Below are 72,089 nucleotides of genomic sequence, written 5' to 3'. Positions count from 1 at the left end.
TTATGGGACTTTGTTTTTTGTTACTATACTGTATATATACAGTCTATATACATACAGTCCACATAATTATGCAATCTTGTGTGCTTCAAATTACAATGTACTGTGTCAGTGCATGCGGGGGGTACATTCATCACCTTAAGTGATAGCTCTAGTTCTATTTGCCCTAGAGAAGCCTATCTGTTGTCAGCTGGACGAGTACACTGGCTGGGCAGATTAGACACATTCAAAAGTCAGTAAGAGCCAATTGATCTGGTTTGCAGTAGAGACAGTGTACTGTTTGTTTGTTGATGTTTTAAACATACTTAATAGTTTGTTCATGTTTTAAACTTAGTCTTCTATGTGCTTTAAACATTTTTTATATGCTTTCTTTTATATGATCTAGAGGAAGGTGCTAAGGGCTACACCAACCTTAATAAATATGCTGCTAACATTTACTAAATCTTAAAATGCCTTTAAAAGTTTCTTTTGCCTTTTATTTGTCTTGTATATACGGATACTGCCAAAATTAGCACCTTCTATGCAATAAACAATATGTAGTGTTTCATATGTATGTTATTTCCGTTTTACTTTTGTACTTATTTTTTACAGGTTTGTGCTTATATGTGCTATGTATGTAAGTTTCTTTTAATCATATCACCATGCCATTCTTAACCGCTGCAATTTAATTTATGTTGTAATATGCCTAACGCTTATCTTTCTTTTAACCGCTTTATTTTTAATTCCTGTTTTCTTTGTTTGTCGGAAAAAAAGCTCATGAGCTAATGTTTTTTATTATAATTTATCCGACATAAAATAAAGATTCTTGTATCTTGTATCTTGTATAGATGCTGTAGGTAGTGGCGAGTTTCTAAATACCCCATGCCATTTCGATTGCCATCCGTGTGATATTAATAAATTTTATCTGCCATTTTACCGTCACTCGCTTACTTCTACGATAGTGCAGTAAAATGTTTTTATCGAAGATGCACTTTAAACAGTAAAGGAATAAAAAGGTGTATTTAATTAAATATATTTCATTACTTAAAATAGAAAATTGATTTACTGTAACTGTTCACCGCTTGTCTCTGTCAGCCAGAAAGGAAACAACACTATAACATTATATCAATTTTTGCCTCATTTTTTTTTTATTTTATGACGAGCTAAAAATGGAAAAGTTTCTTTAAGCAGCTCATCACCATGTAATTTATTAAACTTTCCATACAAAACAACAAAACTTTAATTGCAGCAACAGCAGTGAATTGCTCTAAGTTTTGCTCCAAGGGAAAAGATTAAGAATTATAGGATTTATCAGAACAGTATCCCAGTAGAAGTAACAAAAAACAAAGTTCAATTCTATAGCAACCGCACACGTTCAAAAGATTTCAATACCCTGTGGCATTTTTCTCCAACTGACGCTCAGTTGTATTCTTTGATTAATTATCGTTATCATGGATTAATGTAATAGTGAATTGATCTTACCGATTTTCGTGGTGAAGCGACGAAAATCGGGATCGATCCCTTTACGGCAACATGCGATATAGCGAATGAGATATATACTATCGAATTAAAAAATGTGTACTTCCGGCGAGTGCACAGAGCGTCTGACTTCGGATTTTTTGGAGGAATACGCTTTTTCCTTGATCCTTATAAGCGTCCACATACCTTGTCCGAACCGCAACGTCTTGCACATCAGTCAAATATGGATATATGTTTATTCGTAGTGTGTACTTGACAATAAAAATAAATAAAGCTCTCCGGACGTTGCGCCTATCCAAGAGGCAGAAATTACCTGCAATACAATACAATATGGGCAGTGTTGTTTTTATTCCAAAATCTACCTTTGATAGGAAATCGATCCTACGCGAAAATCGAGACCGACCCCTTTACGGTAACATGCGATATAGCGAATGAGATATTTACTATCGAATTAAAAATGTGTCCTTCCGTGCTATCATTAGATAGTTCTTTTCAAATGTTATGGGATTAATTCCCGATTGAGGCAGTGCCTTATTTCATATTGCGTTATATATAAATATCTGCCACACCAACACGTGGAAAAAAGCAAGTACTTCCATGCATTAGAACAAAGATTTTTATGTGTTAAAGGGTTTGCCTATGTTATTTGCTTGCTTCATACCATTAATTTTTTTATGAATCTATAAAACATCGTCAAGTAAAAAAGCATTGCGCATACCAGACTGAAATAAAAACGATTGAAAAACTAAAAAAAAAAAAAAGATATGTTTGATGGCAGAGTTCTCTATACTACATACATAGGAAATTGTGGTATATAATAGGCTAAAACATTCGTAGGTACGGTAACTAAGTGGTGATCGAGTAAATTTCTATGACGACCAGTGACGAGCACTGATTAGAAATTAAAGACATCAAATATATTTCATATATGAAGTTCTCAAAACTTGTATAAAGTAGGCCCGATGGCTTACTCCTGTACATATTGAGGGACTTGGAGTTAGACGCCACTATTGCTCCCCACTCCCGTCGCATATACCAGGTAGTTTGGGAAGAAGATATCTAATAAGAACTCCTAATCCCTCAATGTAAATGTCATTGAGTAAGCTGTTGACTACTTATATTATATAATCGACCAGTTCAAAATTTTAGCCAACATTGGAAAACAACAGGTGGACATAGAATATTCTGAATAACAGAAATGTCACGTGTGCTATCACATCGCCCCAAACATTGTCAGTTAAACAAATATTTCGCGAGAACTTAAGAATAAATTTTACTGGAGTGTACCAAAAGATGCAAAATAAAATAACGAAAGGTGCATCGAAAATATGATCCGAAAAAACGTCATCCGCGTACACGACTCTGCAGTATGTCTCTGAAGTGCTTGTGCAAAGATTAAAAGAAAATATAGTTATTATCAATAACGTTTCATCACAAACGCATCGTAGTGTGTATCTAAGATCAAAGTGTTTTCTTCTCTCGTATATTTAACCAATGCCGGTATCGCTTTTGCCATAGCAACCAATATAACAGAAAAAAAACCGATACAGTTTTCATCTATTGAATAAACCATGCTTTTTGTAAGAATTTTCTTGTATATTAGTTTGCAATATTGCATACATATCTATAAATCTGTCTCCGCATGTCGATCCTAGATGAGGTTCGCTAAGTACTAAGGAGGCTAATTCTTAGTTCGCAATAATGTCCACGTTCTACACGAAGGATAAATAGTTAACGTTCATTTTACGATTTGTAAAATTCAGTCAGTTCATTTCACTCTACTGTAGATCTAAACCAGTTTATTTCACAACACTATAGATAGAGAATATTAGGTTAATATCTTATAAATTTAAATTTATTAAGTGAGCCAAGAAAATATAAAAGTCGAGACTCTAGCCGAGACTTTTATTTTTTCGTAGACGAACTTAATGAATTTGAATATATAAGACAGTAACCTTGTGTCCTATTTATCCTACCGTCTGATTCAAAATCTTTTTAATTAAATTAATTTAATTGAAATATTACCACCAACTAGCTCCATGTCTGCCTTGCATTTAAAATTTAATACGCCGTCCAAATTGCACACATACTGCATTGAAATAGGTCTTTAAAATCTCAGATATTATAACATAAAAGCGGAAGAACAAATGCTAACTTGTGTTTTTTACCCGACCTCTCTGTTCTGCTGAACATGAATGGATAATTTTAATTTGCTGTTTTATCCGAAATTCAGTTGCAAGTCGGATACCCATTCTCACCAAGCAAACGTTAGACGTGACTTAAATGTACTTACGCCATAACGCTGCTTGAAAGGCAAAAATAGGCAAACCTTCCTCGATGATTTTAACATTAATTCCAGATGCAATATTCCTTGCTAAAATCCTGAACAAACGCTATAAATGAGTCATTTTCCGTTTCTCATTCTATGCCAGTTCATTCTAGGACACTGTAGAATTTATTCAGACCATTCCAGCTTACTGTCTGGTTAATTCAGTTCATTCTAAGACACCGTAGAATTATTTCCGTTTATTATAGGCCATTGAAGAATTAGTCAATTTATTCTACGACACTGTTGAATGTTAAAAGACGGAAGCTTGCGAACCCCATGAATGCTTTTCAGTCCCCTATTGTGCGCACAATTGCTAATGCATTGATAAACTGAAAACCAGCTGTTGCAATTTATTAACCAAAGAGGCTCTTTCTCAATGAAAATTGTTTCTTCTTTTTTCGTAACTGCACGATGGTATACCAGAATATAAACTTCATATTCCTTTTAGTCTCAGTTATTTTGATTATTTAAGTTAATAAACGGGCGCTGACTACAAAACAAAACTAAATTTTATGACATTAGTTACACTTTAATATCAGACGTATTTCCAAATACTCTAAGTCTGACGTAAGCCCATATCGTATTGTTGCTAATTTCACATGGCGCGCAGTACAAATGATGATGGTAAAATGTAAGTTTTAAAGATTTGCTTAACTGTTTTCTTCAATTAATTCAAGGCTGCATCTGATGCTCTGTTTACAGTTCTACAAAGTCCGTTCGAAGATACATAGGTATTTCAATAATTCTAATGTCTTTTAAAATGGCTGTCATGAATTATATGGAGATTTCTCGTAAAATACGCAATCAATAAATTACAGTTTAAAAAGAGAAAGGGAGCGTTTCAAAGCGTAGAAATGGGTATTTTACAATATAAACTGAATCAGATTCATTTTTTCTCACGAATTATTGGCGTTTTTTGTCAGCGTATGAAAATGCTAAAGATTTAAAGTGGCATTATGCGCATGTTACTGCACATGTGTGTTTTTGGTGAATGTTTTATAAAATCAATTTTCGGTTGCTGTGCATTTAAATGTGTCAAATTAACGACAATGGCGTATAAGAATTTGAAGTCGATTCTTTAGAAATAAAGAAATCGGACTAATGAAATAATAGTTCTTTTCTTAAATCTTCTAGGCAATTATCTCCCTTACCTACAGGCAGAGATTTCTGAAGTTGAAGGGAAGCAACTCCTGCGTGCAGTTTGACTTTTCTTAAAAAGACTGTCCCAGTCAAAATAAGAAAAGACACATTTGGAAAGTTATTATTTAGTACTGGATACAGGAAGAGTTTGGTATATTGGGTTAAAAGCTATAATTTCCTCCACCCTTTTTACACAAACATTTATTTCAGTTGGATTTTTACTTGAAAAATGCGTATAATTCCACTTTAATAAAGCGACAAATGTAAATCAAATTAAGTTTAAAACAAGATTTGATTGATCAATGTATGTAATACTTTACATCATATCTTATAGAAACAACCGTAAACAAACCAGATCCTAAAGACAGAGTTATTAAATGCAAAGAAACCTTGACTGAAAAATCATTTTATATTGTAGTGCCAAATGATAAAGTAAAGGTGAATCCAACAACGCTGTTCATATAGTAAGCATATCATATCGACACAAACTTATGTTAAATTTTATTTTCATTTTCAAAATAAGACCATCAAATATAATTATAGTTTAAATCTGGCTATAAATTGGTCGGGACTAGATTAGTCATATGAGTTTAAAAAACTCTGTTGATTTATAAAAAACTAAAACCCTTCTATTAATTAAAAAAGCGCTCGCAGGCAATAGTCTTCATTGGTGCCATTTAGTCAAAAAGGTACGAATAAAATGATTGTAAATCTCTTTTAAAGGACCTGATATGAAATGTTCCTTTTTTATCTCAAAGAAATAAAGAAAAAAAAAGAAAAACGATTTTGCTCCTCTACCAAGTTTTCAGTATATAGTATTGGTTGTGTGGCTCATTTATATATCTGTCTTTAAAAAGTTAGATCTCACGTTAATACAACAAAGTGACTTGTAATCTTAAAGTTGAGCAATATCATTGGCGTCAGGTAAATATACAATGTAAGTGTGCATATTTGTAACTTTACATATTATAGGCATTATTATGTAATCACAGACAAATTAAAGTTGTTTGGTCTACAAAACAAACCCCAACATGTTAAGCCTGTTTGCAAATTCATGAGCTTCTTCGTGTGCATGCATGCCTTTTTCAAAGTCCTCTTAAAATATACAAATGGAAGCTAACTTCCGTTTGGGGCAAATGATTAGATTTGCCTTCGGTTCTTTCCAAGGACAATTTCGTAGGTAATCTTTCCCAATACAGATTTGATAAACTCAAGTGCATTTGGTAATAGTATTTGCGAGACGTTTCGGTGCAATTTGTTATCAGAACAGACTTCCTAATTAAATATAAGCCAGCACAAACTACTGTAAGGTTACGAGAATGTCGCATTATTGTATCAGTAACTATTACATTGTAACACAACGTCAAATAAATCTTCTTGTCTGAAACCACAACACTTAGACCTTTGATATTTGGTTTGTAGCATTGTCTTAAAGTCCTCAACCAAAATTGTTCAAATTATACCCCTTGGGTGAAAAGAGGCCCTGTCCTGGGGTCCCAAGTTTATATTCACCGTGGCAACACAATTTTTCAAAGATTATAATCAGTCGTAACAATATAATTCATTTGGATATAATCAGAAATGTGTCTTTATTATAAGTTGTAGCACAACAACGTACAAATGCGTTCACTGGGGCTACATGAATGGCGTCGGACAAGACATAGATAATTATTCCTTTGGGTTAAAGAAACATAGGACAGAAGATATTTTGTGGACGTTTGTTTGTGCTTCCTGAAGATAAAAAGACAAAATGAATAACCAAACGGTATTGTTCCAAACTGCTTTGCACATCGCGTTTTAACATTTTATAGAAGTATATTTAGTTAATAGCTTTTGATAAGTAGCATAAAGAGATCGTGCATCTGTTTGAAACATATTCAGTAGAGACTAGAAGTTCTTAGATTTACATATACTTGCAACCATTGCTGAAATTATACCTGCCGTTTTGTTTTAAGTTTGTATGCTCTATTTCTAGATATTCTACTTCGTACATCCAGCGGCCTGTAATAGAAAAAATCTCTTTCTAAACAGCCATTCTAACCATTTATATAATACAATATATTTCAGTGCTTTTTAGCAGATTGTCAAAGTTACTTTTATCATCAGTAAAACTTATATACATCTTTATAAAATAACTTTTAATAACAGAATAAGATGTTCCTCTTTTATATGGTGTTTGATATATAAATATATCATTTGATAATTCTGTCACATTTGGGACTTGATATACCAAGGCATATTATTTTAAACATAAAGTCGTAAAAAACGATTGGTGAAAATTTACCACTTTCATATACTGAGTGCATTTAAGTAACACATTTTATTGCATCCGAATATCATTTCTGCAAATATGATATTCATTTCTCGACGTGCGCCAATGTGTCCATAGAAACAAACTTTATACAAAATCTTGTAAGTTCGAAAATGCAAAAACAGTACGTTCACTTTGTCGAAGACCTAAATCTGTACTGGGAACCGATCTTACCGATTTTCGTCGCGAAGCGACAAAAATCGTGCTCGATCCCTTTACGGTATCACGCGATATACCGAATGAGATATATACTATCAAATTAAAAAATGTGTACTTCCGGCACCTGCACAGAGCGTCTATCTTCGGATTTTTTGGAAGAATACGCTTGTGCCTAATAAGCGTCCACATAACTTGTCATTCTTCAAACACAGGCGATCCCGTAGCCAGACGTAGGATAAATGGTAAATTAAGAGATTAATATGAAATAAGGCAAAGCCTCAAAGCGAGCTCGAAGAAATCGGATTTAGCTAAAAATATTATGCATCATTTATTTGTCACAAAGAAACTATTCCCTACTCGAACCCATTCACTTGAAAAAGTCTACATTTAGTGTCACCATACCTGTAACAGTGAATATCATACGTTGCAAAAATTATGGGAAGCCGGTGTCACGGTGACGTCATTACCGCGTTCCCGTTTCTTTCTTCTTATTCATGACATTTTTTCCATTTTCTGGCCGATGCTTGATCTTTTAAATGAAAATAATATTTTTTTCAAACAACTGGAAAGCATTCTTTCATTATTGTTGAGTGATGAATATTTTTAGCAATTGAATGAAGTTCTGTATTCACTCCGGAAAGAAGCACTTCCTGTGATCACCTATCCGTTAGGGTGCGCTTTTTAAGAACTTCCGACGAAACTTTTCAAATCCATCACCAAGTGTAGAAGTATACTTGCGTTACCGTAAAGCTCGATTCTCGAGCTCACTATCAATAACGTTTGACCAGAAATCACTGCAGTATCTATATAAATAAAAATCATTTCTCTTCTCCCGTACAGACGTTAAACCAGTTTCTTTTACCATACCAATCCTTTTAAGAGAATACTGCATGGAGCATTCATGTTAAGATTTTGTATTTTACTATTTTTGCATATGACAGATATATGTATATAAGTCAACTTTTCAGAATTTAATCATAACCCTTTATTATAATAATTAGTCCACATTAGTCTCTAATATGAAATAAGGCAAAGCCTCAAAGCGAGCTCAAAGAAATCGGATTTAGCTAAAAATATTATGCATCATTTATTTGTCACTTGAAAAAGTCTACATTTAGTGTCACCATACTGTAACAGTGAATATCATACGATGCAAAAATTATGGGAAGCCGGTGTCACGGTGACGTCATTACCGCGTTCCCGTTTCTTTCTGCTTATTAATGACATTTTTTCCATTTTCTGGCCGATGCTTGGTCTTTTAAATGAAAATAATATTTTTTTTTTCAAACAACTGGAAAGCATTCTTTCATTATTGTTGAGTGATGAATATTTTTTAGCAACTGAATGAAGTTCTGTATTCACTCCGGAAAGAAGCACTTCCTGTGAGCACCTATCCGTTAGGGTGCGCTTTGTAAGAACTTCCGACGAAACTTTTCAAATCCATCACCAAGTGTGGAAGTATACTTGCGTTACCGTAAAGCTCGATTCTCGAGCAGGCCCTTCGGGCCTGCTCTTCGAGCTCGCTATTAATACATTGTATGCGTGTGATCCAGTTTCTCTAGTCCCAAACAGTCAAAGGCTAAATTTTCTCAGCTGGGTTGTGATACCTGATAATAGAGACTTGAGTATGTATGCAAATGTTGAATCAGTACCAGGCATGTATATAAAACAGTAATAGTTTACACCTCTGTTTGTACTGCTAGGCGTTTTTGGTTGCGGGGTTTATCCCATGCATATCCTATGCAAATGTTGAATCAGTACCAGGCGTGTATATAAAACAGTAATAGTTTACACCTCTGTTTGTACTGCTAGGCGTTTTTGGTTGCGGGGTTTATCCCGCTACCAAAGTTAACGTGTATTTCTGACAATCATAGCATCTTTATTTGATTCCAAATCACATCCAAAGGATGTTCATGTGTTACACAAAATAGTCCCATTCATGAACAATGCGGGTCAATTATCAATGAACAAGCAGTTCTTATTCAACCTGTATCCACTGGCACTGACCATTTAGATTATATAAGATCTATCAATGATATTCCAGCCCATGGTTACATCACAAGCTGGGTCAGGCAGAGTTCATCTTAGATATATGAGGCACATTAAATTTGTATTTGTTTCTCATTCATGTATATTCATAGACAGGCATTTAAACAGAAAATAAATCTACCAAAAACCCGCAACCATCAGACATTTCAAGGCTTTGATTGTTGTTAGTGATCTTGCGTGTATTAAATGGGATTAAAATTTACGGTTGTAAGCGCCGCATGCTAATGTGATTTTCAGTGTGTGTGTGTGTGTGTGTGTGTGTGTGCGTGCGTGCGTGCGTGCGTGCGTGCGTGCGTGTATGTGTGTGTGTGATGGTGGTGGTGGAGGGGGGTGGGGACTATTTCTCTTAAATACCCCAGGCTTCACCTACGTCTCTACTCTATGAAACAATGTCGACATTTTCTAGCTCATTCTATGCAAATGTGTAATTATTTTACCATATTGAATTTAAGAAAATTATTTTAATTTTATTAATTTTCAAAGTTAGTAATTTTCCTCCGGTATATATAACCTTTTCCGTACCAATGTTTTTCCTTGATTCTCCTGAAAGGCAAGTCAATACTATTGACATTATACATTATTTTATAGAACGCCACTGGAGGTTATTGAAAGATATGTTAAAAGTGAATTTTAAAAAAGGTCCTGCTGTACTACTATGATGTAAAGGCTATGTTTAGATCTTTCCAAGTTAAGTCGCAAATCATCAAAAGTTCTGTTACAGGTTAGACAGGTCAAACAATAGTTTATATCACTGTGACATTTTCGGCTCTGCGAAATAAAACTGTTATCCGATTTAAGAAGGAAAGTTCTGTTTCTTAATTTGCTAAAATCGATACGTTTATCTTTGTTGTCCTAATTTTAAATTGTTAATTACAAACTGCAAGACGTTTCCATGACCTTTAAATTGTCTTCGAAAAGCATTTAGTGACATATTCTAATTTCAGTACTATTTCTATCGCAGTTGGAGAGTCAGAATTTTAATGATATCGGTCTGTAACTCTAAGCTGACTTCACAGCAAATATTTCCTTCCGTTTAAGTTGCAAAGAATCCAATTTTAATAGCTATTGCAAACTTTTTATGGTCTTTCGAGAAAATTATATTTTTACAGGGAAGTAAAACAGAGATAATTATCTGGATATTTGAATAGCTAACTTATTGGGAAAACAGTTCTCTCAATTAAAGCTACTCGCCCATAGTTTGGGTGAAATTCAACATGTTCATTTCCACCAAGTTGGCAAAGAATGTACGACTCGTATATATGCCATTGTAAAATAAAAAGTGGTTGAAAATAAAAGTTACTGTAGATATAATTGGTAAAAATGCAAGAAGAATATAAATTTTCTGTATTATATCAATAGCCTTGCAACTGTTTACTACGAGTACCTTCTGAACAATATTTTTGGTTATTTATAAGAATATCTTGCAAAACTCTTAATATACGTCAATAAGTTTGTACAACTAGTCACTTTCAGGGTACTCACTTTTTATGGAATTTTGAGATAAATTATTTTTCGCCTAAAATGTGTGGGTTAGTCCCTTTAAACCCGGCCATAACTGATTCAAGATATATTTCGCACGAGTGTAAAAATTCACAGTATACAAGAAAAATGTATATGTACAAAATTTAGATACTGTGTGATCATTTAATTTCGTGAGTATTGCATTTCGTGGTTTTGCCCAAAACAATTATATCCTTGGGATATGAATTAATATGTCTACTTCTCAAATGAAAGAAAGAAAAATTTGCATGTTCGAATTAATGTCAGGAAATCACACAAGCACGAACTTCACTCACAGTATACTAAATGCGAGATTCTTCTATATACGTATAATATTGACACAATTCTTAAGACATAATACATACTATCGTTTAAAATATACTAAAACACCGTGAACAGTTTCTAAATATATCATAGTTTGTCGTGAAATAATTCCTGCTTGGAGCGCTTGACCAGGGAAAGACGTTTCAAGATTACAAGTATAGTGTGCAGTCACTAAGATCCAATCACCGAAAACCTCTTGACAATGTAGATGTTATTAGAAGCGAGGTAAATTTCTCAGTTTTTGGCAATACATATATCTGTAGACATCAAAGAACACGGTATGAAATGGGTTTCACAAGGTACACAATGTTTGTTTGTTTGTTTGTTTTGGGTTTAACGCCGTCTTTCAACAGTATTTCAGTCATGTAACGGCGGGCAGTTAACCTAACCAGTGTTCCTGGATTCTGTACCAGTACAAACCTGTTCTCCGCAAGTAACTGCCAACTTCCCCACATGAAATATCAGAGGTGGAGGACGAATGATTTCAGACACAATGTCTTTTGTCAAATCGTCACAGAGAACATACGCCCCGCCCGGGGATCGAACTCGCGACCCCGTGATCCGTAGACCAAGGCTCTCCCTACTAAGCTAAGCGGGCGGGCTCAAGGAACACAATGGGTTGCAAAAGATATATAGCGGATTACACACAGTACATAGGAGGTTACACTATTTAGGGTCGAAGCATCATGTCCGGCATACACACAATAATCGAATAATCGAACAAGACAAAAAGAATAGATCTTCGTCATAGAAAGAAGTAAAGTAGACAGAAGTATAACACAATTTACTGTTTTATTATCATTGCCTTTCAGGAGAAACTTTCCACTCTGGTGTTTCCACTGCATGTTCTGACTATGTCGTTTAAAAATATGAAAGAAAGAGTAGGTCTGTTTATACTCGTATCAAGCAATTCAAGTCTAAATTTATTTTTCAAACTGCGACAAACGAAAACAATGGTCTAAAAACAAAGAAACAACCGTAATTGGAGCTAAACCCAAATAGCCAACATCTTGTTTCCTGCTCTTAAGTTGATTAAGACAATTTGTAGTCAAATTCTTGGAGACAAATGTTACATGTATTTCTTAACCTCAATATGAACAGCAAAGTAGTGTATGCGTTGATTGTATCTTGTTGCAAAAATTCCAACGGATGATCTTTATGTGTACTTTCAGACTAGCGTAAGCCGTAAACTACTAAGGACACTGGCTACAATGGAGTTTTCTTGCCAAAAAAAACCTAATCAATAAAAATAATAAAAGAAGGAACCAAAGACATTGTAGAAACTATTGGGATTTAAAAATGATTATTTGACTATATAATGTATACGAACACCTCCATTCCCGGAGTGCAACCCCATTCCCAATTATTTTTGCCAGTCTTTTCCCCAAAAGCAACGTTTTATTCTAGTATATATAATATGCATGACATTTTTACACGTGTTTAATCATTAGAGGCGTCACATTTCCAGAAAGTATGCACACGTGTTAAAAATTTGGCATTTTACATGATCCCAAACTTTTTTTCCCGAACGAGCCAGCAGAGTTTTCGTGATAAAAGAGCTAATTCTTAAATTAATGGCTGATATTTCACTTATAACAAATCTTTATTTATTTTTGTGTCGAATAGCATTTTGCATTTTTAAAATTCATGTAAATGTATCATTATTTATAGAAACAAATACCCACCTACCTCGATAATGCATATATTGATGCGCAACCCATTTTAAGCGTATTCCCAGCGGGAATTGGATTGCGCGTTTACCACCCATGTCAGTACTCTTGCCCTTGTTTCAGGCACGTGTGAATGGACTCCTCACAGGAGGAATTCTACCACAAAGACTCGAGGTTTTTGAAGTAAAGAACGCACCAAAGCAAATGACAGCAAATTGCGTCTTTTTGTTTGAGAGGTAATAAAAAGGTCAACGCTTCTCACGCCCCCTAGCGGAACTATGTTATAATGTTGAATGTACTTCATGCTTGGTAGAAACACTGACAACATTAACTCCAAGTATGGGGCGACATTTAACAACGGCCATGATGCAATTAAAAGAATGGTGTTTAGATAGTTAATGAAATTTATAAGAAGATCCCTTGCAAGCACAGAACACAACCAAACAAATTGCACATTCGAACTGAGTTTGTTTATGAGATGTTATGAAAGGTGCAACGTCTCTTCCATTCTCAAAAGCAGAGCGTTTGTTCGGGGTTAATGTCTTTTATCAACATTTTATTTTCAGTCATATAAACAACGGTGCCTACTTGTAGCTGCGAGCACAATGCCCAATTCCATAGCTTTGCCTCGCAAGTATAATACGAGTACATCATAATCATGTGACATGACATTCCTCCCAGTCATATTATACTGACACCCGGCCTACCAGTCCTAGAACTATCCTCTTATTGCTAAGCGCCAAGCGGGGAAGCTGCTAGTACCAATTGCTCACGTCTTTAGTATGACGTGATCAGAGAGCGAACATACGACCTTCAGCTGTAGAGGCAGGCGCCCTAAAACTGCTACTACAGCTGAAGCAATGGAACTATCGAACTGACCCGATGATCGCATAGACCTTAACCCTTACTCCGCTAAATTTCTATAATGTAACTGTCCATCTTTCAGTTTGGACTGTATCATTAACTGTTAAAGTTAAAAGGGGTGCTAACCAAACAGATACTCACTGACTGACGAACAGTACAGATCTTGATCAGACTTCACGGATATGCAGGCCGATCATGATCTACACTGGTATCAAAGGCAGAATCAATCGTGTCCAGCATGATAAGGGTTAACAATAATATGTCTGTGCACAGCGTGCATCAATTGCATGCTTGGTATAGAGGTACGCAAGTCCTTTGTTTAAGGTAATGGACCTGTAATGACAATTAACAAATGAAGCAATCCCCGTATGCGATGTTACAGAAAGCCATTGAACTACATTTGCGTCCGACGTAAACGTAATTACTTGGAAACAGCTGAGTGTCCACTACCTCAACGTTTACTTGTATATTCTCCAACATTTCATGGAGCAATAAATAAATTTGAGTACTTTGTTCGGAGTAAAACTTTATTTGTAGAAACTAAATTTACATGAACCTTAATGTTACACAAGTTAAACATAAATGTTCAGTATATGAAAATTATCTGCTTCATATACATACATATTTGACATATTGTTCTCGCTTTCTTTCATAGTTCATATTAATGTTTTCAGTAAACCATTGCAGCAGGAACATGGTGCAAGTACCGTTTTTGAGAATCTTTCATCAAATATCATACACCATCTGACTTGGTACAGTAACTAAATACATATCATGATCATAGATTAGTATGGCCCGTTTACTGTGTCTTTCATCTCAGAAAAATTATACAGCGTGCAGTTTAACAAGATCAAACTTTTTTATGATCTTTGCACGCGCATGCATACACATTTTTCTATGAACAGCAAGGTTATAATCAACATAATGCATGTGTCTGAATGGTATCAGTGCCACACTCAAGGCTACTTATGAACATTGCTATGAATATTTTTGCCAAAGCAAACACACTCATATATTTTACATTAATACTCAAATATCTCCTTTGATTGGTTCGAGTTATAATTCAAAATGTACAAATTACTGCAGTATGGTAATGACGAGGTAGAAAGTGTCAGACAAATTATTGAATAAAACATATTTTATCACATGTTTGACGTCGAAGCCATTACTTTAAATTGACAATACACTAGTGTAATAAAGCTTTGACGTCGACGTCGTTTAAAGTATTGGAAATGTTGGTCAGACTGACTTGTTAATAACAGTTAAAGAAAGTAGAATATTTGATGTTGATGACAGGAAAAGCTAACATATGATAAAAAGAATATTACATTTGTGACTTTTCACATTGATTTATTGAACTCGTTGAATAAAATTGATATTTTTAAATTGATAATCGACAGAGCCTCACATTTTAGCATTTTATTCAACTCGTTTAATAAATTCAATAGACACTCGTGTAGTATCCTCTATATCCTGGTTGAGTTTATATCATGTCACAAATAATACAGATTGTAAAACTTGAAGGAATGTCTGCCATGTTAACGGGATGAATTTTAAGATGACATTATATTTAATTTGCCATTTGTCTGAAATATGTAAAGTAATAAAATTATTTTCTAACATCAGACATGTATATTTTCCACATTAATATTTTAAGATGGGATCTAATGCTCATTTTCTCTCGACTTCTTTGATCACGTGATTTCACATTTAATTTTTTTTCTTCCCTAGAATCAGGAAAACTCATAAAAGGTTTTGCTACGCAGATAATCCTAATGAGAAAATATTATTATCATTAAGTATTGAATCCCTTTGAAATTGCTTAGAGCTACAAACTGATTTATTAGTTAAATTCTTTTAAAAACCAGACATTTACAGAAATTTCTATCAATGATTGCTTACGTATGTATTTGTTAGGGAATTCTTTCTCTTTCAGGAAGTGGACCGTACTGACAATCGGAATATTACATATTCTCCATATGCTACATCGGCATTCTCCGGTTCCTATGGAAATCCATCTGCGCATGCGCTATACTCACATCCGAAGAACGCCGAATTGCTTGACGAGAAGACGTATTCACACGGGAACTGGCGAGTGTCACTACGGGTCCACCTCCTTAATAATTCAGTATGACGTCACTAAGCACATCATAACTAGATTCTGTATTCTGTTTGACGTAATACATAGAGGGTGTCTGTTTGTTACATATTCTTCCGCATTTAATAAATTGTAGATTCATATTAGTAAAACAATTATTTTTGGGGTTTATGCTCTGTAAAATTCCCCGAAATTCAGACGAAAAACATGTTACAAAAAATTTATACTACACTTGTAAACTGGTTTCTAAAAGATTTGTCTGTAAATTAGAATCATTACATAAAACTAAACATAAAACTAAAAAAAAACACGGAATTTATATCAAAATACTGCTTTTTCTTATTTCTTCTTTCCGATGATTTCATTAATTGCAAACTTCGTGATTCTGCTTGAGCGAAGTCCATCGGTAGATCTGGAATGCAAAATTACAAAAAATGAAAAAAAAAATCCGATTACAGTTGAAACTCGGTATCACGATTTTCACGGAACCGAGTATTTTACTTTGAGATAATGACATTCGGCTTAATTAACCCCATGAACCCTTACCCTACTTTTCTGTAATGAACTGGTCCATCTTTCAATTTGGACAGTATCATTAACTGTTAAACATGTTAAAAGAAGTGCTTACCAAAAGGATACTGACTGAATGGCGAACAGTGCAGACCATGATCAGACTGCACCGATGTGCAGGCTGATCTTGTTCTGCACTTGTCGCAAAGGCAGAAGCACTTGTCACTAGCAGGCTAAGGGTTAACATGATGTTTTGTGCACGTATTTTCGGGTTGTGATTTTGAGATAAGCGAGAGTACAGTATGACCTGAGTTTTATTCTATCATAAAGTCCACGGCCGCTGCCACTGATAAATATCTATGCATTACTGTTCAAATGAACTTGCTGACTACAATAAATTCTATTGGTCGAAAGGGATCATGTGACCCGAGTTTATTCTTGGATAAATTCCACGTCTCCTGCCACTGATAAATATTTATAAATTACTATTCAAATAATCATATATGTGGAATGTGACTTAATTTCACATATTTTTATTAAATGTAATGTAAGTTGATTGTTTCAGAAAAAGAACATCTCAATGTAACCAATATAAGGAGTTAAACCTACATGACGTCAGAGTTTTCGCGGAACTGGCAAGAATGAAATGAGAAATATTATACTGACTTTCTGTTACTGAATAAAATGACCATTTATTTTCTCAGTTAGATAATACCCTATAAAATAATTATGGTCGGAAAAAAGGTAGTTTTCGAAAGGATGCAGGTAGTCGGAACATTTTGGAATTAGTTAAAATTAGGATTAAATTCTATGTTTTCTTGGTGGTCTTTGCAAAATGATGTGAAAATGGATCAATTAAACTCAGAGAAAACAGAAATCAATCGTCATTATTTCTAACACAATAACAAAGTCAATTTAATTCTTTCTTCGTACTGACTATGAAATTTACTGTAAATCCTCTTTTTCTCTCTGGGCTTACTTCTTTTCTTTACACTTAAGGACGTCTGCTAGAATTTGGTGCGAAAATTTTCCCAATAACAGAATTTCCCCCAAAAATGAAGTTTTCAAGGGCAGATAACTCTTTTTCGAATCCGGTGACCTATGATTTTTATTGCATTTTTTTTTTGTTTCTTAGATGATTGTCCTTCAATATCCAAAGTTTAAAGAAATTCTGTTATTGGGAAAATTTTCGCCCATCTCATATACAGGGAATTCTAGCATACGCCTTTAAACTGCATTTATACTTACAAAGATCTCAAATGAACGACTTGATTCACATCTTTCAGTAAGAATGGACTAGTATAGTCCATCCACGTGACACCGCCATCAAAGCTGTACTGAAGAGGTAGATTTGGAAACTCGGATTTCATCGTTACTTGGAAGTCCCGGTTGTTATTTGTCCCGATACTGCAAAAGTAAATATAGCTATTTCATTGTTTTTTTATAAAAAAAATAGAAAGACATTTCCCATTTTTATATTACTCCATTTCTTAAGCCAATAACTTTCTAAAAAAAAAACGTCAAGGACGTAGTTGAATTTATTACCAAAAAAAGAAAGATTCTGCTCCATACAAGTGTTATACCCTACTTTTTCTCTCTTTATGCAAGAAAAATGTAAACGGAAGGGAGACCACTACTTCTAACAAAGGGATACGTTTCAGAATACATAAATAGCAATGTTTTAGTTACTTCCCCTTTAGTGGTCTCCCTAAGAATTTCATTACTTCCGTTGCGCATGCGCAGTGTGCAATTAACGATTCAAAAAAAGTTTTGGAAGCAGATCGCATGTAAATGCGAGTTGATGATGATTTTATTTCTGTAATAATGAAATACTTGCGAGGTAATCCATCATCTGTAGAAATCTTTTTTTGTTTCCTGCTGTATTTTTGAAAATAATTATGTTGATAAATAAAAGCAAAATTTCACCGCCAAATTTGTTCTTAAAGAACATGTCTTTTCCATCAAAAAATCACGAGTATATTTTTTAAGTTTTATAGCGAGCGGCACTTTCAATTTTCAATCGACGGCCGCCATATTTGTTTACATTAAAGGTCAAGGTCATTGAAATACCTAGTAAATGTATCTTTAGTTTCAACATTTCTGGAATCAATTTGTTTTATTAAACAAAGTAGACAGGCATTGTAAATTATGTGATAAACAACGGCTGACATGCGAACATGCTACAGCGTCAAGATAAGAGATGATTTCTATTTCTTTTTTGTGTCATCCTTTGTGTTATAATGTATATGACATGGCTTTATTTAACATGCATAATTGCTCATTGTTATCTGTATATTTAACAAATAATCAAGGCCTTAGAGTGGTTTATCGTCTAATAAACCACGGTTCAGAGTTCAGATGCGTAGGAATTGAACCACGAGGGCGTTAGCCCGAGCGGTTGAATACTGAAGCATCTGAACGATGAACCGTGACATATTACACGTTAAATCACAAGAAGGTCTTGATTGTTTTCATTCTGACATGCTCATTGCCATATCTTAAATAATATTATGCTGGACTTCATTTACCCGAGGAGTAACGTATCGGACGTCATGCGGCAATTTGACGTCATATTTGACGCCATAATGCTCTCTTACCGGTCCGCTTGTCAACTATTGTTTATCGCAGAATATACAGAGCTTGATTTCCTTCTTTGTTTAACTGGAAATCAAATCGAGCCATGTTAGAATGTTATATATATTGCCATGAATATGTGCATTGTACACAGTAATGAATCTATTTATCTATCTAATAATGATGTTAATTTTCCACAAGACGTCCTGTTCTTTACTCCACAAATGAAAAAAATTCAGCAAACTTTTATGATCATACTTCAACAAGCGTGTAAAAATAAAAATTAATAAGGTCCTAATATAGTTCGTCGTCTGCCTTTGGCCCTAGTGGTTCAACTCCTGCGCATATGAACTCTGAACAGTAGTTAATCAGGCAATAAAACACGTGAAATTCTTGATAACTGGCTAAATATCCAAAATATCTATCAATAAAGCTAATAAAATAATCAGTATAGCTGATAAAATAAGTTTTGGTCAGACGCAAACTGCATGGCCTGTGTGCTTCTTATCTATGTGGTTTATTTATTTCAAAATTTATCATTTGGTACTACTTTGATTTATCGTATTAACTTTTTGCAACTTTTTGTATATTCTTAAAGCATGTGTCTATTTCATGCTATATATGAGCCCACGTCATTAATACTATATCTTTTCAGTTTGTAATATATAAAGAATTCAAATGACATTGTACTCTAAATGTATTATACCTAATACTTCGGCGTAAGTGTACATTATATTTACTAACATTTTAACTATTTCAAGCATCATAAAATCATATTGCATCTTCTTTATAGCTCCTTTATTTGACAACAACGAAAAAGACCGAGGTTTTCGAGTTTTATGGAGTACCTTGCTTTCTATACAATAAGCAACTGTTAAGCTGGGGACCAATTTACCTATCAAAACAAGCCTCAAGAGACTTTCTCTAAATGAAAATTGTGTTTTCTATCGACGGTATGCCGCGGTGTTTGTTTCAACGTTGAGTACATTAACGAGTCATTGAAACTTAAATTTAAATCAGGCTAGATTTGTAAAAAATGTGAGAAAGACGCTTGCCGCATCAAAGCAAAGATTCCAGTCATAAATGGATATATTTGTAATCGTTTCTTTTTATATATTTTGCCCAGGAATTAATCATTACTAAATGCCTGTCTATAATTCGCGTTACTTTACTTGTCTTTGAAGTGAAAGCGCATACTGTCAAAAAAATAGTTCAGAGCTATATGTCTTTCAAATTCTGTCATGATCAGTTGCATAATATACGTACCACTGACTCGCTTTTTTAAAAAGGTGAAATTGTTTCAATATTAACTTACGCAACACCAGGTGGAGGTATTCGGTATTTCACCCCTGCTCTGTCGAGTCTCGGCAGTTCTCGATACCCAATTTTGTTAGAAAACATTTCATATTCCCGTCGCGGCTGCGCAGTCGTGTTCTCAAATGCATCTCTATGCCACGCCCTTTCTGCCAGGGCTATAATACGTGGAAACATCATAAACTGTAGTGTATCTTTGTCTTTTATAAGTTCTGTCCATCCGAACGACTGAATACCTAGATTTAACAATGTAATAAAATAATCGAAAAAAAAAATCCTCAAAATACAGAATATCTGAACAATATGAAGGACATGTTAATAATTTAAGCAGCATAAAATTTGATCGAAATCTTCGATGGAAATGTGACGTCACACTACCCGTTATCTTTCGCTCAAACTGAAAGAAAAGCAAAGAATCAAACCTAAAACATGCCCTGGGTGAGTTTTGAGCAGATGACTGACATACAAAAATGTAGGGGAGACATGATTTTTAACTTGTGTGTTTGTATATAAGTTTATTTTTAGTCGCCACCGCTGGCCTATATGGACGACTCCTCCAGAAGAATGTTAGTAATTTTAGTGGGAAGATAGTGCAAGATACAGAAGACGCTCCAATTCCAGAAGTTTCCCTGGTTCTTTAACATGCCAGGTGTAAAGCACCCATACACGGGACTTTTATCCCAATGTTAGTAATTTTTTATTTGGAGAAGCGGGGGCTCGAACTCACGACCCCTGGTTTCGTAGCCAGACAGTGTTACTTCTGAACCACTGCACCCGCTCTTTTTTAGCTATGCCAGGGCATCCGTTTGGCTGTTTTTTGGGCCGAATATGGGCCCAATTCCCCTCATAAAATAATATGTTTTTTGCCCCTTTCTCAGAAAAAAATTCACCTGATAATAAGTTGTTTGACACAACTGGATATGAACTCTCCTTCAAATTATATTATAGTGCCTCTAAGGACGGTTACTGCTGCGATACAGTTACTTAGTTAGAAATAATTGAAAACAGTATTAATAAGTGTGAAAAGTAGTAACATATATATAGCTAAAAACTTTCAATTTTTGTCATAAAACGACGAAATATTCCCCTTCCTGAGGGTAAGGGTACGTGTCCCCAAAAGTTGTCTAGTGTCCTGTATGCTAAATAGTAAAAGGTTGTCTTATACTTAATCAATTAAATGTCCAAGACCAATGTACAGCTACAATATCTTTTCCTTGAATCGGACAAAACTGAAATTCTTCAATGATATAGAACATCAACACACGGATGGAAAATTCTATTATTCCTTTAGAAGAAATTTGTGGTTTACTTACCTTTAATATTGTCCGGTTTAAGAAGGGGATCACATTTGACGTCATTGACGCCGCAAACGTCCTGACGTGTGAGGACTTCTCCAGATCGTTTGACGTCAATATTATTATACAGATTGTCGGGTCGAAGCGTAAATACCTTGTAGGTATCCAGATACCTTAAATATATTCAAACAAAAGTGTTTTCGGTAATTATGCTTTTCGCATAGCAGAGATATCAAACCAGGCATAATTAATTATGCAACACGGATATATAACGGATGATCATGCCATTTATTTGACCTTTTAACCTGTGGCCTTCTGATACCTTTGACTTCTAATAATGATAGGGACTTTGGTGAAATTGCTAATGCATTTCCTTTGGTCTCTAAATGTTATGCTAATTTTGATGCTAATTGCCTTAAGACTGGGGTAAATAAAATCTTATTTATTTAGATTATTTTCAAATCATCTTATACATAGAAATAGATAGAACATAAATATGAGGAGATAGATTGCTTCTTTTTGACATAGGCAGTGGATCTGTTACGTGTTTTAGAATAGGTGTAGGCTCGATTTATATCTTTGTATTTATCACTAACCTTTTTTTTTTGTTTAATACATACCAATTTTTAACAAATATCTTATTAAGCCACAAAAGACAAAATGCAGTTTTGCCTTAAACGTGTTACCCAGACAATTCCGCAAGTAATTCTCTAAAACGAAGTCTCAATACATTTAAGTGTCATTTTTGTGAGGTAATCGATTGACCTTTGTGTGCAATCTATTATGTGAACAGACTATGTAATTAAATACAAAATGGTAAAATGTATCTAAAGGCATCTGTAATCTTTGCATCGGGATGCAATTCTATTATAGTTCATGTAGGCGACACATAGACGCGTTTAATACCGTAACAATAGTTCCAGGGATTGCCTTAATGAGTAATCACAGTTGCATAATTGGTATGAAATACGCAACGAGCTAAAGCTCTAACTTGTTTGTTGCAAACTGGAATCTTTTTTTAATATTTATAAAATATATTAGGAAGTGCAGTAGCTAAAGAGGTACGGAATTAATAAATAAGTAAATACGTTACCTCGATGCCCAATAAAGACCCCTTTCATTTGGATCTGGCTCGTACGGGTGGTCAAATGAAAGGTGGGTGACTGGTGACAGTACAACCTAAAACAAGAAGAATATGAAAGGTGTTACAGTTCATACAGTTAAAGTAAAAAGTAAAAAAAAAATCGGTAACTTGATAATGCGCTTTCAAATATAGAATTACGCCATAAAAACACAATGATTACACTAACTAAATTCCTAAATCACTTCTTCAAAAGTAATGGAAGTCAAATGTAAGAGATAGATTCAAAATTTTGTCACGAAACTGAACAAGGACAAGGAGTGGTCTCCCTTGATTTTCCTCTTTGACACCGCTACTTCCGGTAACTTCATACAGACAAAGAAATATGACAATAAATTATATATGTAAAGCGCTTACAGGATATCCGGCGTTGGCAAGTTTATAAGCTCTGTTCGCCAGTCCCCACTCCCAAACATTTTGGTATGGATACACCAGAAGATTCTCTGATCCTCCTGGAAGAGGCTCCCCATTCAGGAAAAACGCGTCTTCATATCCTGCCAACCTCAGTCCCTCCTCCACAATTACCAGTTTTGCCAGACGACTCATAAAATAGGCTTTAGCATATACTGGCAAATCTTCCGGAGCCACGTTAGGGAAAGCTTTACGACATGCCGTAGAATTTACCCATGCTCCTTCCGGTACAGCTTCGCCTCCTAAATTGAAGATCTGAAGTGGTGTTATGCCAATATGCATATTTTTGATGCTTTGAATCACAGTTTTCATGAAGTTGTACGTGGATTCGATGCATGGATTCATGGCGTCATCCGAGAACATCTGTACCGAGAGGTAATTAGAATTGTCTTCTAAATCTGTCAGTAAGTGATCGATATCATTTTTCCTTCTAAAGCGTTCCTCCATAGCTTTAACTGCCGCATGCGCGTGGGATGGCATTTGGAATTCTGGGATAACTTCCACGTGTCTTTTTGCGGCATGTCGTAAAATGTCTCTATAATCTTCCCTCCTGTAATATCCCGAACCTGGTGCTCGGGGTAGAGGTCCAGATCCCAGTTGAGGGATGAGGCAGATCTTCTCTTCCAGATCGTGGCATCTACGACCAGCAACCTAAACGTAAAATATATCAGTTTTGACTAACACAGTCTATCTGTTTTCGTGGTATTGTATACACTTAGTAATACGCAATCTAATTGTCTTTTACCACATAATATTGATGAATTTAACAACCCACATACCTAACTAATTTGGCATAAGACGTGGGGGATTGGTACATAGATGAGTTTTATTGGCTTCTTAGACAAAGTTTAACTTTAAGAGACTAACTAATTAAGACTGTTACGGTACGCTGGTAGATGGATTACCAGTTTTAGGATGTCTTAACGTCTTCTACTGTGCAATTACACTGGAGATGTAGAATCAACTTATACTACTGAACAATGCCACGAGCGTATACAGCACGAAAATTCCATGCAGACTGGTTGTACAGTACAAAATGTTACCTGAACGCTTGTAATTCTCCATTGTCGTATTATGACATATACATACACATTTTATTATGTGCTTGTAACTATGCTTACAATACAATGAGTGTGAACTTAATGACTTCCACGTTATTTGTTACGAATAAAATAATGGTATATATTTCTTGTAAAATCCTATTTTCGGTAACTGTTTTCCCACATTTGTCACAAGGTTTTGATACTGGTTGAACATAGCAGAATGTTCTATTGAATCTATAGTTTTAATAGTCTACTTTGATGCCTTTATGTGCAACGGTGGAAGTAGCACTTTTTAACTTAATATCTGATTGCGCAAGCTTCATATTTCTAACGTAAAACTAAGAGCTATGGAACTTTAACAGCTATTTCCTTCTAGGCGCCTAAAAACCATTTTTAAAGTCTTAATTCGAAGTTTAAAGCGTTGATAATTTTTGTATTAATCACTACCGAATGAATAATAGTACCTCACTGACTATTTTTAGTACTGTGTAATCTCTCTTACAAAAAATTGATACAGCGTGCAATATATCAATGAAAAAAAGCAGCTAGTCTATATATACTATATATTCCTTAATCAATATTCTACATAGCATATATAAGGTTCCTGTTAATGTCCATGGGGTCAATGTGAGTTTGTGGGAGATATAAATGTTATATGATTGCTTACGGATGTTAACTCCGGAAGCTGAGGAACCTCTAGTCGCCATGCTTCGTCGTCAGAGAGATGGAGGTGGAGCTTGTTAAGCTTGTACTGCGCCATTGTGTCTACTAAGTCCATCACTGTTTCCTTAGGTTGGAAGTTCCGGGCAACGTCAAGGTGGACACCTCGATATTCGAACCTTGGTACATCAATGATATGAATGCCCGGAAGAGGTCTAAAGCCGATAGTACCATTGTTTGTAAGAAGACTTAGTAAAGTCTGAATACCGTAGAAAACACCTGACGGTCCCCGGCCCTTTATGGAAATGACGTCAGCACAATCTAAAGTTTTGATGACGTAAGAGTCCTCGTCAAGGTAACCGGTACTTCCTGTCTCCAGAATGATAGCCTTTGTAGCAGTTGGTCTTTCAATAGCCGGTATGCCAAGTTTTTCTGCAATAACAAATTCCATATTACAATGACATACGTTATATGCCTTAATTATACATCACGGTGAGGATGCGTACACCGGATATTGCCATTAAGTGATAAGTTATTTTCCGAAAACGTGATTATTTTTCGTCAACAAGGTAAGTAAAACCCTCATTTACTATTGTATTATACTACTACAGAAGAAAAGAGCATTAATTTTCATAACTAGATACTGTGTATATGCTCTTACAAGCGTAAAATGAGTCAATCTTCAGTAGAAATGATAAAATTTGTGATAAAATGACAAGTTTATCATTTGATAAATGCATGCTGCAAACACATTTGTCTCGATACCATAATATATTTGCATTATGGGGAAAATCTGAATCGAACGATTTATTTAGTTACATACAAAGAAAAAATGTGCAAAATTTCAGCTTTGTACATGTTCAAATCACGGAGAAATCGGTGATAAATGAGCGCCGGTGGTGTACTGTGTATTGAGTTTTCAAAGTAATATTTGTACTGTGTATTGCAGTTTGGTGTACTGAGTATTAATAATGAAAAACGTGCAAATTTTCAGTATTAATGGTCATTAGATAGACAAAGCATGTAGTTCCATTGGCCCAAATGATGGAATTTCTTTTTCTGTTTGCAGATGGCATTAGACTTCACAGCGAAATTAACAAGCACCAGTTTGAACACTGATATTACAACTTACAGTTACAGCGACATGCCAATAGTCACTCCAAGAAACTGTCTAAAGACTAGCCATTGCAGATAAAAGGCACAGCCACACATTCAGCCGTGATGTTTTATAATAATGTAACACAGGATATGATGACGATAAGAGTGGAAAAGGTCTCTCCGTATAAGAAGAGCAAACATGAAAATATGTTATCCTTTCACCTTCATACTACAAAGAGACATGATTCTTGGTCAATAGAAGACCTTTATCGCTTATGGTGGCAATAGTTCAAAGGTCAAGGCCGTAAGGGCTTTGAGTTTTTAAAGTGGTTTCTCCTCAATAACCTTAGACTCATTTGACGTAGAACCCTCGAACTAGTTTCACTTGAAATTTTCTTAAAATAATATAGTCAAAGCTATTTTTATTGTTCTAAATGCATTGTTTTGAAAGATAATTAGCTCACCACTTTCTTCATACAAAACAAAATGGGTGCCATATGCACTGAGCAATTTGTTTTAGAAGTAGGGGGAAACAGTGCCATGTGTTATCTTGTACACTTCATTTGCAAGATATATGTCATTTCTATGCAAACAGTTCGTTATCATTATTATGTGAGCAACTTCCCCGTTAACCAAAATAGTATATTTGTTGTCAAAGTCAACTTCAAACTATAACAAACGATCGGGAACTGACTTGAAGATCATTCCGACTTTTTTCATGTATTTCAACTGTTGAATGTAAAATGTTTATGACCTTTGGTTTTAACATATTTATTCCCAACAATATACTTAACTATATTTATATACTGACATTACAAGTACAGTTGGTGGATTGGATTAGAAAGAAAGACAAATCTTATAGAGTTCTTCTACTATCTTATTATGACCTTTGTTATTTTATGAATTTGTGTTTAGGTTTCAAGTTTGTTTAATAAATATTACAATGTACATGACTATTTGTTCTTTATCAAAGTAAAACATGTCTTTTACAATATTGCTTGTCAAATAATGTTTGGTAAAATAAATATGTCACAACCGAACCTATATCAGTATCAATGCCCACTCTTATGTGAACTCTTATGTACACTCATCACATTTATGCAGTAACTAGCTACTTCTTATAATTTCAATAAGTATTTGTCTGTTTGCTTTTATCTTTCCTCTTTATTTAGCGTCAGAAATGCGGTCTCTGTTTTGCAAGCAGTTGTATAATTGTAAAATCATTGGAAGAGTTATAAGCCTGCTCTTCAAAACAACTTGCAGTCTTCACTATACCTCATATTAACCAAGTTGTCGATGAAAACATTTTGCGACGTCAAAAAATAAAGGAAACTATAAAATCACTTATTATATAATACAGAAAACGTTTCTTGGCAAACAAACTAATTAAAGCTATTTATTTATTCATCTATTTTGTTATTCTTTCATCGACTGTATAACAATATTCTGCAAAAACCTTGTCTGTCCATGGAATTGCACTCTGTGTAACATTGAAAGTTCCAAGTACACCGCCGTGCATGTGTCTCTAGATTATATTTTTGTACTGGTATCAATGTGTAAATGTTAAGCTACATGGCGTGGTAGGTAGCATACATTTCCACTACCGTGAGTGAACAGGCTCCTCACCATTTGCCCAAATCAAAGGTTTCTTTCTGTTCTGTTGCAAATTGGCCCCTTTTGTAATCGGGTTCCTTTTTAAAACATGCATGTTAATATTTTCTGAATCGACAGCATTTTTTCTGGGTTTTTTTCTCTGCATAATTTATGTCTGATACTATTCTGAATTTACTTTTTTGCGGTTTTGGTCATTAGCACAAGAAAATATTCTCGTCATGTTGGTGGTGTTCAACAAAGTGACATACAATGGCCTTAAATTCGTTCGTCGAGCCAGTCATAAACACACATACACAAGTTGAATCTGCAACGAAAAAAAAATCACAATATAATATTTATTAGTAGGGCCGGGCTGTCTGCAAGTTATTGAGAGTAAGTCTAAGTGGCATCCCAATACAAAATTTTAATTGATACATGTACCTTTAACTGTTTCTGAGATAATTCATTTAATATCAACTTAAACAAAATGCTCAATGGAAGAACAGAATTTATCTATACATTTAAAACTGGTAAGCATAACAAAAAATATTGCCCACTGTTTCACTATGGTGACTGTGGGTTACGTTTAGAGCTTAATACATGAATTACAACAGAGTAAACGCTATAAATATCAATCTAAAACATCACGTATCTTCAAGACTAAAGAAAATACAGTTTTGTACTTTGAAAAGGAAATGATAATGTACATTATGTAAGATTCATTCTGCAAAACTCAGCGATAATGTTAACAATACACAGTACAGTAAAATGTGATACAGGTCAATACACAGTACATATATTTGCAATACACAGTACACCACCGACGCTCATTTATCATCGATTTCTCTGTCATTTGAACATGTACAAAGCTAAAATTTTGCATATGTTTTCTTTGTATGTAACTAAATTAATCATACGATTCAGAATTTTTATCATAAGACAATAAGTGACGATATCGGGAGAGATGCGTCCCCGACCTGCAATTATCAGATGATAAACTTGTCATTTTATCACAAATTTTAGCCTTCCTTCATAAGATTGATTCATTTTACGCTTGTGAGAGCATATACACATCATCTAGTTATTAAAAGTAATGCTCTTTTCTTCCATATTAGTATAATACAATAGTAAATGAGGGTTTTACTTACCTTGTTGGTGAAAAATAAACACGTTTTCGGAAAATACCTTATCACTAAATGGCAATATCCGGTGTACGCATCCTCACCGTGTACATATGAATATACAATTTTAAACTGGACGATTATGACCCCGCCCCTCCAACTCCCCCAACCCTACATGTGTTAACATGAGGTAACACTGAACTTTCTTCTCGAGTCATATAAAGGACCTCAGATATTGTAATTGCACAGCTGAAAGTTCATTGCAACTGTGTTTAGCCATTGGCTGATATCAATAGTTTGAGTCTTGCTAAATTACAATATGACATTTTTGGATATTTTTGCTCCCTACCCAATCAATCATATTGCGCAGGTGAAATTTTCATATTTGTATTCATAATTTGGTATTTATTAATTTACATGAAAATAGCAAAAACATGAATTGTTTATGGTTTTGTTTTCATAACAATTTGTCACGTTTATTTTTTTGCCAAGAAAAATGTTGATACTGATAAACACTATCAGTTTACGTCAATTTACGTTATGTTTAACATTATGCGTGTTTAATTAAACTTCTTTTTACAAAAAGCTACTATCTCACACAATGAACTATTAAGGTGAAATATTAGAAGTGACATTGAGAAATAAATGAAAGTGTTATAATGACTTGTGAATTAAAAATAACTTGTAGGCTGTCTTTCTATACTATTTGAAGAACGTCATATCAGTTTGAAACATTTTTTTTCTATTCATTAAAGGGCACTTTTCAAAATTATTCTTATGCCAATGCGTTTATACCGAAAATTTCCTTTCATATAAACTGGTTGAAATCGCTACACATATAAACATTTGAGCAACCATGGAGCATGTGTGATTTTGGTGTGAGTACCACGTACGCAGTACTACAAAACTAGTTAACCGTTTCCTAACTCGCAGTGTTGAAAAAAAACGCATTATATATTTTTATACATAATGTTGCCTATTTTATCTATTTTCGAGCAAAAAACGCTACACCAGGGGTATTCCTACAAGGCTTATTTGAGCCGTGCCATGAGAAAATCAACATAGTGGCTTTGCGACCAGCATAGATCCAGACCAGCCTGCGCATCCGCGCAGTCTGGTCAGGATCCATGCTGTTCGCTAACAGTTTCCCCAATTGCAAAAAAATAGGCTTTGAAAGCGAACAGCATGGATCCTGACCAGACTGCGCGGATGCGCAGGCTGGTCTGGATCCTTGCTGGTCGCAAAGCCACTATGTTGGTTTTCTCATGGCACGGCTCATTTGGTAGTATCCAAAGGTTGAAACTTATGCTATTCTGAAACAATTTTGGCTTGTTTTTATTTTTTTTTCTTTAAAATTTTGGTACCAATTTCGGGCTATTTTTGGCCACTTGTATCCTCTTGGCAAAAGCAGAGGTTCTGACTTTTTCAACAATATATGTAATGTGGCTATATATTGAGTAAAAATGATCTTTAAAATCAAATGCATGTTTGCAACCAAGAGGATAGAAAAGCTTTTTTTCAACCATAGATAGATCAAACACACAGAATTAAACACAATTTGAATAGTGATCTTTGCATAACAAGACATGTTACAAAATGAAGACATTACATATAGCAATTTATTATTTATGTAAATTTTAGACGCATAAAACAATATCGACATAAAGATTTCAAATCGACCTTAAATTTTTATAATTGTATCGTTAAACAGTACATTCCTGCTTCTCGACGCTAATTTAGATACAGTGACCCATAAGGCAATTATGTGGTGGCCTAAACATTAATTCAAATTAATGTGGTCTTTTGATTAAAGACCCACCACAAAAGATGCTTGTTCTATCGTATTCAATGTTGTCAGCTTATACATGGTTCGCATATATTTGTTTTTTAAAAACATGATTATCTATTTTGTAACTACAGTTACGGATTGACAGTTTGGTGACATTTAGGTGGCCAAAACCTTAGAGTTTACTATCGAAACTTTTATCAACTTAATTTTCACACCGTACCTTGTATAAACAGATAATTTAAGGAATTTGTTATGGCAATCGGCTTATTACGGATTTTACGTATTCCATTTCGGCATTTTCCGACTTTACAAAAGCCTTAAGCGCGCTGACCGACTTTTCCAGCTGAAGGATGCCAGATGGTATAGCAAGAGTACGTTACAGATCCACTTACTTTTTTAACAGTGCTGTAAGCTGTTTCTTTAAATGTGCCTCTAAAGCTTTAAAATATACTTAAATAATGATTTACTGAGAAAAGCTAAAAAGAAATCAGCAGTTAAAGTGGTTTGAATACAATAACCGTCCCCCCCCCCCCCCCCCCCCCCCCCGCCAAACAAAAGGCTTTACAATGTTCATTTCTCATTTTGAAGTCTATCTGTAGCAAAGCTGTATTATCAGAATGACTGTGGACGAATATAGGTCGTTTTGGGTCCTTTTAAGGTTGACAAACTCTATATTGCAGCAAACATTAACAAACAAAGATAATTATTTTCTCGTTAGAAAATAAAATACGTCAATTATCCTTATGATGTGGATATAATTGGCAAGTGAATACATATTTATTTCTTTGGTATATAATAAATGTCCCTTGTTAACAATCACTAAACGCCGATTGTCATTCATGCATTTTATTCATGGAGAGAAAAAAAAACTGGTATACGCTGGTCACAAGCACTTAAACATTTTGGTGTTTTGAACAGGTCCGGAATAAGCAGCAGTGTACATTTACAGCGATGTTTGGTAACTTATTTCTCTCAAAATTCCACAGTGAAAGTGACCAGTGGTGTACGAATTTTGCAAGATACTAGTCTAGTATCTTGGTAAATTACCGGAAAGAACAGTAGGCAGAAGAAAGCAAATCGATATAATGCTTTGGACATAATTAACATTTTTCATGCCTTTTTTCCAATATTTAAAACATATTTACCCTCACTATGTCATTATTTCTGTTTCGTATATTCTATGTCAAACTTGATGGAAAAGAACACACAGAAAACTTTCGCCATATCCATGAGCGTGTACCTTTAAAGATCATAATGTGACTTGCCGCGTTTTTTGTTACTTACATTAAAAATAGCGAATTCGGACAGCTATCATTTTGTTTTAACATAAAATTAAAAGCACTATGCAACTTTAAAAGAGCTGAATTTTGTTGTTGTTCTTGTAACATTATGCACGCTGTGGAGGACATAGAGAATCCATAATTGGTCTTCGGTTAAGATCAGAAAATCCCAACCCGATGGCGCACCGCTCAAGTCTTAAACGAGGCTGAGCCCGCGGGTTGGGATTTCCGATCTTCACCGAACACCAATGATGGATTCTATTTCTCACTTACCACAACAGAAACAATAAAAACAAGCATAAAAATATGAAACTACTTAAAACGCGGGAAATTGGCGTACGTAAGCAGAAGTGACGTCATGATATTTCAGTGACGCACAATAACAAAGTTCCGCTTTAGTTTTATCGTTTGTAACGTAACGGTACGTTCTTATCATAAAGTAATGAATTTTGAATCGAGAAATACACTATAAGGAACGGAGAGAAAAGATAAAGGTACCTGATTTTTAATTATTTTACATAAATAATATGTATATTCAGCGCATGAAGGAGTCCGTCACAGGAGTGTGGGATAACCCATGTGAGATATAAGATTTTTTCACTGGTTGTAGGTGCAGATGGGAATTTCCGGTCTCGAGGGTAACTGTTTAGGCGGTAACGAGGTTCCTACCGAGTTACCGCCTAAACAGTTACCCGAGAGCCAGATATTCCCATCTGCACCTATAACCAGTGGCAGAATCTTTTTCTTGCATACTGATATCAAGATATAATAATAAAAATAAAAACAGTCGAACGGCTTTCTTTTTAGAACTATTTCTTATAGCAGCGTATTTAAACAAAGCGCGGGAAATCAACGTCCGTAAACAGGAAAGACGTCATGACGTTTCAAAGACAAATAACAATGTATAGTTCCGGTTTTGTTTTATCAGTTGCAGCGTAACGTTATGAATTTTTGATAAAATAACGTGTTTTGAATCGAGAAATATACTATCAGGAACAAAGAGGAACTGTCAAGGTACTGGATTTTTATTCCATTTTTCGAAATAAAATATAAATAACTACATAAATCTTCTACATATATGTAGTTCGTAATACGTCATTTAAAGCACGAGAGTCATCTTACACCCCGGGGTGTAAGATGGATTTTTCCAGCACCGGTAAAAATACCGGAAATCCCCGTCTGGTATGCAAGAAAAGATTTTCCAGCACTTCTAAAAATAGAGATTTTTCTGTCCGATAAGTGAGAAAAATGATTTCAGACACAATCGTCACGGAGAATATACGCCCCGTCCTGTGGTCGAACTCACGACAACGCGAACTGTTGATTTTGCGCTCTTCCTATTGAGCTAAACAGGCGGGCTGTGCTGAAATCAAACCACCGCGAATATTTTCCAAACTACAGTACCTTGCATAGATGTTGCATATAAACATCGTAAGATGGTGTTGATGACGCATCTGTTGAAATGAATAAATAAATGTCAAAGCACCAAGTTAACACGAAAAGCGAATTTGATTTATTTCATTTCTAATTAGTTAATGTTATTTGAAGGTTTGTACTTTTATTCGTGCTGATATGGTGCATCTAGGTAAACAAAATGAATTTATAATTTAAAATACGTTCTATTAGAACAGTCTGTTTGAAATACTTGCAATGATAATTATAAAAGTACAGGTAATTTTGAAAAAGTTTCCTAACGGTCGCTTTGTGAAACAACTGATACAAGTAATGTTGAAGTTTTGAGTAACCCTCCTCTGGGTGTCGTAGGGTCGAGCCCCGCTGGGGTCGCGAACATACCGTCTCACATGACACAGGTACAAATTTTTATGGAAACGGACTCGAGAGTGGTTCAAAAAAGATTGACGCTGTCATCACAATCGATCTTAAAGAAGTAAGTACAAACTGAAGAAAGAAAATTTAAAGCCGATTAACCAACCTTACCCCTCCCGTACCTATTTTCCTATCTATTTATGGAGTTGACTGAGACAGTCGTAATTAAAGGCTCATAATGCCTTTGTTGATAGTGTGCCTGCCACATTGTTTGGTATGAACAGGTAATATATTAATTACCTCTTTAATCCTATTTTTTTATAGTTGTTTTCTCCAGTATATATATATGTCGAAGGTTTTAATATTGACTGACATGGTAGAAAGTTTTATTGAACCCATTGTTATTTATTATCTCCCTTTATGGCTCTTACGCCATTTGTTCATATGCAGTAATGAAAATATTGCTTCTCTAATCATGTTATTATGCATAACATCTATGCAGACACACGCTTCATCAGTTTAAAAATACACATCACAAAGAATGTAACAGTGGTCTTTACTCCACGCCGCCCCTCGAATAATGTGTCCACTAAATTACTTATACGTTCTAGGATTAAACAGGTATTATATCAAATATAGATACCTACCTCCAAGGAAGGTAGCTTCATTTGCAAGACTCGGTGAAGCAGACACGGTCCATGTATTGTCCATCCTAACAGGTCTTGCTGTATCATAGGCGACCTCTCTTGGTGTCGGAAGTACAGCATAACCCACGGCTCGGTTCCCTAAATCATTACCCTTAATGTTGTCAAAACGTTCTAAAGGTGAAAACGGGCTATACTGGTCGTTGCGGTATCGCTTATACTGATTTGGGTCCGTGAATTCTTCTACAAAAGACTGGTCTTCAACTGAGGTAGCTACTAGAGTTTTGGGATTCAAACCATTTGAGGTAATGTACCAGTTATTTGGCACATCAGTCTTTGAAACAGCCCAGTCTTGAATGGTAAGTTTAATTTCCCTAGGCTCGTTGGGCAGCAACAAACCAAACCTGAGCAGAAACTCTGCGCGGAATAACATCCCGTTCACATGATGCAGCCTTATATTATAGGGATCTAACCTATAACCCCGAGGGTCGGGCAGAAAGTCCGGTTCCACCATAAAGAAACTATGAAAGAACATTTCAACATTGCGCATGTTCATGGACCGGTCTCCTCTGTTTGTTAACGTTATGATCATAGTGTGTTTCTTGCCATCGTACTTAAGGTTGTCAGTTAATTTCACCCTCACGTCTAAGTTGTCGCCAATATAATTCAGCTCCGGCTGTGTGAGGCAATGTGCCAGTTGAAGGGCCACTGAATGAAATAAAAAATCAAGATGAATAACAGCAAAGCATTATAAGAGTTGATTTCTAGAAACATTTAGAATTAACTTCCTATATTTAACCAAAACAAAAGTCTATAAAGTTATCTAAAATCAAATGTATCGAGCTGGAAAATAAATCACACACACAAATATATTATGCAGTATTACAAAGGACAAATAAATATGATGTCAGTTATTATTAAATCAGCTATAAATAGACGCATTCTCATTGGACAATTCAGCCCTTCTATTTAAACGTGTGGCAACACTTCCGTCTAGTCATATTGCACTGCAAGCACTTCAGCGTCAGGCAATATGGATACGTCCGGACCTGCTGGGAAATTTAACTTAAAAAGTATTCAGAATCAACTCGATTTCATGTTTTAATTTTGAATTATAGAATTAACGTTGATAACTTCTGATACTATTTGTGACCTCGTAGCTATTGAAAGTTAAAAGGTAACCATTATCTAAGGTTCATATATTAACAAACACGAGCTTTAGAGCTGTGAAAAATGATGTGATATAGAACTGTTTCAAATAATATTTCATTATATGACTACTTATATAAATGTTCAGTTTGAACTATTGACTTGTGTATTTTTCAAATATAAATTGTGTTGGGCTTAAGTCGAAACTTGAAGAAAAAAAAAGGAAAATTTATTTCTGATGTCATGCATATCAACACTTATTAAATTGCTTGCAGCTCAACAGTCAAAACTATTGACTGCAGTTCCTTCGGACCTCAGACAATAGTTGCTATTAACCGACAAGCTATTATGTAAGTGTATAATACTGCATAGCTGAATAGTCTCAAACAGACAACTTTTAAAGGTCGATGCCTGGAATTACAAATATTTGCCTGACTAAGAAGAATACACACCATGCATTCTAATAATGTTATGTTTTTTTTTTTAATTTCATTTTATGTTTATGGTTAAACATAAGACGTGAGAGACATCTGTAGATATATTCCACCCTTTCAACCGACATGCTAAATTAATTCATTTTCATTGCCAGTGCAAAACTATTTGTCTTTAACATTTAGCCTGCTAAGTTTCTAAAATGGACTGGTCTATCATTCAGTTTGGGCAGTACAATTTATAATTCAAAAGGGTGTTCACTGAAAAATTTTATGACTGAAGAGCGAACAGCGCAGACCATTATGTGCAGGCTGATCTTGGTCTGTGCTGGTCGCAAAGGCAGAAGGCTACTTGCCGCCAGCAGGCTAAAGGTTAATAAATATGATATTTTTAAACAATTTTTCATTTACTTTAAATTTGCAAAATAAAACAAAATAGCACATTGCGTTTTCGTGGGACTGTAATGTTTTATACATATTATGCATGTAGATCGCATTACTTGGGAAAAAATCGCGACTTTCACCTGGAAGTTCACTTTCAAAAGCTTGCAAAAACATGCAACATGACCTTAATTGTGTCCGTGTAGTAAACAAAAAATATAACCCAACAAAATCTATGATTGTTCTATTGCACATGACATATCTTATGAAAAGGCCAAGTGGAAATTTATGTTAATTTGGTTGAAATCCAAACTCTAGGTTATATTCAATTAATATAACCATGTCATTCAGCATCACATTTTTTATCACTCCGTATTTCATTATCTTTAATTTTAACAATGACGTTCAGTTTTTTTTTCTTCAATGAACCAGATGTAGGTCTATATAAGAAACGAAAGTCGGCAATACATCATCTTTATGACCTGTTTAAAAACGCTGTCATGACCTACACCTTTTTTCAAGTTCACTGAAGAGTTAGTGCATACAAATACATGTAAGAATACGTCAACTGTATATTTCCTGATTCTGAATGTTCAGAACACAAGCTTCTGGGATTTATTGTGCAATTCGCATGCCATACGCAACCAATTCTGAAGTTATTCGCCAGTAGGGTGTGAAAAGGGGAATCATCTTCCTCTTGTGCGGGTCTGTGGAACCTCCAAAGAAGAAAGATTAATAATAGAAATATAATTGGTGGCTTCTGGTCAAAGTGAATGGCCAGCATGTCCTGTATATCTACAATGCTCATGGTAGGTATGTTTCTCGGCATACGAATATACGCACAATCATATTGTCATTTTCGACAATAAAATATAAAAGTAAAAACGAAATTCCACAAATAAAAATTGAAGGCTGATTGGGTGAGTTATTTTGGTCAGATAAAAATTTCAAGATTTCAAAATTTTGCACATATGTAGTAATACTATGATAGAGGTATACAGGAAGTCCTGTCTACCATGTAATAAGATCGCATCAACAAAACTAGCACAAAGATTTACTAGTACCTCGCGGCCCTCATTACGTTATATACAGGCAGTTTCATTTGACTATTTTTCCAACGTATTGTATATAGTTTTTATATATTACGACATAAGGGTATGTGATTACATGAATTATCAAGTTAATACAATACCCAGTCTTTAACCGCAAAACTTAATTGCAAATCTATCGAGCATTACTTAAATGTCTTAACTGATATGTCTGAATCATGAAATGATATCAAAAATTAATATGTTAACCTGGCATCCATGCATTGTAATAGTGGTAAAAAACCTTTGTTGATTATTTGCATTGATGATAAAGTTTCATGGAATCAGTAACATCTGAGGAGGTTATTATTATCTAGTGCTATTATTTTATGAATAACAACTGCTTCAACAGCTGCAGAAGGCATGAATATGATACCAAAACCTGCATTAGACAGATCTGAAATCCATATTCATACCGTATGCTATAGTTTCGGAATGTACGTATACAACAGAAATGTTTTATCAATCACTGTACTAGATAAAATAAAAACTTCTTCACCTTAAATGAATCATTGAAACGTCGAGATATGATATTTCTCCAAACATCTCCCCATAACAAATGCAATATAAAACATTTGCGAGGTGAAGGTGACTCGTATCACTGAATTTTAGCAGTTTTTTTTTTAATTTGTGTATTGTGAGCATTTTTATAGTTCTATATATCGACATCATACACCAAATACTTGAAATCCGCAAAGCTACAAACCCTGTATTTTTCTTCTAAAATTTACAAAACTACAAAAACTACTAATGCGCAAACACTGACTCTGCCCTCGTACCCTCCCGATTTGTTTTATTGCTTCCTTTGATTTTGTAGCCTTTTTTTTAAATTTTGGCTTTAACTGCATCTGTCCTATCACGGGTGGTAAACGCGCAATCCAATTCCCACTGGGAATACGCTAAAAATGGGTTGCGCGACTTCCGGTGCTGGTGTTGCGCATCAATATATACAAAATCGAGGTAGGTGGGTTTTTGTTTTTGTAAATAATTACACATTTACGAGTGCTTTCGAAAAAAAGCAAAATGCTATTCGACACAAAAATGAATAAGGATCATATGTATGAAATACCAACTTATTAATTTAAGAATCGGCTCTGTTATCACGAAAACTCTGATGGCTCGAGCTGTCAAAAAAGCATGGAATCATGAAAAATGCAAATTTTCTAACTCTTGTGCCTTCTTTCTGGAAATGTGACGCTTCGAATGATCAAACACATGTAAAACAGTCATGAATATTACATACACTTGAATGAAATGTTGCTTTTGGGGGAAAGATTGGCAAAAAAATAATCGGGAATGGGGTTGCTCCCCGGAAATAGAGTTGCGCGTATACATTATACACATTATGATGTATATGAGCAACTCCATTCCCGGTGCGCAACCCCATTCCCGATGATTATTTTGTCAATTATGTCCTCGTAAGCAGGATTTGAAACAAATAATTTTGATATTCGTTACTTTATAATAGTTGAGTTATCATACAAAGCATCAGATGTCCTCAGATTAGGCATATGAGGTCAGAAACTGCCATTTTTGTTGATTTCATACTTTTTTCACGTTTCGTGTCGCCAGAGTTTTTGTGATAATAGAGCCGAATCATAAATTACAAACCAGATATTTTACACATATGATGTATTATCATATCTGTGTCGAATAGCATTTTGCTTTTTTCGAGAAAATTTATTCTTGTCTCATACTAAGCAAAATTATAACTTCACATACCTCAATTTCGTCTTTTTTTACGCGCAACACCAGCACCGGACGTTGCGCAATCCATTTTAAGCGTATTCCCGGCGGGAATTGGATTGCGCGTTTACCACCCGTGCCTATGCTATCAGCAGAGTAACTCAGTATGCCGCGCTAGGCGCCTGGAAGTGACCTCTAGATAACTGGCGATTGAAAACACAACAACTAATATTAACCGAAATTCGAGTTGGTAATTCATAAAGATAAGGCAAAACAAAAGACGGAGACCAAAAATAATGGCCATGGCAAAAAAATCATCTAATGCAATTGAGGTAAAAAAAATCTGCCGAGTAAATAATACAGAAAAAAAATGACCGAGGCAAGTGCCTCGGTTGCCTCATTAGTCGCTACGGCCGTGCTATTACGGGTCCACTACCTTAGTTTTGGATGTTGTATTCGGCTCAAGTGGATTTTTAACCTGTTTGGATCATTCAAAGCGCTCAATCTTTTACAAGATATTGTAAATATAGATGGCTAATACATTACGACAATTTACATGCACGTGCACATGTACATGATTGATATATACATGATTCGGAGCCATGCATATGAAATTAAATGATTAGAAAGAGCTGTGATCTTATTGAATTTAATGGTTTGATACAGCCGACATCTTGGATTGACGTTGTTAAAGCAAGTACAAAACACAATACTAAATAAGACACATTTCTAGACGTATTCATTTAAAATGTGCAGTGTTAATATTGCTTTGTATATATCAGATAAAGATGCCATTCAAACTGAATTAAGATTGAACAGAATAAGAAAGAACGATAAAATTATTCCCAGCAAGTAATAGACCCAAAATTCATATTTAGAAATATGAATATTTTCTACATATAGTAGGTCCTATATGTAACATAAAATCAACATGTTTATGTTCATCAACATTGCTGTACACATTGCTAAATACATGCATAGCTTAACACAGTATAAATATGTACTACGCTAAAAACTCTGGAAGCTTCTTTAACAGTCGACAGTTAATGCATGGCATTTGAAAGTAGCTCTACAGACACAATTTATTGATACATTTAGTAAAGATAAAACATTTTCATTTTCTGCATTTCAAGTAAATATCTCGGGATGAAATCTTTCAGTGAAAGTCAGGCATTGAATATCTTGAAGATAAGCGCAAAAGAAGTTACATTTACAAGTTGTTATGACATTTTTTAGATTATTATATAAACTTCCAGATGGAACATTTTGTTGTATGCTATATGGTTCGCTATGGTGATCAACATGTGATAAGAAGTAAAAAATAATAACTAATCATTGAGTTGTTAACTAAAAAATATTGGGCTCTTGCTGTGCATCAAGGTTTCCCCAATTTAGGCAATTCTTACGATTAGCCAAGATTAGAATACGTATAAGATTAGAATAAGATTAGAATAAGTTTAAGATTAGAATAAGATTAGAAAAACTGTAACATTAGAATAAGATTTGAATACGTTTAAGATCAGAATAAGTTTAAATACGTTTAAGATCAGAATAAGTTAAAATACGTTTAGGATTAGAATAAGTTTAAATACGTTTAAGATCAGAATAAGTTTAAAATATGTTTAAGATTAGAATAAGTTTAAATACGTTTAACATTAGAATAAGTTTAAAATACGTTTAAGATTAGAATAAGATTGGAATATGTATAAGATTTGAATAAATTTGGAATACATATATATATAAGATTTAAATAAGATTAGAATACGTTAAAGATTAGAATAAGTTTAGAATACGTTTAAGATTAAAATAAGATTGCAATAAGTATAATATTTGAACAAGACTTGAATGCGTATATAAGATTTGAATAAGATTGGAATATATGAACGTATAAGATTAGAATAAGGTTTGAATAGTTATATGGTTAGAATAAGATTTGAATACACGTATGTATATATTTGAATAGGAATAGAGTACGTATAAGATCAGATTAAAATTAGAATATGTATAAGATCAGAATAAGATTTCAAACTGAATAATTATAAGATTTGAATACATGTACGTATAAGATTAAAAGAAGATTAGAATACATATAAGATTAGAATATGATTAGAATACGTTTGAGATTAGAATAAGATTTGAATAATTATAAGTCTTAGATTAGAATAAGATTGGAATACATATACGTTTAAAATTTGAATAAGATTAGAATACGTATAAGATTAGAATATGATTAAAATAAAATTATATGCAGCCTTAGCTATAAGAAGAAATCCAAGCTATGTCATATAAATAAACAGCATAAGATCTTACCGTAAAGAAAGAATGAAATCTGTACAGTCCACTTCATTTTTTTTTCAATATTCACAAATATGAACTATAATGTATGTCCGCATTCTAACTGAAGTAAGACATGTATTGTTTCATTTTCTTGTCACGGAAGACATTAAATAAGACGTTAGTTCAGACTCAACCGAACGGACACAGCACGAATACAGGGATAGGTTAATTACCTAAATAAGTAATAAATACTGTCAAAGTGTTTTACAAACTCGCACTGTATGATAATATTTTTGCTATATTTCATGTAAATGACGACTGTCAAAACTATCAACGCATCATTTAAAGCTGCTAAGTAAAAAACATGTTCGGTACGGACGTATAAAATTATTTTTAGGTTCTTGTTTCAGTGCATCGAATAGTTCATGTAGTTTGACGTATAAAATCTATTCTTCGTTTCATGACCTAGTCCTTCTGCAATGATCATTTCACACATTCGTTTATATTTCGTACTGTGGATTTACTGTAGACTGGATAATACTCGCGTACTGTTGTAAATTTAGCAGTCTTATTAAAGCTGATTTATTAATTGATTCTACCGATGAGAAACTTTGGCCTCTGCTACTTGAGTTGTCATTCACCAGTTACCCTCATGAATTGCTTGGGACTGGAGTGTGTATCATTTTGTATCATTTTATCTGGGTACGTTGTCATCATGTACCATTGTAAACATGTCTGGTTTGTAAGAGTTAGAGGTGGCTCTGTATTTGGGATGGTACCGTCAGTCAACGGTTATCCTCATAAATATTAGGGGTAATCTTTGTCTTTCATTACTATGATACACTCCAAATATGGAAGGGTACATACTTTTGTATATAAACCTAGGTCAGAACTTGGAAGGGGAATTTTTACTTTTGGCTCGGACTTTGAAAATACAGATCATTGGATCTAGAAACAAGAAATGTAATATTTTACAATTATAATAAAATAAGTGACTTTAGACCAGAGGAATGAGATAATTATAATTTTGATGACTATATTTCCATCACTATATATCCATCTCATAATAAACTAACATAGAAAACTGGAATTGAAGTGTTATTTTATCAATGGTCTATAAACCCTCACCCCCGAACCTACGTTTTTCAACAGTACTCAGAATATTAGTGAATATTAAACAGCATCATGTCCTAAAACACAGACGCCCACGTTTGGCGAGTTCTTAACACCGCGAATAAGGCTGTTTATACCATGAAATCGCTGAATAAACCCTTCTCGAAAATTACTGAATTTACCCAGTTACATAAGTGCATGTACAGGTGCATGTACATTTAAGGTGCAATCCGCCTAAGTCGAAGTTAAAAGGATTCCATTTCGACATTTTGTTTATAACGAAATTCATCATACTCATTTAATGCTTGTTTTACATTTTTGATGTTTTTGTAACTTTTTTCTCTGTAAGCCTTCAAATTTCTGAGGAACCGTGATTTCACGTCCGTCAGACTGTTTTTGTAAATCGTTATTTTCAGTTAACAAGTATCAATTTGCTTATTACTCATCATATTTTCATACAGAAATGTCTTTAAAGTGATGTAAAATTTGTGGATATCATTTTAATGTTGAAGTCAATATTTACGTTTAAGTGACATCAAAGAGACAAATATGACGTTGAGTTTTGAATAAAAAGTTTCCATTAATCTTGTCTCATGTAAAATCCAAACGATAGAATTTTACAAAAAGAAAATTAACATAATGATGATCAGGGTCACAAAAAATAGTTTTCTCGATATACCATTTTACGTTGCCCCTGTCCCAAAATTAAAAGATAATTTAATTCAGGATTTTCCCCTCAAATATATCTCTTTTCAGATCTTAGTATTTTTTTCAGCCCCATTCATCAGAGTTTCGACATAGGTGTGAAACGAAGCATGGTACGTGAGAAAGATATTTTTTATCAAAAGAGGTCTTTAGAACTGTATAAATCGCGACTTCAGTGCGAAATGATTTCAATGCAGAATGCACAACATATTACATCAATCCGACAACTGTGTCTTTCAAATTTTCTGAAGTTTTAATAACTTCGGCAAATAACTTTTTTTCTGCGTTGTGTTATGTTGAAATGAATACTAGTATTTCTCATTTACCCTTTTTATATGTGCCCCGACATTATATTCTGAAGACTGATTGTCGTCCGTATCCGATTTCTTAGGAAGACACCAATATTAACTGAAAATATTATTGCATTCAGACCTATATTTGTTTGCCTCAATGCTATTAGATGCATAAAATATAATGTTTTTATGTAACCATTTTAACGTATAAATTATACGTCACGGCAATAGCGGCCTGTGATAGAATTTTTTTGCAGGTGTCTGTAAAAAGTGAAAGTGACTGTTGGGATAATTCAGAGAAATGATTTTAATTATATTTTGTTATTTTCATATTTTTTTTTGTAAATGTTTACAATGCCATGTTACGGAAGAGCATTAGTGTCAGGTGTATGTTATTTTTCGACGTAGTAACTCGAAATTTCGAGATACTTTACTCAAAATTTCGACTTGGTTACTCGAAATTTCGAGATACGTAAGTCGAAATTTCCACTTAGTAACTTGACATTTCGAGTTACTAACTCGCAATTTCGAGTTAATAAATAAAATACACCTGACACTAATACTCTTCCGTAGAAAAATCAAACAGTACAGTTTGCTTAAAAAGGGAAATGCAGAAATAAAATATTCAATTGCGCTATCTTGTGATTTGGGGGTAGGGGTAGTGTAATGTAATTTTCCAAGAAAATATGAATTCATTCGCCCCGTAATTTTGTTTTTTCAAACGACACTTAACGTTAAACTGATATCCACAAATTTTACACCGCTTTTTAATATGGAATAAAATCTGGTATAACATGTACAATGGAAGTGTCTTTCTAGTCTGGAGTCAGTGCACTGGTTCATGTATTTCATTTCGTAAAATGTTTGCCTCATATGTGAGAAAGTGCACATAATCAATTATGTTATCAAGTTGCCTTTTTGCTGTGATTCAATAACTGGATAAAATACTTGAAATCCGAATCATTCCTCTTTCGAGAAGTTAGCAAACTTTAAGTATTACAATACATTTGGGAACTTGTATCCAAACTTTCAAGTATCTGGAATCATTGTGTGAAGTCTTCACTTTCACAGCAGCGCAGACATAAGGGAAATTTAGCGAATGCTAATTCGTAGCCCGCATTTTCACCGACACATTTAAATGCTATCATACCATAGGTACACATTTCAGAAATTTTACTAATCCAGGTTCCATGGTAATAAGACAGTCAAAAACATGATTTTATTTAGACTTTAGCGTATTTTGAACTGGCTCTAGCCCTTTACTTTATACGTGTTTGCCTCTTTATAGCTTTTAGAAACTGCAATGAAAGTATGTGCTGTTTATACAAAAAAATACTAAGCAATCCGAAGCCCTATTGAATTTATACTTTGTTATATGCTAAATTTTCATTATGACTTAGAACATTGCAGTTTCCCGTTCTATATTTGGTTACCGTCGAAGTTCACAATATCTTTTTATTTAAGGCAAAAGATATTTCATTTTTGCAAGGGAGCATACTCTTGCTTTTTGTTTTACGGTGGATAACACGTAGTTAGTGTTCTTCCCCCATAACTAAACAAGCAGCGATTAAAAAGCAGTATTATCTTTATCACACCCTATAAACGACTGTATCCCCCGCTTCCTCTTGCGAGTGATCAAAACAATAAAATGACACGGAAAAGGTACGAATCGTCATTAAATTCATTATTTGGCTTTACACTCTATGTGTATTTAAGTTAAACGATAAGTCTAACATAAATATGTGTATATGATGATATAATAGATGCAACTGACAGGTAATGTTTAAAAAATGTTGACTGATCACACTCATTGCATGAAAATTCTCTCGACGATGTCACGAAATTGATGAATATCACGCCAAATTGATTTGTAATCCAATTATCCATTTTGTTTTCTGTAATAAGTATGCATACTCCATAAATGTATGTAAATAAAATGTTTTGTTTCTGTTGCGTTTTTGAATGAAATTAATTTTTCTCTAGTCGGTAAAATAACATTTACTGTATGCCGGCTTGCCAATTTTGATATCTGATCTGAATTCGTATTTGCGAATGATACTGTATTCCATCTTGCGATTACAAAAGGCAATTTACGTCCTTGAAATGCGTAAATGAAATAAAAAATATGCATATAAAATTGTTTCTTTTAATCAGTCGTCATGTGTATACTGCCATTAAATGTCGAACCCAACACCCCCCCCCCCCCCCCCCCCATGCGATGCTTATACTAATCCATTGGGGGTGGTTGGATTTGAGTGTCTGTGACTCGCTATCCTACTTAATTAAATAATTAATTGAATGCTTCAGCATCGTTTACAAGCAATTGTTCAGAGTTGGCTTTACACACATATACTATTATAAAATACGAATTAGAAACTGAATGTATACACAAGGTCCCTACCATGTCTTGCAAGAAATTAATCGTCGATTCCCTATGGAAATCGCACGAAGTAATGTTACCTTACGATTTCAACATATCAGTGAGAGGACTATAGGTTGACCCCCGTCTGTCTGTCCGTCTGCAAGAAAATGATCCTCTGATTTAAAAACAACAAACAAAACTATTTCACCCGCAAGTATCCTGCGAATGAACGTATAAATAGAAAAGGATAACGAATATATTATCGGAAAAGTCGATTAAGTCCTTATTAGTAATTCAGAGTTAACTTCATGGTAAATCAGTCAACAAGATTCAAAAGCAGCACAAAATAGCTGAATGGCCTAATGGTTTTACCTCGTTTCTCAATAATAAAATAAACATGTTATCATTACAAATACAGCCGTCATGTTTACTGACTGTCAAGATTTACCGCTATTTCTCATGTTAGAAATAGTTTGCATTTGATAGTGATAACGCACACACGCCAGGAATATGTCCTTGCGGATTTGATCATTTTCACTGCTTTTTACAGTTTACAGTTTATTAATCAAGTCAAGGCCAATTAGGGCCTCTGACAACAGTTTAACAATAACACGTCATAGTAACAAAATCAGATTGGCATGTAAAATCTGACAAATCGTTGCAGAAGTAACTGATGATGTGGAGGATGAGAACTAACTATTTATCTAAAAGCAGACATAATTTTCTTACAGAAAACAGCCAGTTTTAACAAAGTATTCTTATTGTAATTGTTCATAAGGTCAGACAATTTGAGAGTATCTGGATATTTAAAATGATATTCATCTATATATTAAATATATAGATGAATATTATGTTGATAGAAAAAAATATATTACATTTTTTATCAACATTGAAATATATATTTGTAATAAAAAGGAAATTCATCTCCTAAATATGTTACTGTTACACAAATGACAAGTACTTTGTTCTCCTGCATTGTTTTCAAATCTACCTTTTTCTATCGGCAACATGATTCATGCATCTGAATTTACAAAGTGAAATGCTAAGGTCAAAAGGTAAAAGCTTGAAATATTTTTCAAATACAAATTCGTGTTTATACATTCTATAATTTAAACATTTGCTTGGGTTATTAACTGAATAGTTCCAGTTTTGTATAAACTGATCTTTAATTCAAGTGTTAACAACATTTTAGAAGGAGTTACAAGAGCGAATCTTCTGATCTAACGACTAATTAGATATACCAAGAGAATCAAGACTTTCTTTAAAATAACATAACCAGTTAAATTTCTTGTTTTGCCTCTGAGACAGTGAGAGAAGTTCTGTACAAAATATTACAAATTTTAGTTTCCTTGGAGCTTATTAACTTACTTCAAAAACTTAACACTCTACGACTCGAAAGTGGTAAAATACCAAGATCACCATACAACATGTTATAAAGGGTACTCTGCTTCAAATCTAAAATAGGTTTTATATATTTCAACTGAAATTTATCAACAATATCTAAATTTTCAACCCCTCCCCCATACCTCTGAGCCGTACAAGACAATAGGAGTAACCATGGTATCGAAAAGGTGCAACTGCAAATAAATAGGTAAAAACAACCTTCTGAATTTACTAATAACTGCAAACATAGCTTTGCGTGCTTGATCAACTAAATGAGCCTCAGTTCTACCGAACTTGCCATTGAATGAAAATTGAATACCTAGGTATGAGAAGTAGTCAGCATTTTCTAAAATATTACCACTCTCAAATTGAAATACTGAAGCATTACGTATACCTCTCTTATTTTTCAAAAATATGACAACTTTAGCCCCTATGAGGTGCAATACTCTGACATAGCATGACTCGAGGTCATTAGGGGTCTCTGCTAAGATGACTGTGTCATCAGCATACAATAGCAAATATAACTTGAAGAAGAAAACTTCAAAATCGTTATCACTTAACATATTACTAGCATTATCAGAAAATAACTGAAGACCATGAAATTTACTAGACAAAAAGCTATTAATCATTCCAGAATAAAAAAAGTAGAATAGGAAAGAGATTTTCACCTTGTCTAACTCCTGTATCACAAAAAATTCAGATAGAGTATTGTTTGATTTTACAAAAGACTTCGCTCAAGTTATCATACATGTTGAGAATAATTTTAAAACATTTACCATCAATATTGTAACTTAGAATCTTTTGCCGCAGAGCAATACGATTGACTGAGTTGAGAGAAATTTGGCTAATCCAAAAAAAGCACAGTACAGTTTTTTATTATTGACAAAATACATATCTATTAACAATTTTAAAGAAAATATATGATCAACAGGGCTATAATGTTTTCTAAATCCAGCCTGTTCTTCACACAATATGTTATTGACCTCAAAAGTGTTTAACCTAGTGTTTTATAAAGACGTGAACAACTTTCCAAAACAGCTTAATATAGTTATGCCCCTGTAATTGTCAGGGTTATTAATGCTACCCTTGTTCTTGTACAAAGGTAAATAACACCATTACTCCAGATATCGGGAAAAATACCTGACAACAACAGACGACGGACACAGGTTAATCACAAAAGCTCTTCTAGAGCAGTTCTTGCTCAGGTGAGGTAATAGACCCTCATTTTTTTCCTCTAATGGCACTTCTGCTTGTAAAATGGGGACATATTTCATTCTCAGAATGTATTTTCAGTAAAATAAGACAAGGTTCATGTTAAAGTGCATGTGTTTATGGCAAATACAAAGATAAACCTAAAATAAAGCTGATTACTGTGCGACGCTGTCAAGAAAGCGATCCACAAAGGATTAGTGAATTCAATCTGGCGCCGCTTCACCCCATTTACTGTTCATATTCTCACATGTTGTTTATTGCAGTTGCGATTATATATTAGTTGGTTTGAAATTCTAGAAAATATAGTCTTGTATGAGACACATCGTCGCATTACGGTCTCATGATGGTGAACATTTGTGCCAAGTTATTTCAAAATCCCTAAATGCATAAAGAAGTTATGGCACTGAAACGAAACACAGACCATGTTTCTCCTTTAAGTGTAACTTTAAAAAGAAAAAGGAAAGTAATAAGATGGGCATTAACTACATATGGCCGGTGTTTGTATGAAAACTTTGAGAGAGGTAGGTGCAATAGCACTGAAGTAATTGCACGACCAAATATATTAGGACACATATACAAACAGATCGAACAGACAGACCGCATGGTGACTGCTTTATACCACCCTCCTTCAAACATTGTTTGCGGGTTCTAAATATGAAGAAATACTACAGGAGCATAGGAAACGCCGACATTTTGTTAAGAAGTCACTCACAAACAGGCATACAGTCTTTCTACCAAACTCGCAAGCACTTGTACAGAAATTAAGCAAGCATGCATACAGTCAGGAAATAGTACTGAATCTTCTTTCCTTTACGGTTATAAACAAATTCGAGAATTTATCAATGATTTTATTTCATTTTACCAAACTAGTATTGTTTCTTTATCCATGTAACAGTGGAATTTACATATAGGTCATTCTTCCAGCAAGAAAATAAGTACTTGTGATGCCGACAATGTATAATTTCTGGACAAAATCAGTGATCAATCGAGTTTTTGCTATAATTCTACCTGTCATCAGACTAGCACATTATATACAGAAACAAGTCATGTTCAGGTTCTAATAAAATGAAAATATATATACCTTGAAAGCAAATCAGTCACTTTAAAATGCTGTTTTTCAACGTTTAGCTGTCAGTTTATTGTTTTGATTACTCGCAAGAGGAAGAGGGGAAATACAGTCGTTTATAGGGTGTGTTTATTGTAATTAAAGTTTCTTTATTGCTGTCGAAAATGGTTTAAATGCGTGTATTTATTTCTCAATCGCGAATCAGAGATCAGCGACTATTGATGTCATAGATGCGACAAGAGGTACTTGTTTATAGCTGTGTGTCGTTATCATTATACCCTCATACTATTTCTAAATTGGCAAATATCAGGGAAAGTACTCATAAACGAGAAGAAAGAATAATTTATATACAGTTTCTAAATAGTAATGATAATGTGGCAGTTGAGTCCAATAAGTCCATGGGTGTTCAAAGATAATCCGTCATAGATCTATTGTAAAGCAAATATGACTTTGTGATTTACCTGTATTGGAAAATAAACGATGTCGATTGTATTGAGGCCAACTGCCACATTTAGTCCACGGCCATTCGTAATCCCGCTCGAAAGTAGTTGAGAAATATAGCCACATATACCAAATTATTCCTTGGTCCAAGACAAAAATAATATGTATGTATCTCTTCTGGCGACCGCGACTGGATCCGGAAATGACGTCACCAATATGGCGACCGTTTACGAAAATAATACTGCTGAATAATGATTGAAAATATTAGTAAAATTGCTTATAATATCGGATATGATGTTATTAAACAAGCCAGTTAGACATATCAAATATATATTACTTGCACTTTCTCAGTAGAAAGTATATTTAAGTTATTTTAATTGTTTATTTTGTACCCCACCCACCTAATTTACAATGCATTTTACATGTCGCTTCTACCTCTTGAAATAAAATATTTTCGACTAATCTTATGGCGTTGAATCTGAAATAAGATTATTTCCAAACGTTACAAGAAATATAACATACAATAAGGGAAAATACGTTATCAATATCGGGTTTTAATCAGTACCAAGAAGGAAAGTATTTTGTCGAAAATGCAATACAAATAAATGTAGGCACAAGAAAATGTCATGCTGTTATTATTAAACTTTGGGCATATTACATGCATTGTTTGCCAGTTTTATTTAATAAAAAAAAATTTTAAGTACGATCAATCAACTAGGCCGGGGGAAATTTAACAGATATTTTCTTAAAATTAATTCATAATAGTCGACTTAATTACTCAGAATTACTGGTTAATCATATGCATTCAAACTTGACATCAACACTGAAAGCGTTTTCTTACTTCGTTCTTCAGCTCCACGATAACAAAAGTATCTATAAAAAATATTATTTATCAAACCTGCATTTAAACGTTTATTAGGGCTTTCCGTAATTATTTTAGCTAATGCAGGAGGAGGGGCATCGGGGGCAGGGGATAATCATTTTCATTTTCTTTCTTTCACCCATTCTTCTCTGAAACTAAAAAAAATCTCTAAACAGATCCGATTGTGATAAACTCTGATTCTTTGTTAATGCAAACGCACTTTGAACTCGTTAAACTCTGCAGCAATGCATATATAGGTTAGAACATGATAAATACATGAACTAAGTAAAGCCAATAGACAGAAAGCTGAAAACGTCAAATAAAGGAACGTAGTGCGGCAAAGTCTTGGAACGGTCAGTTGCAAAACAATGCTGGTGTGCTTAAACAGTAGTTTGGCAATAATGCTCACACTATATCTCCACCATATTCCAGTGTTATAAAAATTATACGTAAATTTATTCCCCCGACTGCAAAGTGTCCTTATTTCACTCAGGGAACGAGAGCACACTTTTAATTTGAAACACAAAAATGATCGAGTAAATATCTACATTAAATATGTAAATTTAGCCTCTGGTCCTTTAGCATTAGGAAGTTCGTTAAATATCATTATATTATAATTCAGCTTAAGCTGGTGCTAAAGCGTATGGGATTTTTTTTCACCTTTCTAAACCTCTCAGGAACAAACTTAGTCAAACCAAGTCTTCTTTTAATCTTAAATTTATTTGCGTTCTATATTTTCAAGATCTTCTTAAAGCTTTTAACAAATCATTTGCGCATGTTTCCATGCCGTTACAGAAAGTAGAATACCAGCAGAAACATTATTAAAGGGATCCAACAAATCAGGAAAGTGGAAATAAATCAAAGCAGCTCACCCCAATGGCCTTTAAGAACCACCAGTCATGGCGTGTCCACCTCTTTCGTAGGTCACGATCAAAGGGGAAAAGTGTAGCACCAGCGACAAAAGAATGAACACCGAATATGCAACAAAATCTCCAAATAAGAGGTCAGAACCGCATATGATAAAAACATTTTCACATGGTGAAAATTTTCATTGAAATGATAAATAACTACTGTTTTGAACACTTAGTAACAGAAGTGTTTTTTAAATTCTATAAACTTAAAAAAAATAACCCGCACAAGCTAAAATTACAACGTGAAATTTAGAGAATTTTTTTGCACTTGATAATAGCAGTATATCTGCAAAAAGACATATTGATAACGTTCATTGAATTCTTGAAAGTCGCTCTAGCAAATATATGAAGATTATATAATAGTCAAGGAAAGTGTATTTATTAAACGTCGCATTATAACCGACAAACAACATGGCCTACAGCTGATTGTGACAAACTACGTATCTAGTAATAGATAGCTATCTAAGCTGATATATTGCAGAAGATTGTATGGGAAACATCCCCATCTGAATAGAGAAAAACTCCAGTAAATTAAATTGAAAGTGTAAATCAGTTTAAGATATGGAGATATATCAATCCCAAGCGATGCAGTATTGTTCTTTGAATTGTTAGTTTCATTTAATAACTTCACCTCCCCGACATAAAAATGTCAACTAATTCGAGCAACAACTGATTGTTTGTATTTGAAAACTTCATCAAGAATGCGTGAATTATTTTTCCCTATAGTAGCCACACATAACTGTGTTTAACGTTTTTCTAAATCATAAAGACAATCAGGTAGAAGTATTCTCATGGATTACTTTTATCTCCCAAAATCTGCATTACCTTACCGACATCGTTAATAAGGAGATGCTTTGACAAACTGCCTCAAAAGGTTAACATGGAAATTATTTTAGCAAGGTTACAAGCAAACAAAGGCTTAACTGAAATTAGATACACAAGAAAAAAGTGTTTAATTAAAGCAGTTTCCTTTGTAATTCATGGATTATTTGGTAAGTAGGTATAAAGAGTAAAGGAATCATATGAAAGACCGAACGCACACCCTGTGATTGCTGGATTTTTATTTTTTTGGGGAAAGTTTTTTTTTTCAGAATCTGCATATACTTTATCGCAATATTTTTTTTTTCCAAAATGAGGTAAATACAGTTCGACATGAAGCTATACGATTTAATAAATTAGAAGTAGTACATATATTTGAGATTAAATTATCTCTGAAACGAGCATAATCTAAATGTATGTGCAATTAAGGAATCAAAAATAACATTACTGATCATATATGCGAGCTTTGCTTGAAAATACAAATGAAGGGATGTGATTAGTGACCAAATCCTGTTCATTGAAAGGATTCAAGGTGCAGTTTTTAGTATTATAAATTTTCTTCTGTAAAACGTAAATATAAAGTAGCGCTAAACGACGATGCGTCCTAGACCCCTAATATGCTGGACAAAAACATTCTTAGAGAAATCTTCTGATGATTTCTTTCGTAGAAGTCTTTAACTTAGTTTTACTGGGAAGTATGTATTAATTGATTGGATTTATCAATTTCAATAGGAGAATCTGCACTACAAAATAGTTTACAACAAGCTGTAAATGCATTAGAAAAAGCATTTTTAAAATTGAAACAGATTTTTTTTCTATTGATTTTGAGTATTGACCACAGTGTCGGGGCATTAAGCTGATCTGACACACTCATACAGATAACAAGGGTATATAGATACATATAATTATGCTAATCGACTATTGTAGTGATAGTTTATCAGACTATTTCTACTTTAAATTGAACATACTGCGCCATTAAATAGACATTTGCTCACTTAATATCGCTATTCAGTCGTTTTCGTCATTTTTTTTTATATTTATGGATATTTTTTTCATTTTAAGCATAATGAATTCCATCCTTTTCCATAAAAGTGTTTTTATCTGCTAGAATAAACATTACCTTCAGCAGCCTACGTTTTTTATTTTCTCTTAAGCCGCCATATTTATGACGTCATAACTTTTTCCAGTCGCGTGTCTGGAAAGAGATACATGGGAAATTACGATAACTCACTTCAATCTACAATGTGATATAGGTCTCTATATTTCTCAATATTTTTCTCACGGCGGCCCATATTCCCACAAATTGACATGCACTAATTATCAAAGTTTATTAGTACCTATCATTTTTGTTAACAATATACTGAATGTTAATTTTATAATCACCCTTAACGGCCACATATTATTCAGTATATTATTATTAATCATGAAACTTACCTTAGTATTATGTCACTGATATATGAATAGAAAATATAACTATATACTATTGCCTGTTGGCTAAAGCGTGCAGTTTTCTTCGTTAATCACAGGGGTATATAAATACAGGAACGCAGCTGTACATTCTTGCTTTTAGCATTCATTTTTTTTTTACATATTATGATTTCTGATTAACAAAGAAATTTCACTTAAACTGAAGAGCTATTATATTCTATACAAGTATATAAGTAGACGTAGAGCTGACGTACCGTGTTTTTAGAAATGATAAAGATATTTTTCTCATATTCGTTTGTAGTATTTGCAGAAAGTTTCATGAACTTTATATATATATATATATATATATATATATATATATATATATATATATATATATATATATATATATATATATATATATATATATATATATATATATATATATATATATATTAGATAAATTTGATAAAAGAAACCGCAGAATCCTTATCTGTGCAGATATAATGCAGTTAGTGTTTCATAAGAGGAGAAATAAATTTCAAGGATCTAACAAAAGTTATAAAGATTTATCTATCTTCTTGACTAATTATGAAACTGCACTTTCACAAGTTTTCAATGAAAACTGATGAGCGCTGTACGCATTTCATTTTTGCAACACTTTAGACTCGCATCAGCTTGGCGATATTATACCATTATACCATTAAGCAGGATAGAACAGCACTACCATGCTCAAAAAAATTGCTCACAGTGACACAGCAGTTCTGTGCGTATAATAACTAATAATATTAACATCAATTCTAAAAGTATTTATATTTGGCTTATCATAATAACATCACTTCGTTTTTGAATTATCACTACTGGGCATATCATCACCTCTAAAAGTATCAATACCGGGCGTATCATAATAACATTACTTCTAATATTATCAATACTGGGTATATCATAATAACACCACTTATTACATACTCGTTTCTATTCCCCGTTAAGTTACGCTGGTACCGGAAACGTCAATATTTTTCCATATACTGACGCCTGAATTTCATATCGGGTGCGTGACGTAATTCAGTGTGTGCTGTTGCACTATTTCTTTTCTATTTAGTTCAGTATTGTCAATCCTATTCAGGCTATTGAACAAATTTATGGTATTTACATTATATTTATACGTGTCGGTGAGTATGTAATAAAAAGGTCATTATCTTTGCATCGGGAAATACGCCCTCGTTCTTCAGCGGAATAATATTGCGCTGCTAAAGTCGCGAAATATTTCCGCTGAAGAACTCGTGCATATTTCCCGATGCAAAGCGAATAACCTATAATTGTTCTAGAATTATAAATACTAACCAAGAATATCAAAGTTTCCATGTTGGCGTGATTGTGCATTTCACATCATTTTGGACTTCATGTCGCATTTAAAATGTTCACAAATGTCAATAAATTTGAGCCGCGCCGTGAGAAAACCAACATAGTACATTTGCGACCAGCATGGATGCAGACCAGCCTGCGCATCCGCGCAGTCTGGTGAAGATCCATGCTGTTCGCTTTCAAACCCTACTGCATTTAGAGAAACCGTTATCGAACAGCATGGATCCTAACCAGACTGTGCGGATGCGCAGGCTGGTCTGGAACCATGCTCGTCGCAAATCCACTATGTTGGTTTTCTCATGGTGCGGCTCAATTTTAATTCTTCCGTTGCTTAAGAACATATGAATGTCAGTTTGATGTGAAAATGAGAATATAAAAAAAAGGTTATTAGCTTCACGTCAAGATTCATGCACTTGTTCTTTCGCGGAGTAATACTGTGCTACTTAAGACGCTTAAAATACATTGCTAGGTTTTTGAAAAATGTTTTGGAAACGAGGCTGACGTACATATAAATGGACTCCTCTGGCTATAAGTCTAAAAATACTTTATTCCTTTATTCCAGCGAGGAATTAATTGTCTCTTTCTAATCAATATAAACAACTTTAACGTAACGTTATACCTGACTTTCCTTTTGCTTGATTTTATAAAAAAAATATAAATTATGAACATTTGCTGTAGTATTTTAAAAAACAATATAAAAAGTTACGAAAAACCTAAAAAAAATGTGTCAAACGTTCAATGTATATATTTTCTAAACATCTAATACCCACTGCAACATTTTCAAGTATTCTGATTGGTCGATAAGACGATCGTACAAAACAAAACACTTGGCCCTAACCTGCGTTGAAACTGAAGTCAAATATTCTGAAATGAAAATAAAATAGAAAAGAACAGAAAAGCATATAGGCAATCGCCAGCATATAAATGAAATATAAATACAACAGACCACAATTTTAAAAGGTAACAAAGGCTTGATTTTGATTGATGAAAACAAAAAAAATAAAACCTCTATCTTTTGAATAATTTGCTCGTACTCCTTACGAGAAGATAACATTTTAGAATTGTCATGTTGCACATGCAACAAATTGTACGCAGATAAACGTGAACGTAAAACGTAAACTTTGATTATAATCTATAAACAAAATCAGAAACTTGAAAGACAAATACCGCAAGAATCATGATGAGTAATACCTGAAATCAACAAATTGTTAACAAAGGTAAGGTTTGCCAGTAAATCTCTCCCTGTTAAATCGTATGTGGCACAACATTATTACTGGAAACACAGATTGTTCTGACAGACGATGCACATTGAATAGATAGATAAGTTTACTGACGGATGGCAGACTTACTGTTGATGGTGTTTTATTACGGTGTAACCCCAAAACATGAAATAAATTGTCAGTAATATGTCCCTTTGGCTTTAGGGCAAAATGATGGTTGTTTAAGTTTTCGTCTTTGTATTATCATACGCAAATACTGCAAATATAAGCAGATGGAACTGATCTTAAAATGTATATTTTGATAACTTCCGAGAAACAAGAAAAGAAATATAGAACGCAAAAAAAAAAAACACACAAGAAATGAGTAATACAAGAAGCAGACGAATTGATTTCAAAGGTGTGTTTTGTAATTCCAGATAATCTTTGTCTGTTGAACAATCTGTGACATAACCTTGTAACTGGCTTCATTTTTTGTGCTTGTGGTTAACAAAAATTATCCTGACAGAAATTGCGCATGTAAGAGAAAATGGTCGGTACACTTGATATTGATGTTGTTCCATAACGCGATAACATGGATTTAGTTGTCAGTTATGTGTTATTTTGGCTTCGAGGCTTTATTGCATTATAGTATAGGTATTTTTTCTTTATATCATAATATTTTTTCCGAAACATGCATTGTAGAGGTCTTTAGATACAAATATAATCCGGCAATAAAGTATATATTTTGTACTAAAAAAGGTCATGGCTTTTGATTTGACAATAATAAAAGCTCAAAATCTTGAGACAAGTTGGTACCAAGGTCTCAAAGGGGATGAAAACCGTAATACTTGTATTCGGATCGAGTTTTAGGGACCTAAACTAAAGCAACGGTTTTCGCTATGATAACGCATTTAACGATTCTAAAGTTTAATCAGGAACATTTGCAAAAAGCGAAGAAAGTAATCCATGCATAACTAAAAGTGTCATAACGTGGACAACGTCTTGAACATCTCTGCAGTCACGTTGTTCGCATCCTGGTGCAAATATTTCGGCTCAAGAACCAAAACCCTGTTGCAAAATTTGCGAACGCCTAGTAGGACCTAGTCAAATCATATTTGGTCCGTGAAGTTCGCAAATTTTGGGTGGGGTGTATTTATCCGTCAAGTGAACCAAGAATAAATTACAATACACCCGCGTTAATATTGTTGCAGATTTATCCACGGATAAATTCTTTAATGTGTTAGAATTAATAATAAAGTTTTTTTTACAAAAAAATGACTATTGTAAATTTTATAACCTGCTTTTCCAGTTAGACTGTTTGTTGCTCAAAAGAAGCTATATAAATATCTAATATTTATGGGTTATTAGTTTTGTATCGGGAAATATGCACGAGTTTTTCAGCGGAAATATTGCGCGACTTTAGGAGCACAATATTCTTCCGCAAAGATAATAACCTTTTTATTACATACGCATCTACATGTATAAATATTATGTAAATATCATAAATATATTCAATAGCCTGAATAGGATTGACAATACTGAACTAAATAGAAAAAAATAGTGCAGCAACACACACTGAATTACGTCACGCACCCAATATGAAATTCAGGCGTCAGTGTATGGAAAAATATTGACTTTTCCGGTACCAGTGTAACATAACGGGGGATAGAAACGAGTATGTAATAAATGTTTTTACTGTGTAATATCAAATCCTGCAAATCAAATACCAACGCAAAGTTACTGCTGTTCGTCTTAATTGTTTACGTCATGAATACAAAGGTTATTTTTCATCTCTAGAAAATAAACATTTATTGACACTTTGTATTGATACTTACCTTATGAGGACTTTTCCAAGAAAAATGCACGTGTTATACAAGAAATTGTATTATTGTGATTCACGTAGGGAAACGGAGATTACAACGTAATCAAAAACCACTGCTACACAGTATTCCCAAGCGAGTACTGTGCTCTCCAACCCGAGTCGAAAGCTGCAGTAATAAAAAAGTTTCAGGACCTTTCTAACCTGAAGCGGCGTTAGTTTTGTGTGTGGACAACTGAATTGCGCTGGTTTTTGATGACATTGCAATTCTGCGTTTCCCCACCGTACTCATCTTAACTTTTTTTGTTTGCTTGTTTTGGGTTTAGCGCCGTTTTTCAACAGTATTTCAGTCATGTAACGGCGGGCAGTTAACCTTACCAGTGTTCCTGGATTCTGTACCAGTACAAACCTGTTCTCCGCAAGTTCATCTTAACTACATTAAGTTTTCAGTATACTTGTTTAATAAATGACATGAAATAAAGTTAAGACATTCTTTAAGATACAAGTTTTGAAAATTGATACACGAACTGTAGACAAACAGGGATTTCAAGAACTTGTGGAATTTGTAGAACGTATATCTGATAGACGATAATGTTCTATTAGTCAGTAAGAAATGTATTTACCGTATATTCCTTTATTAACGCCTCCGGGGCCAAGAAGTAGGGGGAGTGCATTAGTTAAGGCCCTAAAATCTATTTTTGTACATATGTTTGGTAAATGTAAACTACAAATCCAACTTATAATTAATGAATTTTTATTAGCTAATGTCATTTATGATCTAAATAAACTAGAAATGTTATTTGTTTTGAAAAGGAACGGGAAGGCGTTACATTAGGAAATATACGGTATTTAATATATGTAAAATGTTCATTGAATTTATGGCATCGTGAGAAGTTGTCAGTTACATTTTATTTGAATTTGACTCATTTACAAAAGTGAGTGAGTTGGATTTTGCGGCGAATCGACACAAAAATCTTTACACAGAGCTTTGCCTGTCAGGTTAATGAAATTATGATTTACGTTAGAGTTTTTAAGTATTAAACGTATGAAGGAACTTCAAATTGTACTATTTTTTTCTAGGTTTGAGTGATGTAATAGATTTAATAAAGGTTTACATGTTCTAATAATTATTGCCACAAATTATGTTCATAACCTGTGTACAGATTTGTTCTTGATATAAATTCTCATGAGCTCATATCAGCTATAAATTATTTCTATTCGCATTAAAGTTTTACTTAGAACAGCTATAAGCAAAACTGAATTTCACACAAATGTATAAATACAGCATACAGCTCCTGGTTGGTATGAACAATAATGTCTCTGTTTTAATTTTTAGATCATTCATCAAAATAAAATTGTTACGACTGGAGGAAATTTTGGACAGCATTCTCTTAACATAAATGCATTTGGACAGTATATAACGCCGATATCAACAAATCAGTCAGTCATAAAATCCGTTAAGTTACATTAGAACCTGAAACGTCAATATTGTTCCTATAAGATGTCATTTGTGACGTCAGTTTCATGCGTGTCGACGCGTTCAGATGTTCTTCAACAATGGTATTTTCAGTTTCAGTCCGGCTAAATAACAAATTTATATCGCTTATATAATTACTTTAAGCTTAATATGTGTATGTAATAAAAAGATAATTAGATTTGTATCGAAAAATATGTACTCCTTCTTTCGCGGAGTAATATTGCGCTCCTAAAGTCGTGCTATATTCCGCTGCAGAACTCGCGCATATTTCGCTGCAGAACTCGTGCATATTTCGCGATACAAATCTAACAACATACAATCATTTAATAAAACACGAGGCTTATATTTACTGACTTTCTTGCATATTATCCATTCAAAGGAAGGTCTTATTGATCTGATTTATACAAGAAAAGGACAATGTTGTATGAAGTCGAAATCAGAAAATTTCGACCAGCTTTACACTATTTCGTAGTTTCGTCTTTACATGTTCTCAGAGAACTTTTTCACGTATAAACTGCAAAGTCTTTCATAAAATACCACATTTGTTTCATGTTAGGACACTGCAGCTTGTACCAACTTCAAAAAGGGCGTGTGCCTGAACTTCGTCAGTGCAAATGTGTTTCGACGATCTGAATGATTTTACATACAGATTCTGCACCAAGAGATTTGATTGATATCTAAAGGATTTACACCACAACATGGAAAGTTATCATCATTATACTTAGAGATATGATCAACGCAGACATAGTAGACAGGATATGGCAACGCTTGATTTCTATCAGCATTAGGACAAGAAACAACCACAAGAAATAACTAACTAATTGAAAAAGGCAACAATTTTAATATAAAGATAAATCAGGTGAAAGAAATATACATTTTTCCTGATAAAACATCAAATGCAACTTTTTGTATACATTCACATATTAACCTGCCAAGGAATACAAATAAAAGAATGAGAAATATAAGTGATAATATCATGCGTTAGCTTAATTATTTCATCGTGTTTTCTCTTGATAACAGTTATAATATTACCATTACTGTCTGCTGGAAAAAGTGTATACTATGATTTCAAGCGGTGTTTTCGGTCTGAGTCCAGGCAGCCTTATGTTACTCAAATGGGTAGCATTGTTCTTTGTGACAAGAACGTAAAACCAAACATATTAAATTCTCTCAAACATAACTCAAGACACAATTGTATCTTAATGGCTTTTTAAGGTATCCGGTTCACAAATAAGCAAGTTCTATATAACAGTGCTATTAAAATATATCAAATATTAACGCCTGGTAAGGTCATACAGTTTTGGTATCATTTGGAAGTGTACTGTCTACTGAAAAAGAAAATATAAATTACTTGACAAAATATGTTATAGAATTTTAATTCTTATTACTTTATAATTTATAATGATACCTCAACAGAAATTCAGTTATTACAGTGTAAGATTTATCATTTTGCAGTAACAAATAAACATGACTGTAGTATTATTAATGATGGTCACCTTATTTACTAATTCTTGTTCAGCAGACAAAACTCTTTCAAATGATACCAAAACAAGAAATATCTTTAAAAATGATGGTCGGCGAATTGTTATAAGGAAAGAAGTTTATGAATTTTTCATCTAACATTCATCTTTCATCTAACATTTTTCAAATTGCAAAACTAAACACCGCACTTTTAACAATTTAAATGGTTCTCTTTTAATTTTTCGCAAAGGTTTCGTAGGGTTGCAATTTTGCTTCGTTTATCCTTAGACAAATAATTACAGCAGTAGTTTGATGAAGATTCATGAAGCGGTTCATGAGAAGAGGTCATTAAACGTGTTTATGTTTTTAGCTAAATTGGTCCCTATACCCATTTGTAACAAAATAGCAGGAGACCTTACGATATTGTTACACATCGAGTTTGATAAAAATCCATTACATTTTAGTGGTTAATGCGAAGAAAGGCATATCTACTTTTAGCTATAGTGGTCCCTAATAGGACCCAAGTTCCTATATAAATAAATTTGGAAGAGGACCTTATAATGATGCTCCAGACTAAGTATGGCAAAGATCCACCAAGCTGTTCATGAGACGCTGCATAAAAGCATTTCTAGTTTTAGCTCTAGCAGCCCCTAAAAGGGGTCAAATGTCCCAGCTGAACAAAGTTGGCTTCGAGCCTAATAAAGATGCTACAAATCAAGTTTGATTAGAATACATGAGAAAAAATCAATTAAAGGATTTTTTTATTTATTATTTTTATTTATTTCTAAAATAGGCCAACTGATCCCGCTTTAACAAATATCATATTCGCTATTCATGAATCTTTGGACAATGACGTCACACCTTTAAGAAAAATGAATGTCAAGCAAAACATACAATTGTAATTATTTCAATATTTCTGTTTCATAACAAAAGTCTGACCGTAGTCATATCATAGATAAACTGCATGCAGCGTACCTTCATTTCAGTTGTAATGAGATTCAGTCATTATATAGCATATAATAATAAAACAGTTTTCAACTGAGTTCAATATTTGCATATCATACTAACGAAAAAATATTCATATATAATAAATCAGTTAAATAATTTATAACAAATATATCAAAGCAAACAAGTACTCATTTTAATATGCAATCTGAATAAGTCACAAAAGCAAGAAACCTTTTCATATACAGACGACAATTGTAACAAGGAAAATCTTTCAAAAAGCACTTCTATACATAAAAGACTCTTATCACACCCTTATTCATGTGATACGCAGACCGTATTCAGCTCTTTCTTTAATTTGATATATGTTGGTATTTGAACAGGTTTTTATCATATTTATTAAACTTACTTATCATTTTGAGATATATCAATATTCTTGCTAAATATACTGAGCCAAAGTTAGCTTTAAAACTGTGAACAGCGTCGTTTAGGATAAACGCTTTGTCTACATTTCACTCAGCGTAGTACAATCAACAGAGTGAAAGAAATTGACACTCTCGTCCAATCAGGCAGAGTGTTGCATAAATCTTCCATTTTGATAAATTATCTATAATGCGTTATCAAGTAGTTTGATTTGCAAACTGAAGTCACGTGACATAGGTAACGAAAACGAATTTAGACGGCGTCGCCGAAAAACATGGGGTCACCAGGCATCGAAATATTTTCTATTTGTGGATCGGATACCTTAAGTAGAGTGATCCATTGTAAGTTATTTCTTATATCATATTGCAATTGATAAAAAAACTAACAATACTATATTACTCATGGCATTTGTGGTAAAGTACAACCTGCATTAAGAGACCACCTAAAGGACGGAGGCAAAGTGGTCTCTTAACACAAATGTTCTCTTAATACAAATTGAATGTATTTTTTTCTTTAACAACATAAAACGCAACTGAAGAACTGGTCTCTTAGTACAAGTGGTCTCATGTGCAAGTTTAACTGTAGGTCTTGCAATCGATTTGACATTGTTGTTGTTTTTAATGAATTTGTGCAATTTATTTTAATAGCCACCCTTGCAAAAAGCAAAGCTCCAGATGGACAGGAAAGGTTCAAACTATTCAGTATAAAAGGTGATTTGTAGGATGCCATATTGAATATTCTTTCAAAATGATTAGTAACCTAGTTTTAATACCAGTGCGACACTGTTCTGAATATGTAAAAATCTCAGACAAATATTCAAACATGATGTCATGTAAATGAAACAGAAAATATGTTATATAACTTTTGAAAAGTTTCTTTATGATTTGACCTTTAGACATAATGTTTGACCTCAGATGTATGCCTAGATAATGTAAAGACAAACACTCATATAGAGCACACACAGAAAATAAGGTCTCTGTCGAGTTAGCAATGTTTTCCATAATACGACTCAATGATACTTTTTAAATTTCAGATATCCAAGTTTGACTTAGATGTCACACAAAATATACAAACATTCTGATATTATATCATATAAATTTGGTAGAAAATGTGGTATCTAAAGCGTTAACAAGGTTAATACGATATTTCATAAGTTGACGCCACACTCTGAAATCAAATGTTTCTTTTTTTATGGCCCTCGTTAGTAATTAAATTATAAACTTCCTACTCAGTTAAAGTACGCAAATACATTACATGAATCTTAAGATTCGCCAATGATTTTCCTGGAATACAAATTTCAACATCTTTTCGTTCAGGAAAATAGGTCAGATCAGGTATTTAACTTGATACTATCATTAAGTTGTGTAGACCCTACGTTGAAGATGCTTTGTAGTGATACATTGTACCAAACAAATTTGTTCAATGTACACACATAATGAAATTGTAAACAGATAAATTTGAACGTGAAACGTAAACTTTTATTCCATTATTATAGGCAGACAATAGTAGAAACATATTAAAAGTGAGACCTCAGAAGAATCATTTATCAGTTATCTGTGAGGCAGGCAAATTGTATACAATGGTACAGTTTGTGAAGCCAGTAAATGTTTGACTGTAAAATTACCTGTGAAATAAACTTTTAACGAGAAAAACACACCATGTCAAAAGATGTGCATTTAACAGATGGGGAGAGATGAAAGATTGCTTTGGGTGGCAGACTTCTTGTTGTTATATTAATATCCGGAAACATGGAGTAAATTGACAGTGTGGCTTCCATCGGCTGTTGCATTATTATGTAATGTTTTCTCCATTGTATTATATTTTCCTTGATTTTTAAAAACGTTTTAGTGATGATGCATTTTCAGTTCAGTTGATACACAAAGATAATATAAAATAAAGCCAAAAAACTTCACTGTAATCTGACAAAGCCGTTTGCTCTCAAAATATTTGATGTGCAGAGCAAAATCATTAATTATTATTATCGAAAGATAAAAAAAATGGTGCGAAAACATGTTAACTTGAATCATAAAGATTCAATTTTTTTTCGGGTATTTTAACCGTGCTTTTAACGCACACATTTAACGTAAAGCCTCTTTGGGGCTTTATTCAATGTGTGCGTTAAATGCAGAGTTTACACAAACATCCAAACAATAATCTAATCCTAGTAAGCATTCTTGAATTTCAAAAATGTTTGATGAAATCTTTGTCTAGACTTGTGTGATTTCTTCGGCATCAAACAGAGGCTTTTAACATCGTTTATGCAAGCTCCGTAGCATTAGCTCCATATAACCAAGGTATATATCTTACACTCACTTTATGAGCTCTGTTTGATGATGTAGTAAATCAAATCAAAACCCAACACGTATCTTTGATTGAAATCTGTCATTTAATATCTAAATGACGAATTTGAAAACACAATTAACAATAAATGGTTCTGTTACAGCATCATACATAATATGTGATAGGTGACTAATTTTATCAAGAAAAGACAAATATTAACAGTTGATATGCATCATCAAAGGTGGGGATCTAACCTTTATGCCAATAAGCAATGAATGATAGTCTTACATCTAGGAAAATACTAAAATACATATCCGTTTTCTCTATAGAGTTTTATGTTGTAACAGTTATTAAATAAAATTATATTGAAATATTTACCGAAGGTTTTCTTTAATATGCAATGTCTAAGGCCCGTATGAGTATTACTTTTATATTTAGCCGCATACGTGATTCACAGAATACCCACAAGCGAATATTTATCCTTTTATTTATTAAACATCTGCAGTTCTAACCGATATAATATCAAGCTGCAGAAAAATGGTGTAAAGAAAATTCGTTTCGGTTAAAGAAACTACATAAGTTAATTTAGATGTAGGAAACAATAAAAAGTTAAATGAAAATAATAAAGATAAGAAAAAAATATAAAATAAAAGTACCGTTCACTGACAGATATCCATTTTTTGATAAGTTCGAAGAAATGAAGGACTTTCGGTGAAATTTTGCCTTTCCTTCAAACAACGTTGTAGAAAATGGCACTTTTCACTAAACTACATGGGGAAAGGCCATTTGTAGACTTAAAACAACACTGTTACGGTGACAGATACGTTGTAGTGTATTACTAAGTCATTTGATTTGTTAAAAGATACATAAAATGTGCGTGTAGTGTACAAAAAATGGAAGGTCTTTCATAAATTATTATTTGTTTTAGAATCAATTAAAGAAGTATTGCTTGTTTATTTTCATATTAAATTTATTTACATATAATAAGTATCTTTTAATTATCTTCAATAAGAATATCTTCAAATGACAAAATTTCTGTAGCAGCAATCCGTCAACATATCATAGTCTTTAATATGAATGGAAACTCAACGTCTTACTTTTCATGTTTTTGGTGTGCTGGTTTACTTTGCCAAGAGGGACGAACGTTTCTTACACGCTAAATGAATGAAAATATGAGATCTATGTCAGGTTATAGTATTTAGAAAGCTAGACATTATTTAGAAGAAGTGAAAGGTCTACGAAGTACAAGTACAATACAATACGATACAAGACTGAAGCACAATGTATACAACGTCTTTATCAAGATTGTGTCTTTCTACAATAGTTGTTTATGATCAGTATATAGCGCTAATATCAATAAAATCTGGAGGAGCTCCGTTGGAAACATTGAACGCAACAAAAAAAAAACCCTAATGGCAGACTCTATTTGATTGAGTGTGTTCATGAACGGTAATGAAATACGCAACATTTATTGATTTGCCAGTAATGAATACAGTCAAAAATGAAACAGTTTTAGTATATAAACATTGAGAAAGAAACAGCAACTTGCGTCCACTTTTCTGGATTTGTCTTGAACTACTATATGATTCATAATAATAAAAAATATCATTCTTTACATTGTAGCATGTTCTCGAACACGGTGAAGCTAAAGTGAATGACATGAAATATGATATATATTGACACTGTACCTTAACACTACTTCGTCTCAGCTCCCATGGTGCAAATATATTGTGAGAAGTCCATCATACAAGAAGAAACATCTGAAAATATAGATATACTACGCAATGATGAATAACAACAGATCTAAACGATACAGAAAGAATTTACACTACATCAAGGAAAGTGATTAACATTGTAATAAGACAACTTCTATCGACAGGGTAGGATAAACTTTGATATTATAATCAACATAACAAGAAAACAGGATGCAGAAACAACAAGAAGTAAAATAAATAAAAAACAAGATTTTTTTGCTGAATAATCTATTGCCTCATCTTGAGATTATCTATCATCCTGTCTTACTATGCAAAAATAAGTGATGGGTGGACGGCTTGGTTGCTGTTTTGTAACAATGAGATATACAGTTACTCTCCGATGCTTCAGCAATATTTATGTTATCGAACGATTTTGTTATGTTAAGAATTTACGTTTACATATTTACGGTTGTATAACTCAAAACGAATTCGGGCGCAGTTATAACGTATAAAAACGAACAAATTTAAGAAGGATAACGTGGGAGCGGCGCATGATGATAAATAATGAAAGAAAAGACCAAAGGGATATTTATACATTTACAGTCTTTGTTTTTGTTTAACTGCAGTTAGATGCCATCTGACTATACGTATGTTTGTCGCACCTGTTTTGGTTACTTGCTAGCACGACCTTTCCCGCTTAATTTGATATCAGTCAAGGTTTCAGTTAAAGCGTAACAAATTCTGTAATCAAAAGCGCTTGAACGCTGTAAATATGTTTTGCGTAGTAATCAACATTTTCATTCATCGTCGTTTTATATATAGTTGTTGTCATATACCTTTAAATGTATTAACAATGTTTCCAGTGTACGACAATTTTCCATTCCTTCCTGTACAGGCATGACAGAATAAGTAATACTTGGAACATACTGAGCAAAGAAAAATAAAAACTTCCTTGTTAAAAGTATATATAACCTTGTAACAGAAAACACATATAAGCATTTGAGAAGACGCAAATTAAAGAGAAAGATAAGTCTTCCTGGTGGATGAGAAATTCAATGATTATTCTGTTATTATTTCATGGTAGGAAGAAATGTGTAATTGAAGTACCATTTGGGTTTTTGTTATATATGGTTTCTTAGGTTTTAGCTAATTATGATTCACCTACGCATGCGTTCCCAGATAAACCATATAATTCTTTAATTAAATGGAACGTTGTATCCAGAAGCTACGATTACATCGGATAGCAACTAGTAAACAATATAAAAATCTTATGATAATCGATTTTGATTTATGGCTATCAAAAGATTTGCTTTGTTCTTTCAACTAGTTTAAAGTCAATTTCCCTGAAAATCTAGAACCATCTAACATCAGGGTAAAATCGTGCCCTAGTCGACGATCGATTCGCTGAATCCGGAAGGAATCATTGTCGTCTTATCTACACAGGAATGTTGTGCTTTTCTTTAAAAATTTTGTTGTGAAATATTTTGAAGCGTTTCAAATCGCCGATCAAAAACAATAATTATGTTGATGTTTGTTCTTCCATCAATTCTTGTTAATTACACTGTAACCACTAATATACCCTTTGTTCCAAAACGATAGATATATTTTACACGCGTTATAGCTATTCGTAATATTATAGATTAACCATCTTCATTGCTTTTCGTAGCATTTAATTGCCAATATAAAAGCAGAAACATTTGCAGTAAATGTGATTGACAGCGGCTGAGATAAGTTAATGTGATTGACGGGAAATGTAGTAAGTAAATGTGATTGACAGCGGCTGAGATAAGTTAATGTGATTGACGGGAAATGTAGTAAGTAAATGTGATTGACAGCGGTTGAGATAAGTTAATGTGACTGACGGGAAATGTAGTAAGTAAATGTGATTGACAACGGCTGAGATAAGTTAATGTGATTGACGGGAAATGTAGTATGTAAATGTGATTGACAGGAGTTGAAATAAATAAATGTGATTGACAGGAATAAGTAATTTGTGATTTATGTGAGTTGAAATAAGTATATATGATTGACAGGAGTTGAAATAAGAATGACTTCACTGAAATAAGTAAATTTAAATTACATGAGTATAAAAAAGTAAACGTGTGTTGAAATAAGTAAATGTGATTGACAAGAGTTGAAATAAGTAAGTATGATTGACACGTGTTGAAATAAGAACGATTTTAATGATACACACTTTGCCTATTGATAAATTGAGATTGAAGATATCATTGGTTAACTGATTGAAGTATGTGTAATACACCTGACTTTTCTGCCTACAGTTTAGACACGTAATACAATAGGGTTATTATAACAGTAGCTTGATCTGGGATGTTGTATTCGGCTCGAGTTGATTTTGTGGGCGATACATCGAGCGCGGAGCGCGATTGTGATCGCACAAAATCAAGAGAGCCCGAATCAAATTTCCAGAGTAGCTTACGTATAATGACTTGTTTTATATACCTCTACATTGGTCTTTTGTATTTTTATTCAATCAAGATGACTAAAACCATCGGCTAAAATATAACTATTTGTTCAGCTCGCGCAGGATTTTCTATACATTGCAATCATTGTTGTCACATCGTTTAATCGGAGATATATTGATTGCACTTTTAGGATATCATTAATGTTTTCAGCTTGTTGAAACAAAAAATGACATAAGCAAAACTAATCAAATAATTGTTTAAGCACAATAACATTAAAATGGATAAACAGATTTTCTTCAAGGTTTATTCGTTGTTATCGATCTGAAAATAAACTGATTTGGATTTTTTGTGCGCTTTTATAGTATCTGGTCAGGTTTCAACATTATTAATGATCAATAGTCCGACATGATTACGGAAGGGTATAAATCGGATTTTGAGGTACAATCCGAGATGTGTATTTCAGCTGTTCGTCTTTCTCGTGAAAAACAAGCTGATTTTTTAAGAATTTAATAGGTTTAATAAATGAATATTTATTTTTTCGATGGATGCATCTATTTCATTTCACTTTAACGATCTTTCTGGTAGAGTTTGCTGTATACATTTGTAATTAAATCCTGTTATGAAATATTTCTTGCGTTTTTTTTTTTTTTGATACGTATGTAACTTCAACTTAGATATACGTGTTGTTTTTGTAAATCGATATAAAACGTTGGATTGCAGAAACTGCGTTTCCGAGCGAGTCCCCATGCAATGTTCGTTCTTCATGTATGCTTGTGTCACTTTGGTACCCCTTTGCTATTGTTATTGCATTCTGTACATACGTTCATGCGCTTTGTATTTTGTATGCATAACACATACCCATATTTCCATTTGGAGTGCTTTACGGGTGGCTGTTTTCTTCACATTGGGCTTTTGTCCATCTTTTATATATGATTCAAAAACAAAACCCGGGTAACAAGTATTGCACTATTATAATGATTTCTATGATCGTCGTCTTAAATGCTTATCTTTTCTGAAAATTGCGGAAACTCTGTAAGGCTTTGTCATCATGGCGTTCTTCAGAGATAAATGTGAATTTTATACGCTTTATTTAAATGACATTATCTTGGCTTGTTAACCCCACACTAAAGTACATTAAGTGCTATTGAAGAAGATGCGAAAAATAGTTGAATAAAGAAACCATTTAAACACCACCAAGGAAGGAAAATATATCCGTCAATACATTGTAACTAAGTGTATTTAATGCAGTATGTAGGTGTTTAACAGATCTTGAATTTTACATATGCATTAAAAGATAAATAGTATACAACTATTACATGACTTTCAAAACATTACAAGATTTAAGAATGATAATGACCCGTTCTGACTTTTGTTTTGAAGTAATCAAAACAATTTATCTCAATCAGCGTGTAATTTGTATAATCTTACTTTCCGTGCTTAAAATCTGAAGAAAATAATACTTGACTGTTATATCAAGTGGGGAGAACTTTTCAAATAGCTGTGTGTTACACTAGGTGAAAGTGTATATCATTTATTTTCATCAATACAATATTGATTTCGTCATTATTGTGCGGGCACCTTTCAGGCTTTGCCAAATTGTTTCAAGGAGAACGTCTTATCACCAGCATTATGCCATTTAGATGGTTAATAAATCAAGAACATTTCAAGAGAAGGATATGCTAAGAAAATTTGCGATGTCAGTATTATTTACTTTTCGTATACGTAATTTATAATGCTATCAATTTGTAGAACTATCTTAACATTTTAGCATTTAATTGCTTTTCAAATTCAACAACATTATGAGTCATTGCATTGAATAACTGCGAATATTTCTCCTAAGAAATGTACACATTTGAAAGGGTGTTGTGATATTATGCTTGGGTCAACGACTGCAAGAGTCTTGGTACATTATCTGTATATCTGTTGAAAACGATCTTTTGCATCGGTGCAGTTCCACCGTCCTCTTTCTCCTGTGATGAACGTCAAATTTTACGTTGCTATCATATATAAAATGATGTCAGTTTTCTCTAGGAGCGATGCTTGACAGTAATGCATTTGTATCTCATCTATATAACACATTTTGGTTTCATAATCAATTGTTAGAATTCGTAATTTAAATATTGTCGCTTTTGTTTTATGGATTTCAGAGAGGTATTTAACCCTACATTAAACTGCATAAAATGTCATTGCATATCATGTTGCATATCATGTTGCATATCATGTTTGCATATCATGTTTGCATATCATGTTTGCATATCATGCTTGCATATCATGTTGCATATCATGTTGGCATCATTATATGATAAACACGACATTAACATATGAACAAGTACAATTTACCTTGATAAGGTATGACCTCAACTAAGGTCACATTGTTCGGCCGTCTTGTGAAAGTATTCTCTACAGTATTAAAGCATCTTAAGAGATCTAAACTCATTTGTCCGTTAACGCAAGGGTTGGTAAAGAAGTAATGGTGCATTAATTAATGGTTGAAGCATTACAATAATTATCAAGATATTCGATAGTTCAAATGTATTTCATGAAAATTTTATTTTCTTGGATTGTTTTGTTTTAGATAATACATTTATAGAAAAATCATTGTATGTCTTCGGTTATTTCGCCGCACTCTAAAACAAAATTTATTACGTATAAAGAAAATAATCTAAAAACTAAAATCACCAATTAAAAACAAACTATCGCATTAAAGCTCTATAAAATTGATTTAATGTAAATACCATCTTCCTTTACCTACCTTAAAACTTAATGCTAAAGTACACCTTGAAGAGCTAACGCTTCATACAAATTGTAAAATGTCAATTCTGACGTCAACAACGTCAGTGACGTGTGTGGCGTTCACTTTTGCCATGCTATTCGTAAGGTCGACAAATCGAGAATTATGTGTACCATATTTGTAACATATTTTCAAACACTATTTCAAATAGTTAAGGTGTATGAGTATCAAGTTTTGTTGTTTTCCTTTCAGTATATATTTATTTTTAAATGGCTCTAGTGACATTACTTCTTAATAAATCCTTAAATTACTTTTTTTGTCATTCAAATATATTTCTTTACATGTTTTCAATTTTAAGTTTATATACAATCTACATATTTTAAATTGCAAACAAGTAAGCTTGTTCGTATCTTAAATGTAACCTCCCAATTTAAAAACTAATCACTTTTAAACACACCTTATGAAGGTCATCGCGGTAATGAATATGTCAATTGAATGATGAATACTGATAAACGTCCTTTACAATCTGAATAAATTAAAAACATAC

General features: G+C 33.5%; 1 protein-coding gene across 1 annotated transcript; it reads right to left on the bottom strand.

The window, feature by feature from the left end:
* Positions 1 to 14,320: 14,320 nt before the first annotated feature.
* LOC123566711 (beta-hexosaminidase-like) lies at positions 14,321 to 41,405 on the bottom strand. The gene is made up of 9 exons (XM_045361031.2): positions 41,185 to 41,405; positions 34,143 to 34,847; positions 24,855 to 25,279; positions 23,091 to 23,795; positions 22,686 to 22,771; positions 21,611 to 21,765; positions 20,299 to 20,533; positions 17,658 to 17,816; positions 14,321 to 16,311 (listed from the first exon to the last, which is right to left on the bottom strand). The coding sequence occupies exons 1-9, from the start codon at positions 41,219 to 41,221 to the stop codon at positions 16,239 to 16,241; spliced, it is 2,580 nt and encodes an 859-aa protein (XP_045216966.1). The 5' UTR covers positions 41,222 to 41,405; the 3' UTR covers positions 14,321 to 16,238.
* Positions 41,406 to 72,089: the final 30,684 nt, after the last annotated feature.

The sequence above is a fragment of the Mercenaria mercenaria genome, chromosome 8 (assembly GCF_021730395.1).
Source record: "Mercenaria mercenaria strain notata chromosome 8, MADL_Memer_1, whole genome shotgun sequence".
Lineage (NCBI taxonomy): Eukaryota > Metazoa > Mollusca > Bivalvia > Venerida > Veneridae > Mercenaria > Mercenaria mercenaria.
The sequence above is the reverse complement of the archived record's forward strand: the minus strand, read 5'-3'. Positions and strand labels throughout refer to the sequence as shown.

What these genes read in the sequence shown, in the direction of transcription:
- LOC123566711 (XM_045361031.2), bottom strand. Translation starts at nt 41,221, where the DNA reads ATGAAGTGGACTGTACAGATTTCATTCTTTCTTTACG. An exon ending in GATTTCATTCTTTCTTTACG is followed by an intron (nt 34,848 to 41,184) that starts GTAAGATCTTAT and finishes TATTTCATTCAG; the next exon opens with TGGCCCTTCAACTGGCACAT. An exon ending in TAAACCGGACAATATTAAAG is followed by an intron (nt 20,534 to 21,610) that starts GTAAGTAAACCA and finishes TGTTAAATCTAG; the next exon opens with GTATTCAGTCGTTCGGATGG.